We start from the raw sequence: 72,089 nt of genomic DNA on the forward strand, positions 1-72,089 counted from the left end.
TTCTTCAACTGATACTGCCTTTTCTCTTCTCCTTTGTGCTCGTTTTATCTCCGTGATATTTGTGAAAGGGCTGTGGTAGCCAGCGTTAGCTGGTTTGAAGGTTCCTGGGTTTGGGACTTGTATAACTGTACTGCCTCTTCTGCAATACCTTCTCTGCCCTCAAGGTCTTTCCACAGAAACACTAATTTAATCAATTTCTCCCAATTTATGTCTGTTAAGGGAATGGTGGGTCCACCACTTCCCTCAAATATACCGTAATTCCTCAAATAAAAACGCGTTTGACAAAAACGCTTCTTGGTTCAGTGTACTCGTGATACGAAAACCAATGCCACCGGTTCTTGACTTAACCAGTTTTTATTTGATGAATTACAGTACAAAAAAAAAAAAAAGTATTGTCCGTCTCCTTTTTTCATGACGTTGTGTTTTTAAGCAATACCATTGTCAAATGTGTTGAATCAGAAGGGTGTATTTATAAAAGATTACAAAAATATGACAAAAGGTGGTTACATAAAAATACTACAAATGGAAAACGTTACCTCTAGATTTTCATTTTGTGCCAAATTTAATATGTAGCAAAATTAGGTAAAATGGTTCTTATCCTAATAGTACAATCTCAAATCCTCTGTGCGAAGCACGCCAATGTGTTCACAAACACGTCACCAACACCGACACTTTCCACGCACTCTATTGGATGAAGGCAACAAATACGTCATACAGGTGGGACCCCACACGTAGCTGCTTGCTTTATTAGTCGGTAAAATAACCTAGAGAAAGTTACTTATATAATAGTAATGGAAATAGCATGTGAGTGGCAACCATTTTTATTTGCTTTGTTGAAAAGTGTAGCGGTTACATATTTAAAAAAACTGGGTTATCCCTCACCACAGATCGTTTGAAAACACAAAATCTCCCCTCGGCCCACCGTCTATAAGTTTACGAAACTAATTTAAGTTCTAGATATAACGGTTTTAATATTAGAAGCAGATATTGGGTCTAATGTCCATAATTGTTATTTTTTTTAGACTAATTTCATATTATTGTTACAATTTAAAAGCATGAAGTCATAATAACAAATGTCCTGTGTGAAAGCAGGATCTTCTCAGCTGCACTTACTTGTCATATGATCACAACATTTCTCTCTAATGTTATTTAAACATCTTTACACTCGTGCGAGACATTCTTGCTAAATATAATTCATTTCTGTAGAGCTGGACATTTTAAAAAGGTTCAAATGAGCGAGTTCAAGCTTTGAAAATAAAAACCAACCTGTTTGTTCCTCTATATCTTCGTGCTTCAGACTGAATGTTTCTCCAATCTTTATGTCTTCACTCTCCTCTTTAATAAACGCCATCTTTGTTTGTTCCACAGTATCTTCTTCATGATTGAGACTGAATATTTCTACAATCTTCATGTCTTCACTCTCCTCTTTAATAAACGCCATCTGTATAGACGTGTCACATGGATACAAGTTTTTAATTTTGTTTGGACACTTTTTCCTGTTTAAGATGAGAATAATTAACAGGGAATGTATGTGTGTGTGTGATATATATGCAATAAATGTAAACTAACTACAATCAGCTCCCTACGTTGTCAGCACATTGGTAAGTCAACCGTGGCTGTGTTTTCCCAAAAGCATTGTAAGCTTAAATACATCCTAGACCCATTGAAACCAATGGAGTTATGATCAATTTAGGCTTTTGATACTTTTGGGAAATGCAGCCCCAAGTGAGAGCTAATGGACTTAAATACCTGATTAAAATATATTTCCAAGTTGCACAATTGTTTATGATTTATCTGGTATTCAACTGTTTATATATTACCTTTCATGAAACACTTGCAGTTGGTTTGTACACACGTTTGTTTTAGTTGTTCTGGTTAATGATGATAATTAATTTGATTTGTAATGTGCTTTTCTTAAAACCAAAGCGCTACAATAAAACAGAAACACAAAAAGAACAATTCAAATTACAATAAAATATTAACTAGTTATTGCTTTTATACCGTTTTAAGCAGATCATATCATCAGCACGCTGCGATTCATAACAGTGGATCACTTTGAAATTGATTCAGCTGACTCGGAGTTTCAAAATGCCACGTTTCTCCATAAACCACCGTTTTGAACACCATTTTCTAAACGAACTTAGTTGATAGGAACACTTTAAACGATTGAAAGCACCCACCTTTCTTCTTCTTATAGAATTAGCGGCAGTCTAAACGCATCAAACCTCTCTTCACCAGACTCACATTCGCGGGAGCGCATACTCATGACGTCACACCGCCAGACCAAAATAAGAGTCTTTTCCTCGCTAAAATTAGGTAGGATGCGTCCGAAATGTCATGTCCCTCGTCCAAATACCCACACTTCAGAGATCGTGCGCGCGACAGTAAGTCCGCATGACTGTCCTCGAATTGAATAGTTTTTAAAAATGCAAAGTATTGAAATTAAAAAATGAAACCTCTGTAAACACTTGCATTTTTACAACACTAAAACTAAGGTGCTATTTAAAATGGTTTATTGTCTCTTGACCATGGTGAGCATATTTAGAAAGGTTTGCAAACCTGATTTTAGGCAGTTAAGTAACCATACAAGTAAAACTGAGTAAATAAAAACAAATTGAGCAATTTTGTTCAGCGTTCAATGTTTCAGGTGTAGCCTCTGATATGGGTTGTTAGCAACAATTTGTAAATATTCTGACAATAAATGTACAAGACTAAAATAAATGTATTTTATTTTTTGAAATAAGAATGCTGTGTAAAAATTCTAAGTTGCAACAATGTACAGGACAATAAAATAAAATCCTTTTATTTCCACGTCAAAAGATACAAAATGTAAAGAAAATTACTCTCAAATAAATTAAATTAGAAAAAGAAATTCACAGAACTTATTTCATTTTTAACTTACAAATATAAACTGTACAGAAATTAGGCTATTTCATTGGAAAATGACTTAAAATAAAAACCATTTTCCACTGTTTTCTCTTCTTGATAGAGTGGTTAATACATTTATTTGTCAACCATTCTCTAAAGAAGACCAAACAGTCGGTCCGTTCTCTCGCTGCTCTCTTGGGCTCTTCTCTCCTTAGTCTTCGTCTGAAACGTGATGTCTTCTCTGAATACAGTTGCTTGAGTAATCAGTTTATGTAGCATTTAATTTTTATATTTGTTCATTCAATTTCTTGAATGCTCTGCTAAATACACCTATTGTACCTGAAAGTAAAGCACTGTTTGTTTTATTTGTATATTATGTGTAGTTGTAATGTGTATCTTTGTCATTAAAAATAAGAACAAAGATTTTTATCTTTACCCTATTTGGCCTAAATATCTGCCATCCTTTTTTTGTTACCTTAAAAAAGGGAAATTAGTTTGACTGTAATAATTAGACAGCTTGCAAAATAGTAAAACCAACATGACAAAGAACCATGATAAAACCGTGAATCGTGATTTCTAAATAAAGATTGTGATATATTTTTTCCTAAGAACAAATAAGGGCCAAGTTTCAGCATTGGGTTTCCCACTCAGCCCCTCACCAATCCCAGTCCCAAAGCAACTTTACAGAAAATTATGTTTCTACAATATTTAGTAGTAGCTAGTAGCTTGTGCACATTTGACAGGATTTTAGAAAAAATAAAAATAAAAATAATAATAATAATAATACAAGACGTAGTCAGCTAGACCAGTAGTTCCCAAAGTGGGGGTCGCGGAGTGGGGAGCGGGGGGTCGCGAGATGATTTACAGAAACTTTTTTTTTTTTTTTTTTTTTTATGTTAATGCGAGATGGTGAAAAAAAGTCCGAAATACACATTTAGGTCTTTATTCTATTACACTTTGTCTGTTTGCGTTTATAGATTTCGCATAAATTCAACAAAAGTTAGCGTGTAAATCATCCTGCCGATCCGCGATCTCTGTCTGCACGGCTGGAAAGCTCTCTCTTCACTGTACAATGCTGTCAGATCCAAATATGGTCATTTCCTTTTTATCAGCAACAAATCGCCAAAGTAAAAGGGCTGAATGCGCAATCTCATTGGCTGATGATAAATCTTTAAAGCCCGTTTTCTCAAAATGACCTTTCTCTCATACTCCAAGTACGAAATCTCCACTTTAGTAGCACCTATATACACCAAACTGTCCAGTCTTGTACCTAGTTATAATGGAGACATTTACAGAGGGATTTGTAAATATATTATTCCTAGCCTGATTTATATAACATTTTATTACAAAAAACATGGCGAAAATCATTTTTTAAGGCTATTGATAGTATATTCTGATTTACAGGATAACAAAAGTAGATATCCATAAATCCCTCTGTAATTTTCCCCATCTAATATGTGAGCACAATGAAAAAATAATTTTTAATCTGGATTTATCCAGATCACTTTCATAAGTATTTCCCTGAAGGAGACGCTCCCGACCAATATGACTGGACAAGGTCACCATTAATGTAACCACGGCAAATCATCTGGCGTCAGATATGGAAGATGCGCTGATAGAACTTTCAACCGATCGAACCCTGAGGACGGCATTTGACGGCAAGACGCTGGATGAGTTCTGGGTTTCTGTCGCGCTGGAATATCCACAGTTGTCGAAAGCCGCGTTGGATGTCCTCATGCAATTTGGCTCAACGTATTTATGTGAAAAGACAGTCTCCGCGCTGACTTACATTAAGAATAAACACAGGTCACGGCTTAAAGTGGAAGATGATCTGCGGGTGGCAATCTCCAAAGTTAAACCTAGAATGGCCCTGCTTTGCTCCGCTCACAGCGCCCATCCATCAAATTAGGCGTTTTTTTTTTATTATTATTATTCACAATTTAGCACATATTACACAAACAATGCAATCTCACACACACACAAAAACAAACAAACAAAAAAAAAAAACATCAAAAAGAGTACTAAGGCCCATATAGATCGGAACTCTTGCAGTATTGAATGCTGTTTACTTTAATCTTAAAAATGAAATTAAAATTATAAAAATATAAAATTATCTGCTCCACCCATTGACCAAATCTTGGTCCTCATTGGGAAATCCATACATGTATGTAAGGCGTTTTTTCTGAATACAAAGTAAGTTATTGTTGTATGCTTGTTATAGGCAGCTTGTTCCTATTCTGTCTGTAAGCATTTCACAGTTATGGATGTATTTGTTTTTGTCCATAATTTGTTAATAAAATAGCCTGGCTTAAAGATTGTGTTCCTTTTTGTTTTAGCTCTGTCAGTATGTAACCAAATCGCAAATCATCACAAGAAGGAAACAAATTGGGGGGGGGGGTTGCGGGTCGAATTGGGGGGGGGTCGCGGGTCGTCAGCAATCTAATATTGGGGGTCGCGGTCTGAAAAGTTTGGGAACCCCTGAGCTAGACGATGAACTATCAATATTATAAATTAAGTTATTATATGATGCAGTCACACATGTAGCAATAATTGTTAGTTCTGTTTTTTGATTCAGGGTTAGCATCATCTGGGGTCCTCTTAGGGGTCAGCATCATCTCTTCTCAGGTGTTCTGGATCCAGACTGGAGCTTGTGTAAATCCTAGTTACCACGGGATGTAACTCCCGTGGCGAAACATAGAAACAAAATGGAGACATCATTAATATAGCTGCTGATCCAACAAAGTAAAATTAGTTTAACCCAAGCTAATGAATAAAAATGCACCTTTGATCAGATGCAACTACACTCACAATTTAAAAGATACATTTTTCGAATGCTTGGCGAAAGAGATGTGTTTTTAATTGAGATTTAAACAGAGAGAGTGTGTCTGAACCCCAAACATTATCAGGAAGGCTATTCCAGAGTTTGGGAGCCAAATGTGAAAAAGCTCTACCTCCTTTTGTGGACTTTGCTATCCTAGGAACTACCAAAAGTCCAGCGTTTTGTGACCTTAGGGTGCGTGATGGGTTGTAACGTGGTATAAGGCTAGTTAGGTACACAGTGACAGGAGCTAAACCATTTAGGGCCTTATAGGTAAGTAATGATAATTTGTAACTGATACGAAACTTAATAGGTAGCCAGTGCAGAGACTGTAAAATTGGGGTAATATGATCATATTTTCTTGACCTCGTAAGGACTCTTGCTGCTGCATTTTGGACTACCTGTAGCTTGTTTATTGACGAACCAGGACAAACACCTAGAAGTGCATTACAATAGTCCAGTCTAGAGGTCATAAATGCATGAACTAGCTTTTCTGCATCAGAAACAGATAACATGTTTCGTAGCTTGGCAATGTTAACGCCGATAACGGCCTACCACTAATATATATAATTTATTTTTGTATTTTTTTGGCCTGCAGGGGAGCAACCTTCCCCAGCACGCCCATTTTCTCCAAAATTGTCTTAAAACAAGAGATAACAGAAACACTTATTAAAATATTCAGACAGGGGTACAGTTAGATTAACAATAGAAAACATGACAGCAGGACATGCATAAAAAATACTGAAGTGCTCAAGTTTGGTTTAAACGTGACATCTTGCATGACTACACTACAAAAACACAAAGTGACATACTATTGCCTTATACAGGTGCATCTCAGTCTTCTACATGATTGTGTTGTTTTGCACGAATCTTTAATGTGACTCGGGAAGAACGAGTCGTCTCGGAGGATGATTTGTTCAGTCGCGCATGCGCAATATTCTATAGGTTCTGTTCCGCTAGTAGTAATTCACCTGTGTCAGTCAATGCAGTCTGAGCCAGAAAGAGAATTGATTAGTTCATAGTTCAGGTCTATCAGGTTTTTGACTCGTTCCTTAATCAAGTGACAGCACCATACGGTAAAAGAAAGGAGTATTGAGCCGGAAAGAGAATTGATTAGTTCATCTTTCGACAACATTGGCTAGAGTAATTAGTTAATGTACAACCTTCCTTACCAATGGGTGCATAATATTGTAATTATTGGTTATGCTTTAAATTTTGTCCATTTGAAGGCAAAATCACTTTGATAAAGAAGAGAGTTTTTCTTTTTTACAGTGGATTCTAATCTTCAAAAATGACCTTGTTGTATGATTTATGTTTTTTGAGTTCACCCTTCAGATTAGACTATAGAACTGTAGTGTTACTTGTTTTTAATTATGTCGTTATGTCCAAAATGTCAAGTTTGCCTAGGAAAAGCAATTATTATACCAGAAAACTCAAAATTGTATAAAAAATGAACAAACTAGGCTATAAATACTTTGTATTAGTGTTTATTTACTGAAAGACAGAAAAAGACAAATTCATCGATATTTAATTTATAACAGGGTTTTATTTATTTATAAAATAATAACACACCACAGATCCTGAAGAAACGGTAACAAAAACACAGTGGCAGAAATATCAGAACTAGCGTATGTATCTGTCACGTGATTAAGGAACGACTGTGACGATCGTGTTCCAGTAAGACACAGGGAGAGAGATAGATCCAAATGCAGGTATGATTTAATGGGGTAATCCAAAACGTAACCCAAAACAAGCCAAGGTCAAAACCAGAAATCAGTTCAAAACAAACAAAGGAAGGAACAGGAAAGGGAACGGAACGGGAACTCGGAAAACGAGGGGTCTCGGAGGACGAGAAGATAATGAAGAATCTCGGAGGACGAGAAAACTGGAAACATGAAAGGTAAGGACTCCATGCAGAAAACATGAAAAGACTGGTAAATATAGGGAGGCTAATGACAAGTGAAGGCACCTGGTGCAATTAGCAGGAGTGCAATTACTGTAATGAAAGGACAAGACTAGTGGAAATCTAGTGCCTAAGGTGAAGTGCCTAAGGGGAAGTGAGCCCACTAGTGGACACCCAGGGAAACAGAGACAGAGACTGGAGGATCAGGGGGAGGGATGGAGGGCCAGGTCCTAGAGGGAAACAGAAAGAAAGACACAGACAAGAACCCAGGAGGGAGGTGGACTGGCGGGGGATCAGGGGGAGGGACAGAGGGCCAGGTCCATATGTGGAAAACAAAAAGAAAGACACAGACAAGAACCCAGGAGGGAGATGGACCGGCGGGGGATCAGGGGGAGGGACAGAGAGCCAGGTCCATATGTGGAAAACAGACAGAAGAACAAAAACAAAACAACCACAAAAACACAAGTCCAGGAAGGACATAATGTGACGCCCACCAGGGCGGAGCAGAAGACCACCACATCCGTGCGATCAAAACAGATGCCCCCAGGGCGGAGCAGAAGACCACCACATCCGTGCGGTCGAAACAGACGCCCCCCAGGGCGGAGCAGATGACCACCACATCAGTGTGGCCAAAACAGACGTCCTCCAGGGCGGAGCAGAAGACCACCACATCCGTGTGGTCGATTAAACAGGAGGGCAAGTCTGAAACAGAGAACAGGTTACACAAGTTAAGGGTAGCCTCCGTGGCCACAACAGGATCAGTCGGGTGCTCAGAGAGTTCGACTGAGACGTGACAAGACTCTGAGTTCCGCAGAGGCGAGGAGAGACTCTGGTAGATCAGCCGAGCCGAGGAGAGACTCTAGTTGTTCAGCAGAGACGTGGAATAGCTCTGGTAGTTCAGCAGAGACGTGGAGAGGCTCTGGTAGTTCATCAGATAAATGGAGAGGCTCTGGTAGTTCAGCAGAGATGTGGGGAGGCTCTCGTAGTTCCACAGAGAAGTGATGAAACTCTGGTAATCCCATGGTGTTTATACTGGATTCCAGAAGATCAATGCTGACTTGACTCTGCTCATGAAGATTATTGGTGACTTTTTTTGTTCATGAAGATTATTGGTGACTTGCCTTTGTTCATGAAGATCATTGGTGACTTGCACTTGTTTGTGAAGATCACTGGTGACTTGAATTCTCCCATGAAGATCACCAGTGACTTGACTCTCCTTGAAGATCACCAGTGACTTGACTCTGTCCTTGAAGATCACGAGTGACTTGACTCTATCCTAGAAGATCACCGGTGACTTATCTTGACTCAGGAAGGTCAACGGTGACTAGTCCTGACTCTGGAAGGTCGACGGTGACTAGCCCTGACTCTGGAAGGTCGACGGTGACTAACCCTGACTCTGGAAGGCCGACGGTGACTAACCCTGACTCTGGAGGGTCCACGAGCACCTGAGTCAACTCTGGAGGGTCAACCGGAACCTGACTCAACTCTGGAGGGTCAACCAAAACTTGACTCAACTCTGGAAAATCAACGGTCACCTGACTCGACTCTGGAGGGTCAACCGTAACCTGACTCAACTCTGGAGGGTCAACCGAATCCTGACTCCACTCTGGAAAGTCAACGGGCACCTGACTCGACTCTGGAAGGTCAACAGGAACTAGCCCTGAGTCTGGAAGGTCAATGGTGACTAATCCTGACTCTGGATCGGCGGCCATCTTGGGCAGTGGCGATGAGCTGGCGGCCATGTTGTGCTGTGGCGTTGGGCTGGCGGCCATCTTGCGTCGTGATGCTGGGCTGGCGGCCATCTTGTGCTGTGGCACTGGGCTGGCGGCCATCTTGCATTGTGGTGCTAGGTTGGTGACCACCTTGTGCTGTGGCGCTGGGCTGATGGCCATCTTGGGCAGTGGCGCTGGACTGACGACCACCTTGTGCTGTGGCGCTAGGTTTGTGACCACCTTGTACTGTGGCGCTTGACTGACGACCACCGTGTGCTGTGATGCTGGGCTGGCAGACTTCTTGTGCAGTGGCGATGAGCTGGCGGCCATCTTGGGCAGTAGTGCTGAGCTGGTGGCCATGTTGTGCTGTGGCGCTGGGCTGGCGGCCATCTTGCGTAGTGACGCTGGGTTGGTGACCACCTTGTGCTGTGGCGCTGGGCTGACGGCCATCTTGGGCTGTGGCGCTGGACTAACGACCACCTTGTGCTGTGACGATGGGCTGGCAGACTTCTTGTGCAGTGGCGCTGGGCTGGCGGCCATCCCACCTGAAGAGATAGGAGTGGCTGGGACATCCCACGGAAGCCGATGCTGTAAGTAACACACAAACTCCCAGAACCCGTATGTGTCCAGCTGAGCCAGTTCCTTTTGAGGAACCGGGTCATCCAGCCTGCTATTAAAATAGTCCTTTAGGGCGGCATCATTATAATCCATGCCCTCAGCCAGGGTCCAGAACACCTGTGCCATGGCCCCCATATGATTACCCTCCTGGCTGAGGGAGGTTAACTTTAAATATTTAGCCCTCTGCTCCACCATACTGGCTGGGGAGGAGACATGACAAGACATACCGCTGGATCTGTAGAGGTGGAGTCCTTCTGTGACGATCGTGATCCAGTAAGACACAGGAAGAGAGATAGTTCCAAATGCAGGTATGATTTAATGGGGTAATCCAAAACAAACCAAGGTTAAAACCAGAAATCAGTCCAAAACAAACAAACAAAGGAAGGAACAGGAAAGGGAACGTAACGGGAACTCTGAAAACGAGGGGTCTCGGAGGACGAGAAGACTGGAAACATGAAAGGTAAGGACTTACAGACAACATGAAAAGACTGGTAAATATAGGGAGGCTAATGACAATTAAGTGAAGGCACCTGGTGCAATTAGCAGGAGTGCAATTACTGTGATGAAAGGACAAGACTAGTGGAAATCTAGTGCCTACGGTGAAGTGCCTAAGGGGAAGTGAGCCCACTAGTGGACACCCAGGGAAACAGAGACTAGACAGCGTGACAACGACTCGACTTGAAAGACTCATGAGATTAACTAATCAATTCTCTTTCTGGCTCAATACTGCATTGGTTTAGCTTATGGTGCTGTCACGTGATTAAGGAATGACTCGACCTGAAAGACTCATGAGATGAACTAATCAATTCTCTTTCTGGCTCAATACTGCATTGGTTTAGCTTATGGTGCTGTCACGTGATTAAGGAATGACTCGACCCGAAAGACTCATGAGATGAACTAATCAATTCTCTTTCTGGCTCAATACTGCTGTCACGTGATTAAGGAATGACTCAACCCGAAAGACTCATGAGATGAACTAATCAATTCTCTTTCCAGCTCAGACTGCATGGTTCAGCGTGTGGATCTGTCACGTGATTAAGGAATGACTTGAACCCGAAGACTTGTCAGACAAGAGATGAGCTAATCACAGATTGAAGACCCAGGTAAAAAAATTTATTAGCCACGAGGATGCACTGTTTTCTTTCAAATCAAAGCAGAAACAGAAACAACGCATCCTTGTGGCATGGTTGACACAGAAGAACATACGCAGCATAGAATGGTATGGAGAGACACAGAGGATACTGTTGACAAAGGAATTATTGAATAAAGTCATTATTTATGTTTTCATCACTTACAAAAAGTGTTCCCATCAATTAATATCTTGATCCCTATTCCATCTCATCTCCTTCAAGCCATTTCTCCTGCAGTTGTACCTGCACTCACTCACATCATCAACACTTCCCTCCACACTGGTGTTTTTCCCTCATCATTTAGACATGCACGTATAACTCAACTACTTAAGAAACCCAACCTCAACCCATCTCTTTTAGAGAACTACAGACCAGTTTCCCTTCTTCCTTTTATTGCAAAAACACTTGAACGAGCTGTGTTCAAACAAGTCTCTACATTTCTCACACACAACAATCTCCTTGACAGCAACCAATCTGGCTTCAGAAGAGGACATTCTACTGAGACGGCCTTGCTCTCAGTTATTGAAGCTCTAAGACTGGCAAGAGCAGAATCCAAATCTTCAGTACTTATCCTGCTTGATCTATTCACTGCTTTTGAACCCTACTGGCAAATGGCATCTCAGGAACCACACTTCAATGGTTTGAGTCTTACCTATCAGATAGGTCATTCAAAGTATCTTGGAGAGGTGAGGTGTCAAAGTCTCAACATCTAACTACTCTAACGCACATCTGATGGTAGATGGAGTATTCTGACAAAGACTTTTGATACCTTTTATGGACCTTGACAGTATTATTTACTTGGCAGTCTATGGGACAGTCTCAAGCCTCCAGGTTTTCATTTAAAATGTATTAAATTGTGTTCTGAAGATGAACAAAGCTTTTACGGGTTTGGAACAACATGGGGTAAGTGATTACGGATACATTTTAATTTTGGGGTGGAATATCCCTTTAATTCTGTAAAATTGCCTAAAATGCAAGTCAGTCATGTTTTGAAGTCATTCATGAAACTACCACCAGGTGGCAAAATGAGATAGTGTGCAAACTGACTGGAATTATATTTTGTTTTGCAAACGGAGATCAAATAACAAAATTAAACAAAAGTAACTAATAATATAACATTATAACATCCTTAAAAATCATTAGAAAATGTATTTTTTAGAAAGTTAATTTCAAAATGTGAGATGGTAGTTAAGGCTGCAGCCTAACACATTAAAAATAAATAACAATAAAATAATAAAATTTACACAAAGGCTCTTACTGCAAGTTATGGCTACTAAACTGTATAAACATGATATCTAGTTGTGTTTTTTTTGGAAGGCCAAACAAGGCAGTTTTGCTTTCTTAACGAAACAGCGTTACACACCGAGTCCTTGAGTGAGGCTGGAGCCCTAGAGTGAGTGGAGGATTCTACAAAAGAGCCACTGGTGAAACACAGTGCAAAGTTGATGTATTTCCTCAGCGACCAGCACGGATCAGCTCCAGGCATGATGAAGCAGATATCATCCTCTTTTGGAAGGCCAAACAAAGTAGTTTCACTTTCACAGTGAAAGACTAATAATAAAGACTAATAAAGAATATCTCTTTGGATTTAAGACTTTACTCATAGCAACTTTACAGATCTTTATGCACCAAGAGCTTGTAACACTCCAAAGAGAAAGGAAAAATTTAAATCACATCATATTACCCCTTTAAGAGGCTTTCATTTCGATCTACAGGCTTAAAGTTTTTGAATGAAAAATCCTTACCTTGGCCATTGGTCCTCTGTACAAGGCTGCATATTTGTCAAGTCATTAAACATTAAATGTTTTTTTAAATGATAGTATGCTGATTTAGTTACTGCTTTGACATGACTACTGAAACTAAGGTCTGTCTCCAGAATCACACCAAGATTCCTGACTTGATTTTTAGTTGTTTGACCCCTAGAGTCAAGGTATGCATTCACCTTGAACACTTCATCTTTGTTTCCAAATGCAATGATTTCAGTTTTTTCCTTATTTAACTGAAGATAGTTCTGGCACATCCAACTATTAATTTCATCAATGCATTGGCAGAGGGAGTCAATGGGGCTGTAGTCATTTGGAGATTAGGCTACGTAAATCTGGGTATCATCAGCATAGCTGTGGTAGCCAATTTGGTTCTTTCTTATTATTTGACTTAGTGGAAGCATATACAGGCTAAACAAGAGTGGTGCAAGAATTGAGCCTTGTGGGACCCCACATGTCATGGACGTCCACTTAGACTTATGCTCTCCTATACTCACATAACAGCCTCTCCCTTCTAAGTATGATCTGAACCATTTGAGTACCATCCCAGAAAGCCCGACCCAGTTTTCCAGTCTCTCTAGTAGTATGTTATGATCGACAGTGTCAAACGCAACACTGAGATCTAGCATTACCAGCACCGATATTTTGACAGTCACAATTTAAGCGAATATCATTTATTATCTTAATGAGTGCTGTCTCTGTGCTGTGATGCGGTCGGAAACCAGATTGAAAATTGTCCAGGTATCCATTTGAGTTTAAGTATTTGTTCAGCTGATTAAAAACTACCTTTTCTACAATTTTGCCTATAAAATGAAGATTAGATATTGGTCTAAAATTGCTCGAAATTGTGTTATCAAGATTTGTCTTTTTCAGGAGGGGCTTAACAACTGCAGTTTTTACGGAGTTTGGAAATGTCCCAGAAAGAAGTGAGGCATTCACCACTTCTAAGAGATCTGCTTTTAAGCAGTCAAGCACACTTTTGAAAAACGATGTGGGAAGTGTCAAGAAAACAGGTTGACGTTGCCTTATGTTAGTTGCTGCACTATGTCTTCCAGAATTTTGCTATCAATTGTTTCAAAAATAGACATAGTATCATTTTGATATTTTGGCCGAATCTGTCTGACCTCTGCATTACTTGAGGACGTGCTAATCGCCTTCCTGATATTGGTGTTCTTCTCAGAAAAGAAAGAAGCAAACTCATTGCATTTGCTGTCTGAGAGGATTTCACTTGGAATCTGACTTGGGGGGTTTGTCAGTCTCTCAACAGTGGCAAAAAGAGTATGAGTGTTATTTAAGTTACTGTTTATAAGGTTTGAGAAGAAATTCTGTCTAGCTGTGGCTAGTTTCACATTATAAGCATGAATGCTGTCTTTATAGATGCTATAGTGAATTTCAAGTTTCGTCTTCCTCCACATTCGCTCAGCTTCTCTGCATTGTCTTTTCATAGTCTGAACTGCTGTTGATCTTCTCCAAACTGATTTCTGTCTGTTTGTTTTCTTACTGACTATTATTGGAGCAATATCATCAATAACATTCTTAACTTTACTTTTGAGTTGAAGGAATCAAGGAGAATATCAACAGAGTCTGCAGAAATGCTTGGTGTTAAAGATACATGTAACCCCTCTCACCCGGGTCCTCGCACTCGCTCCGAGTGGGGCTCGAACCCCGTTTATGCATCTCCTTCTGACAGAGACAGATCTAGATTCAGTGGTAGCAGAGATCAAAATATCAAAGAAAATACAGAAGTGATCAGATAGTGCTATGTCCTTAGTAACAATGGATGAAATGTTTAGACCCCTACTGATGTTAGATCCAGAGTGTGTCCACCTTTGTGTGTGGGTCCATGCACATGCTGAGTCAAGTCAAGTGTTTAGAACAGTTATCATTTCTTTTGTAGTTTTGTTTTCTGCATTATCTATGTGAATATTAAAATTCCCTGCAATAGCAAAACAGTCAAACTCTGAGGAAATCACTGATAACATTTCTGTGACCTCTTCAACAAAGGCTGGAGAGTGGTAGAGCACTTTCAGCTGTGAGACCCCATAATGGGGGATCTGGTTAACAGGTTAAATGACAGAGCAAAGAAAGCATGTCATGTTTAGTCACTGTACATAGAAATTAACAAAATTTCAGAACCGATGTAATTCTGATGAGTCTATCATTTGAGAGAATCGATTGCATTTTGACCGTGTTGAGTAATATACCCAGGAATTCAAGAGAAGTTGATAGGCCCAGCACTTTTTTCTTTATAGAGTGTAACACCCACATCCTTGAAAACCTGTTTGAGAGTGTCAAGAACCTGCTTTTGGGAAGAAGGAAAATCAATAAGCAAAACAATCATCAAGCATGTGCGAAACTAATGGGATCTTACAGACATTCAGCAGAATCCTTCAGAAAGTCAGTTCAAATATTTTTGAGTACTCTGGCACCTAAAGGTGAATCTAACTCTGAAGTAGAATGTTGAAATCCATTTGATACCGAAAAGCTCCCAATCAGAAGGATGAATTGCAATGATTTTGAAGGCATCAGTGATATGGAAGATGGAGATGGAAGTAGCAGAGTAGCAAGGTTTATGTCCTTACCTTGAATGAAGTTTTGTCTTAATTGGAAGGATACAGTTACTGCAGCAGGTGATACAAACTGCCTACCAAAAGCTTGGGCTGGAACTGTAGTGGATAGGTTGAAAAGCGAAGTTGTAGGTATGGAGTTCATTTCTTGACTTGAAGAGTTAACTGACTGGTAATGAGTTTGCACTCCCGGAGTTGTAGATGGTGCACTTGAGGGGAAGTTGAATCCTGTAACGACGGGAATTTAGTTAAGTTAAACCTGGATCACAAAGGCCATTTTTGATTCGAAGCCCTTAACACTATATGAAAGACTTTTGACTGCCTGTATAAGTTGACGTAATCTAATAATTTAACTGATACCGTCATGTTAAAATTTAAAGCCCAATATAATGTAGTTCACTTTAGTTTTTCATATGATGTTATATGAGAACATGAAATCAGCAGATCTTAAACAGATTCGCAAGCTGTTCGCTTTTTTGCCAGTACGTTTATTATACTTCCAGATAACTGACATAATACATTTTTGTGTTATTCTTTTGTGTTATTTATGTTATATTCTATGAATTACACAATGCTTTTGCATAATGAAAGCATTATTTTACATGAAATATTTTTTTCCTCACACTGATTACCACATTTACACGTTCTTATATTTATTTTTTATATAGTAATGATTACCCAGTAAACAAAGCTAAGGACATTAAAAATACAGATTACAGCTCAAAGTGAAGGAATATCCTTATACAAAGAGAAAGGAAATTATGAAACTTTAATCCTTGATGTTACAATCTGCAAGATAAATTTTATCTAAATGTGAAAATCACCTTTATATTATACAATACAATAATACAAGTTTATTTGTATAATTTAAAAACAACTGGTGTAGACTAAAGTGCTTTATAGGGCTAAAAAATATAGTAAATAAGAGTCATTAGATCTAAGTGGTCTAGTCTGAGAAGGTGGATGCAGTAGTTCAGATAGGTACTGTGGTGCCTGGTTCCACAAAGACTTAAAAATAAATAACAAAACTTTGAAATCAATTCTTGGTCTCTAGCAAGACCAAAGCCCCAGACTGCCCGGTATCATTTGTAAGTATTACATCATTCATGACTCTTAAGAGGGCGGATTCGGTGCTGTGACGGGCTTTAAAACCAGACTAAAATTTATTGTGTATATTGTTATCATTCAAAAAAGGCATAAGTTGGCTCAATTTTTGAGAAGAAAGGTAAATGAGGTGAAAATTACTCAGAAGCATAGGATTAGAATTTGTTTTTTTATTTAGATGAGGCTGGACAGAGGTATGTTGAAGGCTGTCAGGTACGGTCCCAGTAGAAAGACATTTGTTGATGACAGACAACAAATCAGGGCCAATAGCTTGAAATACTTGCTGAAGAGATTATGCTTTAACTTGCTTTTTTGCGATTGTGTATACATTTGCTTAACAGAAATGATGTACACCTTTACTTGGGATAATTATAACTGTTGCAGATATACAAATGGGGTTTCATTGGGAATCAGAGATCAGAAGAAAAAAAAAATAAAAAAAATAATGAAATCTGTGTACTGAATTTCACTTTAAGTATACCGTATTTTCCGCACTATAAGGCGGACTTAAAAGCCTTTAATTTTCTCAAAAAACAACAGTGCGCCTTATATATGGATCAAGGCTTTCTGTCAAAATGTTGACATTCCCTTTAGCACACTCCATCAAACCTAGTCAAACGTTTGACTACAGTATCTTCTATTCTATGCGCCTTATGAAAACGGTGCGCACTATTTATGAAAACAGTTCTAAAATAGGCCATTCATTGAAGGTGCGCCTTATAGTGCGTAAAATACGGGAATTGGCATCTTAATGTGGCTCTAGATGATTTCCCCCGATTTACCTGAGCTCATGACTCAGTTTGACTTTGTGCTTTACGTTTATAATGTAAATTGATGAACGAACGTGCAATGTCTTCAAAAGAGCCAGCAAAGCTTCCAAGAGCTCCTCCAATAACGGGAACATATTTACTCCAGTCACGAGCTCGTCTTGATCTATACGGTACTTTTGCTTCAAAATCTTGTAGAACTTTAGCAACTTCTGATTGAAGTTTTTCACTAAATTCACACTCTGCTTGTTCCCTTGTTTCATGTTGAATTTTCTCTTGGAGTTTGTGTTTTTCTTTCTCATGTTTTTCTTCAAGATATTTTATGATGTTCTGTTGCTGTTCTTCTAAAGCTTTTTCTTTTATTTTATTTTCTTGCTCAAATAGTGTCTGCTGTTCTTCCAGTTTTCTCTTCAGCTCTTCTTGTAGACCCTCATCAGTTTCTTTCTTGATTTCTTCTTCTTTCTTTTTAAACTCCTCTTCATTTTTTCTTAGTTCAATCTGCATTTCTTGCCTTTCTCTCTCATTTTCTTTCTTGATTTGCTCTATTTCTTCTTCATATGTGGCTCTCAGCTCTTCTTCTTTTCTCTTGATCTCTTCTTCTTTTTCTTTCAGTATTCTCTCTTGTTCATCTCTAATATTCTTCTCCACCTGCTGAAACATCTCATTGGTGTAGAAGCTCCTTCCATTGACTGCCATCATACAGTCAATCTTATCCAGCAGCTCAGAAACCTGCATCTCTGTATTATTTGTGTTATTGAACACATGATATCTCTTTCCACATTGCTGGACAAGGTTCTTTAAGCTACCATCATCGTCAATAAATTCTTCAACTCTTGTTCCTCTGAGATCATCTCCTCTGGTGAAAAGCACCATGGTGTACATTCTGGATTTATAACCAAACATCTCCTGGACCATCTTTACTGCATCCTTCTCCTCTTTGGTGAATCGTCCCAATGGAATCACCAGCAGAAACACATGTGGACCAGGAGCTGCCATTGAGACGCACTTTACAATCTCCCTCCCGGTCTCAGCATTATCAACCACAGTATCAAACAGGCCTGGAGTGTCAATCACCGTTATCTGTCTTTTGTTGAACTCAGTGGTTTCTTTCTGGCACTCTCTGGTCACTGACCGTGAAGCTAACTTTGACGTAAAAGCCTCCCTTCTCAGTATGGTGTTTCCTGTCGCACTTTTCCCAACACCCGTTTTTCCCAGCAGCACAATCCTCAGATCACCATCATCATCAGCTTGTGTTACACCTGCTAACAGCAAGATATTGACAGTTAAAATTCTTTAAAATAATTGTACTCTAAATCAAACACCTCATCTGATATTAAAGAAATGCTGTTCCTCAATGGAGACAATGAGCAATGAGTCTCATATTTGACTTTAAGTAGTTATGAGAAGAGAAAGCAGAAGTTTCAGTGTCATGTAATGCTAATATTCCACCTTCTGATTATTGAAGGCATTGAAATTATTGATTAAATTGTAATAATGTCAAACATAAACACACTTATGAGCTCAAACCTGCTGCTGATTGAGTTTTCATCACAGATCTTTTCAGTTCTTCTATTTCAGCAGTGTATTTGCTTCTTTCCAATTCAACTTGAGCCTGAAGGCACATGAAGGTTGTGTAGCAACTTCCATTGTTCATTTTTACCATTGTCTCCACCTCCTGCAACATAGCTGGAACTTGTGAGTTGTTCTCCAAAACAAAATATCGACCTTGACATGTCTTATTAGACATATTAGCAATGGAAGTATGTAACATATTTGGTTTGTTATTCATTTTTTTCTCTTGGTTTATGAGAACCATGAGGTGATTGTTGATTCTTGAGCTGAAAATCCTCTGGATCTTGTCCATTTCTGCTTTGTCTTCATTAGAAAGTGGAGCATTAGGAATAACGAGGAGGAAAACATGTACTCCAGGATCACAGAGAGACACACAGCGGAGAGTCTGACACATCACTTCCTCTTCTGAGAGCTGAGTTTTGAACAGACCTGGAAGCGCCACCAGACTGATCAAGCGTCCATGAAGCTCTACGTCTCTCCTCACACATTCTTTATTTCTCTTTCTCTGGTAGAGGTGGAGCAGTTTCTTTTTCCCTCTTATAATCTTGGATATGTATTTCTTCAGTGTTTCATCACTTCCACACAACACCAAGTTCAGCTTCTGTTTCCTGTTGACATCTGTGCTTCCTTATAGAACAAAAAAAGAAAATATATATCTTTATATGAAAAAATATATATTTATGCTTTTAAATTACAGTTTCTCAGTCACCTAAATATTGCAGGACAAGGTATCAAATTGATTTTGAGAAACTTGGCACTTACCAAAGCTGACAATATAAATGTAACCCTCAAGCATCATTTATATAACAGCCCTTAATCCGTGCTTCTTGGACAAAATTGACAATAAAGGTCTCAGGTGTGGTCTCAAATGTCTATTTTTGTAATAAAAATTATATTGCCATCTATAAAATATATAAATTTGCGCAAATATTATTATTATAATTATTATTGTCTTTTTATTTATTTACATCTGAAAGTACTGTATCTTTATGTAAAATATGCTTATTTTTATTTATTTATTTTTTTACTTAAAATGGTATAAAATATAAAATCAATAGCCACTAGTTGGCAGCAGTTTTCAATGGCTTTTTTGTGGTGGGTGTGTGTGTATGAGAGAGAGCGAGAGAGTGAGTGTGATTGTTTGACACTGCGAATTTTTGTATAGGCTCAAACCTTAAATTTCTGTGTAGTTTGATCTGCATTGCATTGGATTTATTGAGTTTTATTGGACATATAATAAAAAAATGCTATGAATTTTGGTATTTCCCATTCATTTCCTATGGGTGCCCATTTTTGGGCATGAAGGTCAAATTCAACTTAGTCCTCTTATTTTGTGTGTGTTCAGGTGGCAAACATAAGAAATGTAGCTAAATCCACTCAAACTGTTTTTAAAAAACAAAACAAAATGATTTTGCCCAAAATTGGCCTGAAGGATGATTGAGGCTAAACTAAAAGGTTGAAGGACAAAATATTTTCTATTAAGAAGACCATCTAATGTAGATTATGTTGCACGGAGCGTACACCAACTACAGACAGGAAGGGATTTGTTGAATAATTTTTTTTTTTTTTTTTCGTGCACAAAAAGTACTCTCATTGCTTTATAACGTTATGGTTGAATCATTGATGGCAGATGGACTATTCTGACGATGCTTTTCTGGACCTTGACACTTAGTTATTTGGCAGTCTATGGGACAGTCTCAAGCCTCCCGGTTTTCATCCAAAATATCTTAAATTGTGTTCCGAAGATGAACACAGCTTTTAAAGGTTTGGAATGATATGGGGGTAAGTGAATACTGACAATTTTTCATTTTTGGGTGGAGTAACCCTTTAATATAATAAAGAAATGTATCCTTCCCAAGTTAAATCTACGTGCTGTATCTGCCACCGATCTTCAGTAACCTATAGTGTCAGATCAAGGTTAAAGTACTAGTGGCCTCACCATCATCCTCTCCATCAGAATCTTCCTCTTCATTTTCGACTTTGACTGAACTTCCAGATCTGACCTTGTTTTCATCCAATGAGGCTCCTTCTTTTTCCATATGCACTTGACGTACAAGAAAGCTTTTCTTCAGTATATTTTCTAACCTTTGGAATATCTCAGAGTGCCATTCGGGTTTTCCTCCTAGCTGAACATGTCCTCCTCCGCACTCTACAGCTAACTGATGAATGAATTCATTCACTTTCACAGGTGCACCCCTAACACCACACGTCTCTTCATCAGTCGTTATCATTAGGGTTCGTTTAATTGCTTCTTCGCTGAATTCTTTCAGCACTTGTTTCACTCTTCTCATGTCCTCCTCAGTGAAATCTTTATCCTGCAGTATTATTATAAACGCATGTGGTCCTGGATCAGACAGATGCACACACTCCTTCACTGTCTGTGTGATCTGATGATTTGAGATGTATGTCTGGAGCAGCTGAGGACTGTTGATGACCATCATATATCTGTCCTTCAGTCTTCCTCCGACTCTCTCTACAACATCTGGAGGAGCTTTACCGTCAAATGCTTCTCGTTCTAATATGACGTTTCCCACGCGACTGTTTTCTGACACACTCTTTCCCAGAAGAACAATACTCTGAACACTGACTGGAAAAGAAAAACATAGTATTGCATCATAACTGGAGAATTTTTAAACAAAATCACGTATAATATTTTCATTATGATTGCGTTTCTTGGGTCTGCAAATTTGTGTTATTTCTACTAAGCTCTTTCTTCATGTTACCTTCACATTGACAACATTAAGCAGATTATTTTTCAGCCCATGCTTGCTTACTTTTTTTCCCAGTGGTGTAATGATGACTTAATAAACAAGCATACTGTAATTTTACCAGGGCCTCACCTATACATGAGTATTTGTACAGTAAAAAGTCTTTAAAACGATAAAATGTGTATGTCTTAATGTAAGGAGGTCAATAAGAATAACTGACAACTATTACACATACTCTGTATGTGGATATAATTGGATATATTACACATGAAATTACATTACCATCTAGCTCTAAACTGCACATTTAAGATATCAGAAAAATTAACATTAACATAAGTTAATCTCTTCCTCAAAACAGTATGATTTTTGTATGACAATGTTTTTTTTACATCAAAGAACTGACCAGGTTTTCTGGATGATCCTCTCCAGTTCTCCATCTTCACACAATCGTGCCTTAGCAGTTCTTCAGACAGGGAGAAAAGGTGTTGCAGCTTTCTTTTTTATATAAAAGGTTGCGTTCTCATTACAGTAAAAACTAAAAGTCGTTGCGCTTGGTGTGTGGTGCACAATGTAGACAGCCTATCATAACATAGAACACACCCACACAAACAACAAAGGACGTTAATACCCCCATTGAGCAAATGTTAAGTGCACCTGTAACCAGGAAATATGAATAAAATACGTTTTTATCAGGTCAAGAAGCTGACGCACTGGCTGAATGTGTTGTGATCTGACTGATGAGATCGCTACTGAGTGAGCCATGCCTCTAGGTGGAAGGTTTGTGAAAGGGGAGTTGTCAAAGTTCAGTTATCTACACTGATAATCAGCGTCTCTGCATATGCAGAAGCACAACACTGTGTCAGAAGCAGACGTGCTCAGCCCTTGGCATATATCACAACTACTCAGTGTTTTCAATCACATAACGCTTCTTTTATGTTTCAGACATTTAAATACTACCGCTGTCAAGATGTTAACGCTGGTGATCAGTTCTTTCAGTTTAATGTGCCACCCCACTCACAACGGCTGCTTCTGCATTTATTTAGATGCATCTTTATGTCCACATCAAACAGGAGATGTTTCAGACGCGCTCTCCAACTTCACTTCAGCGCTAGCATGAGTCAAACGAGCACGCAACTGGTACATCACATTCGGCAGAGGCAGCCGAAATAATCGAATAACCCAGATTCTGTTATGTCTGTTAAATCAAAGAACAAAAGAAAAAAAAGAGGAAATTAATAACTGTTATAGCTTTATGGATTTATCTATATTTAATTTAGAAGTTAGTGTTAACTTTATTCAATTTCTGTATATTTCCTACTTGCTGAAGGGCACAGGAAGCTACATATGACATTTATTATATGCTTTATGTGTGAAGTTTACTCGGCTCTCATTTATACTGTAATGTTAAATGGCTATAGATAGTTTAAACAACAACAACAACAACATAAACATTACTGCGCATGCGCATATTTTGTGTCCGTAATTTAACTTGTATCTGATAATATAAAATATGTTTGCTGCGTAAATAAGACTTACTAATAATGCAAATTCATTCTCTGCCAGAGGAGGTGCTTTAAAGCAGGAGAAACTGAGGTTTCCCCAGTAATGGCTGTACAGAAAGAGGTGCTGAGTTCACAAACGCTGCTTTATCAGGCATATAACATGCAAGATTAAATTAAAATAACAGAGAAAATTTAAGACTAATTAAAGATAGTCTTCCTTCAGAAATACAGTGAAATTAAAACACCCGCGCCTCGTGATTTTTAAACGTGCAGAACGAGCTCATGTTTATTCAACGAAGCCTTTTGGAAAATTGGATGGTTTTGATATTGTGAGTGCCACAAAGAAAATGTAATACACAACCACCTGCACCAAACCAGGCGCATGTGGCCAGATGAAACGGTCTATAGTCAATGGTTAAATATTAGGGGTGGGTAAAAAACTATTTCAGAGATATTAGTTGTATTACCAGTGATAATGTACTTCAAAAAAAGAGGCCATTAAACACCTCTGTGTGTATGTTCAATGCTCTGTGTGTGTGCACTTTGGATGGGTTAAATGCAGAGCACGAATTCTGAGTATGGGTCACCATACTTGGCTGAATGTCACGACACTTTAATGCATAATCAGCCAAAGGATACATATTTATGTGGGGGTTGCATTTTTTCAAATATGCCACACCACTTTTGCCGCATAAATTGCAGATTTCAGCAAGCAAAATATGCGGGGCTAGCATGATTTCATAATCCCTGTATTGTTGAAAAAAAGTCACATATATCTTAGCAGAAATTTGAAAAATGTTGCGTCTACTTCACACAGGTAAATCCCCATCATAACGAACCTTATTAAGTTATTAATTATGCGACTTGAACATCATCTGCAAACCCCGCGGTGAAACCTGGGTGAAACCATGATGAAGCACGCAAATCATTCTCATTTACCAACAAAAATAAGTGCAAAAGACAGCGCAAAGTGGTTTCCCGGTGTGTTACATTACATTGGGGGCAAATTATTTTGCACTCCATGCAACTGCGTGTTGGACCACAGACGGAAGTCGACGCTGCCATCCCCAAAAACATTTGATGATGGTTAAAGCAGCAGCGGAAGCAGGCAGGAAGAAGCAGCTCACCTATACCGAGACGTCAACTTCCAAAACAGTTGCTAGGGCTCAAAGAATGCTTGCGTATCACAGGAAGTAATAAGAAATGACTCTTTACATTAAGGTAGTAGCCTAGTGAGAAAAGGGTGTTGGAGGAGATCACCTTTTTTCTCTTTTTCATCAAACCGCAGTTTTTGCAAGTTCCCGCAATTTAAATCGAATAATCCAAAAATATTCCATCGCATTTTTCAAGAAAACGTGCGACAAAATCAAGGATTTTTGCCATATGATGTTTTTTTTTTTTTCTGGAGGGACTGATTAATGTCTCAACAGAGATATGCAGCTCAGAAAAGAAAGTATACACATACGTTTTAGGATTATAGTTTTGTTTAGGACACCTTAGGAATGAAAAGCTGTTGTCTCACACCCAGGTACGACCTCTCAAGAATGTCTGTTCCTTATCACTTATTTTAAAAAACAAAAGGCATCCATTTTCAAAAAAAGCATCAGTACGTCATCCTCCCGAGATACAATCTTAAGTTATTTACCAGTATGTAGGCACTGAAAAGGTTTCAAAAGGCTTTCTTTTTTCCATTTTTATATGACTCAAATGCCGCAATTATTGCCACTCCAGTTTCATGCAGTCCTTTATATTTGGTTGACTATCAGTAACTGAGGGGCTCAAGCCCTCAGTTCAAGCTCTTAATGGAAGGTATTGATGTTTTTGAAGTCTGTTAGGAGCTAATAAATAGTGACACTGCGGGGGTGAACAACTTCTGTTCTGGAGAGCAACATTCATATCAGGGAATCAGTTTTGGTATAACACTATTTGTTGTGTTTGTGTTCTTCAGATGAAGTCTTAGTATTGAAACGCACAAATAAGACTTCAATAAACTCTGCTCATTTTTCTCCTCTTTAGTGGCTTTTCTCAATCATCTTTGTTGATAGGAGACTGTTAACCCTCTGGTGTCGTTCGGTCATTGTAGACTGGGAAAAAAATAAGGTTTAAAAGGGTAAAAAAAAAAAAAAATAGCTTCTTCAATGGAACAAAACTCACTGACTTTTATGGCAGTCACTATATGACCACAAAAAGAAAGGAAGATATTGTGACCTTTAATCTAAAAAACTAAATGGTCATAAAAAAAAAAGTCATATTTGTTCTGCCATTGGAAATGAATGGGAAATATGCAACATTTTCTAAATCTGCAACTTAAGTTTAAAAACAACTAGAGAAATTTTAATCCTTTACTATAGAATGAAAAAAAAAAAAAAAATTAGGTGTCCAGTCACTTTTGACTGTGAACAATAAAAGTCCGACTCCCAATTGAGCAATACCAGAGAGTTGATATGATTTTGGACCAGAGTTGCTGTTAACAAGTTTTTGGTTATTAGTCAACTCTGCTGACTAGTTGTTCTGTTACAAAACAAAACTGATATTTACTGTCAGGATGGATCTGAATTATCTGGCATGGAGCCATGATCTAACAGCAACTCTCCTCAAAGGACGACATTTCCCATCATCACTCTCAGTATCTGATCATGCACACCTGGACTTTATCACTCATTATAAACACTTTAGCTTGGTCTCATTTAGAAGGCTGCAAACGTCATCGGGGAAGTCTAATTTAAGAAAAGTAACCATTAAATTGCAAAGTAATATATATTATAATATATATTGAGAAGAGATGATGCTGACCCTCAGAGGACCTCAGATGATGCTAACCCTGAATCAACAAACAGAACTAACAATTATTGCTAAATGTGTGATTGAATCATATAATAACTTAATTAATAATATTGATAGTTCATCGTCTAGCTGACTACGTCTTGTATTATTATTATTTTTATTTTTTCTAAAATCCTGTCAAATGTGCACAAACTACTAGCTACTACTAAATATTGTAGAAACATAATTTTCTGTAAAGTTGCTTTGTAACGATTTGTTTTGTAAAAAGCGCTATACAAATAAACTTGAATTGAATTGAATATATATATATATAAAATGTCAGTGACTGGTATCATCAATGCCCAGCCTTTGGATTGACCTGTTGTTTACCCGTTTCCTTCATGTGGTTTGAGCACTCATGTTATCAAATTGTTTCTTGTCTTCATCACAACCTGACACCATTCACCATTATCATCTGTCGTTTCGCTGCATTGCATCAGAACTGTTGTTATTGACCTTATCTGCCAGCAAACCTGAATTCAAGTTCATCTACTGTCCCGGGCGTGCTCCAACATGACGCAAAGCCACCGTCAAATAGAAACTTGTTGTGTAACCCCTATGCATTCTTCAATGTATGGACAGATTCAACTTGTGATACTTCATCACGTTACCCATAAAGCAGTATGTAGAGAGATCTTCAGGTGACAGGCCTTTTTAACTAACGTATGACACTCTTAAAAATGATGAATCAAAACACAAAATACATTATTTTTACTTGGTATTTATAATTATTTAGAATGACTCATCAGCAGACCCAAACTGAACCGTCAAATAGGGACCTGGGTTCTCATTTATCAAACTTTCCGAAGATTTCATACTAAAAGTGTACGTAGCCACAAAAGCTACATTTTGCAAACCCACGAAAGTTTTCCGACTTATAAAACCATTTGTACACCAGAACCTGAGCAAAAATCCCTTTATAAATCTCGGTCAGGGGAAGATGCGTGTAAGTGCATCTCCACCTCCTTCCTCCCCAATAACCACATATGGAGCTTACAATGCCTTTATTATGCATAACCTCATGTGCATATCATATCCCTGCACGTGACACCATGTTTAACACGAGACCTTAAAGAAATATGAGATGGGGAATATAATGCCATTTGTGCCACACACAATTTTTATTGCTTAGAACGATCCAGTATCCTTATGTTTTATAATAGATATATGAAAATATCCTTGAAAACAAGGTGGTTTAAAGTTGTTCTCCGATATATTTTAGAATTGAGTTGATCTAATTATTTACACTTGCCAGATAGTATTTCAGTTGTTTTAAACAATTCAAATCAAATTAAATGTTTGTAGTTTTGCTGATGAACATTGTAACAACATTCATTGTATAGGAAGACGGCAGGGTCGGCTTTGACTACTGGCTGTTTTATTTATTATTCAAAAGCAAAAAGTGTGCAAACATGCACAAAAACAGACAAAAATCTACATAGAATCACTCCCACACAATCTCAGCAAGGTCCAGGAGTGTAGCATCCAGCAGTCCTTCTCTCTCTCCCTTGCACCAATTTCTCCTGGTATTTTACACTCTCTCCACGCCAATTACTGAAACAAGAGACAGGTGTTCATTATTTCCGCTTAACCCACTCACTCACCGAGCGCGTCTCCTGATGCTCTTCCCCGCTGCAGGGTTCGCTAAACCACGCCCCCCTTTGCCACAAACATCTTTTAGCTATTTTTAGTAGTGATGTCCGATTCACGAACGAATCATTCAATTTAACCGGTGCTTCTTAGTGAACCGGTTGAACCAGTTCACCAAATTGAACTGAATCGTTTGAAATGGTTCGCGTCTCCAATACGCATTAATCCACAAATTACTTAAACAAGCCTGGTCACAAGATCATTGACTACTCTCTCTCTCTCAGTTGGCACATTTGTTTTAAGGACATTGGACAGAATGTGGAATAGTATTTTTTTTGTCAGTAAAAATAAAAATAAAGGAATTAGGGGTTTTAATCTGATTAATCTGAAAAAATATTATAAACCAACTAATCGATTATTAAAATAATAGTTAGTTGCAGCCCCAGTCTTAGTGTAATGGCTGATCTTGCGTTATTGGAAGGCTTGCCAAACAATGTGCTGCACAGGGAGTACGTTTTCAAAGATTGTGCTGACCTGAAGCACGGAGTGGCTTCTAATAAGGGTTAGGGTTTAAATCACGTGAGTTTTAAAAGGAAGTGTTGTCACCATATATGGTTCATTTGATAAATATGGATTTTCTTGTACTAAGTTTCATTTGTAAGAATTTCGTTCATTCATTAATCTATTTCGGAATGAAAGGCAATGCAGCTTGTTTTTATTTATTTATTTATTTTTGTTTAAAATAAAAAATCTGAAATTGCTGTATTTTGTTTTCCAAATGTATTGTTGTCATCAAATAATAGTATTAGAAAAATTGGACGAAAAAAGTCAGTGTACAAATCCGGGTATCTTCCATCCATTCCAAATCCGTTTTCAATTAAAAAAAATAAAAGGAAAAAATTTAATCGTTTTTTTAATTTATCATTTTATTAACTTTGTTTAATATTTACTTAAAGATATATTTTAATATTCTGCCAGACACATAATCTACTCTAAATAATGGATTTTAGTATAAAAATTGAATATCACATTTAGATTTTTTAACTAAGCTGTGACCCGGAAGTTCACGCACTGGGACGAATGGAAACAGAAGAGTGCGGATGCTGAATACAGTCGCGAAACTTCCTTCAAGCAAGCCATGGATACATAGACGCTTTTCAAGGGTCCTAAGAGGGTAACTTTAAAGGACGAAGACTTGACAACTGATAAGATTGGCTGTATATTTCAGGTAATAATTTAGAATTTCTTTTTTTTTTTTTTACTTTTTTTTAAATAAAATGTATCACCTATATATATATCATATGCCATTGCAGTGATGGGCAACCTCGCCTTATCCAGGCCAATGTCCTGCAAAGTTCAGCTGCATCCCTAATCAAGCACACCTTAGCCAGTTAATCTCTGTCTTAATGATTACTGGAATGCTACTGGCAGGCGAGTTTTATCACGATTGGGTTTAAACTGCAGGACAGTGAGCCTGCAGGGCCGAATTTGCCCATCTTAACTATATAATCTTATAGACAACTATCAATTTTAATTTAAGGTGTGTAGTTCCAGTGTTTACATCACAGATGATAGCAACATCGCTATCTTTGCTGGAGAGAGTGGATTTTTTTAGTAGTGTCGATCTTGTTGCAAGAGGACACTACGAAGTTCGTGGAGATTCTGCTGAGGTGTAATCAGCGGACTCAAGTGTTCGATCCATTGCTGGATTTTGAGCTGCGTTTCCACCGTAGGAACTTTACCCAGGAACTAGGGATTTTGAGCTGGTACTCGGTGTGTTTCCACTGGAGGAACCAGGACTAAAAGTTCCGGGTAAAAAAATCCCCCTCAGAAAGTCCCTGCTGGTGAGGTAGTACTTTATCAAAGTTCCGGAACTTTCGGGGGCGGGACTTGGGCACTAAACATGCTGATTGGTTGAGTTCACGCAGCATTGGTTGAATTCAACCACCATTTATTCGGATCAACATTTTCAAAATATTACTTTTAAAATTACATTTCATGACACAATAAAAGTATTTCAGGCGAGAATGTAGTTGTCTAAAACTCAAATCTGTGGTTTATTTATAAAGACAGCGCCTATTTACAAATGTGTTTCGCCGATCTCGGAGACAGTGAGCTCCACGAGACAGTGATCATCTATCCGCCGAGAAGCAGACTCACCTTGGATAGACCTTCTGAAGTGTGCCACTGGCTCTGATGTCTCTTTAGTGGTTAAACATAAAATATAATTTGTTTTGGGTAAATCTAACAGGTTATCTTTGGTCTGTATTAAATTTATCTATATTTTAAAATTAAAATAAAAAAGGCAAATTGATATAATATTTTGTTTCATTGTAATGGTTGTATATATATACACATATACCTAAACTAAGTACATTTCTGCAGCTCTTATTATGTTTAAATGAAAATTAAAGGAGGCAGTGGTATTTGATAACCCATTTCGTTTTATAGCAAATATACAGAGAGGAAAATTGCAGTAGCCACAGTCAGCAGACTGCAGTTATCAAGTACGCTGCTGTTTGCAGATTTACCGGATTTGCGTCGTCGCGGACATCACATTCCCAAGTCGGATGAGCAAAGTCTGAACTACCGAGGATGCACATCCAAAATCAGTGTACTTTGTATTGAGAAATGCGTGCAGACCTACGTCACCAGACTATTTGCCTAATCTTCCCGGTACTTTACACCACAGTGGAAACGAAGAAAGCAACAGGTCTGGGGGGGGAAAAGTTCCTAGGAAAAAAGTAACTGGTACAAATGTTACGGGTAATTTCGGTTTAAACGCAGCATATGTTTACTGTGTTAAGCTAACTGAGACTTGTCTTAGCGTTTGTATATCATTGCTCTTTTTATGTTTTTGATTGCTTCCATTGTCCTCATTTGTAAGTCGCTTTGGATAAAAGCTTCTGCTAAATGACTAAATGTAAAGCCCCTTCCACACTGCATTTCTGGAAAATACAAGGGTAATATGTCCTGGAAATTGTTCCCGTGTCGCTTGATTTGGTGAGACGAAAGTCTACAAACTGGAGAAAGCCCCTTGAACCATGCCATAGATTGGCTATTGTTCTGTGGTGGTATGCTACCCCTGGTGAGTACTGCACAACCAGTTGTCTTTTTGGTGTGGGGCTGTCGACTGTTAGTACGCTGGTTCACGAAGTGACTGCGATATTGAAGAGAAAGCTTTTCAAACGTTTCATCTCCTTGCCTAGAGGAGAAGCTCTTCAAAACACTATAAATGGATTCGCTGAACATTGATATCCATTATGTGCCGGTGCAATAGATGGTAGCCACAATCCTATTATCTTACTACAATCGTAAGGGATGGCATTCAATTGTACTTCAAGCTGTTTTGACCACATGTTCTGGTAAGAAAGTAGTCACTAAGCTTTTGTGATATTTACAAAGTTTCTGTTTTCACATCTACAGATATTAACTCCACATGTCTCCCTAACTAACTTCACAGATGTGTATGTAGACTGGCTCATGTGTTGTCCAACTCTCCCATTTTCCAAATGGCAGAAAACCTGTTTAATCATGAGGTAAGCACTATTTGATTCACTGTTATTGTTTGGCTATTTTTATACTTATCAAGATACAAGTGTATGCAATGACATTGCATGTTCACAATAAGATTTTATTTTTAAACAGAACTCCATGATTGTGAAGGAAGTCGAGGTTCCTGTCAATTCAATTGGTGATGCTGCATACCCCCTCAAGAACTGGCTTATAAAGGGTTTTATAATCCACCGTGCTCTGACCCCTCAACAACGGCTGTACAACTACCGACTGAGCTCAGCACGAATGGTTGTCGAGAACTTACTGAATCGCAACGATGTCAACAGCGCTCTGATATCTGATGTTGTGCTGCTTGGTGTGTTCTGCACAATATTTGTGAAGATGCACAAAGAAATGTTTCTGCCTGACTGGAACATCACAGATGTTTTTTTTGCAAAAGCGAATGTAAGATGTTTTCCAGGGAGTGGGAGGGCGTAATGCTCAAGTAATTCAGGAAGCTATTCCTTTGTTCACGCTATGCACATCCATTTGTACCAAATGCTGTCAAATTCCACATGAAAAACAAATTAAACATGTTAATGACTCAATAAAAAAATTATTTATTTTGGAAAGACTATAAAGTCTGTTGTGCCTGTTTACATTGCTGAAATACACAATATGAGAAATTGACAATGTAAAAAATTAAGGAAAAGTGTAGTTGAAGTACAAAAAGTAGTTAATGCACATAAGAAAGACACGAAAAATTTGTTTACAAAAAACAGAGCAATTAGAAAAAAGTTTTACACAACATAAACAAGCCTAAACACCATATAAAGTGTCGAATCTGTTAGTAAATAATCTATACAAGCAAGCAATAGTGTCAGTATATAGTGAAGCCCAAATATGAATACTTCCTAATTTGTATGATATAAATGTAGTTTTTATATAAATGATACAACTCCAGTTCTATAAATTCTTCAGTGATTGCTGTACAATAACAATCAACTCTTTTAACACAACAACCCTACTGAAGCTGTGATGATGACATCGGGTGGAACAAGCTGTTTTCTGTGTTGTCAACGATGCGTTGTTAAAATTGACAAGCGGGCACATAAAAAGGTGCGGGTGCAATGGAACTAAAATTGCTCACATCCTTTACATACACATTTAAGCTCATGATCTGATTGCTTTGTCTTCACAGTAAGTACAGTGATTAAGTGCTTTAATCAGTCTTGATGACTGCAGTGTGGCACAGAACCAAGTCAATCAAGAACCTGATGAAGATTCACTCAGTCTCCTGGGCCCGTATTCATAAAGATTCTAAGAATCCTCTCAGAAAACTCTTAATTTAGCTTAAAAAGTTTTACGTAGGAGTCTTAGCTTAAGAGCGATTCGGGACCGATTTGAGAGCAACTCTGAGTAAGGAAAAGACAAAAACTTTCATCTTAGTGAGGAGGCGGGGTTGACCCTGTTGCTATGTATGACACAATCTTTTGAAGACTGTGATTGGTTGGTTGTACAAGAAGGAAAAAAAGAGTGATTTTAATTCTCACTTTGAATTTACATGCATAATTTTACCTATTTGACCATTCTCTCTCTCACACACAAACATTATTTGTGTGTATATAAATCCTTTTTTTATTTACCATGCTTGTAATTTCCTATTAGGTATTTGACTGGCTTAGAATGATAAAAATTGTTCCAGTCTTTCCAATTACAGTGATTGCTGTCCTATTTAAGTGGCAGTTTGAATGTTGGTTTTAATCTATCAAACATGGAATCAAATCCAAGAAGGGGGAGAAAGCCAAACTGGACAGAGGAACAGTGTTTACTGTTAGCCCAGTTAGTGGATGAACACAGGGCCATTCTTAAAGGAAAATTCGGGCCGGGTGTCAAAGCAAGGGACAAGAAGCAGACATGGGAGCGTATAGCACAAACTATTAACAGTTCATTGCCCCTGCTTGTGCGCACCTATAAGCCTGCTATATTCATAAATGCAGTTTTTTGAGCCTGCAAGGTGGGAATGTCCAGTGGAAACAAAATGAACTGTGACATAATAAGATGATCTGAAAGTGCAGTAATTGTTTGTGTGTTCACTCTGCTTACAGAAGCTTGTGACAGACCCAAATCATCACTTTTGCATTGTTGCATTTTCCCATTTGCCAAATATCGTAATCTAGTGATTACTTTAATTTCCGGCGCTACGGCATTTCTGCGCTGTGTCGGAGATGTTAGCACGTCTCTAATAAGATCAGTCACAAACATGATCCCTGCACGATCTAATCTATAGCATCTTATTAACTCACTGTCATCCATTGTATGCAACACATTTCTTCTGCCTCTTCGTCTTTCTGCCATTTTCTCCTCTGCTAAAGAAACTCTTAAGCCTCTTAAAAGTCCTCATCCGTGCTCCTAACAAGTTTGACCTTAAGACCTTTTTAAGGGTTAAGATGCTTTCTGAATTACTTTTTTCTTTACTACGATGTTTTCTTTAATTTTAAGAGTAAACGCCCACATTTCTAAGAATTTTCTTAGAATTTTGTCACTAGGAGCTACTTTTTGCATTAAGATTCTTTATGAATACGGGCCCTGATCTTCACTTCTGGGTTTACTACAGTCGTTACTAAATATTATAGGTAATTGTTTTCAAAGCTTTTAACTTTACTAAAATCATATAAGACTAATATAATGAAACATGTACTTTTGATTATTTCTTATGTATGTACTTCTAGAGTTAGATATTCTAGATATAACGAACATGTGCAAAAGTGTTGTTTGAGTGCCTCATTACTTTTTACATTTCAACTTGATATGGCTTAACAATATTTATTGAAAACTGAATATATATATATTTTTTTTTTGGGGGGGGGGGGTATAATCTCTTGTAAAAGTTAGCACAAGAAGGGCAAAATCATGGCGTTTCAGAGGAGGGTTTGTCCACAAGCCCCACACAACTGAAGTGATACCACTGGACTGGCCAGTTCTCGTTGTCACAAACCATTTCTCCCTCCTCTGGTCCGGCACAGAGACACCACACTTCCTTTGTTCTCTTGGTTGCTTTTTTGGCAGGCTTCTTTCTCTGCCTCTTCTCACCTATTTGTTGTGGCTGTGGCTACTGTAGTTCCCGTAGCACACTGTGACCAGATGATGGTTGAGAGGTAGGTGGGATAGTGAAATATTACACAGCAAGTTCAAGGGAGAGCCATCTTCACAAAGAAGTCCTGTGTCTTTTGTAGTCGTGCATTCCAAAAAGCACTATCTGGAGCTATGCACAGAATCACAGTATCCTTCAAGGTCCACACTACAAAGTGGCAGTAGGAGCTCTCTGTCACAAACAGTTGGGTCTGGACTTGTGTGTAATACTGGTGATTCTTTTTAAGATGCACCTGACCATCGAATACATGTAAGAAATTGCGATCATCTGATGAACAAGCTTGAAGGATTGTGCAGTCCTTGTACTTTGGTGGGCATTTCACCTCAACGTAGCCTTTACCACAACAGGTTTAGGTTATAATGGCGTCTGGCGAGGCTGCTACCGTGGGAAAGGCCGGGTTGACAAAAAAAACACAAGTTTGCACTTGTCAATCGTTGTGCTGATGTGCTGTTTGGGCAGTGAATGCCCAAGTTGGGTAACCTACCCTCTTTACGATGGAGAGCTCTGTTCCATAGACGCTATGCATCGAGGAGGCCGTGACTCTCCCTGCCCGTGCACCAAACCAAAGAGATGACATGTGCTGTCCCCCTGTCTGTCTCTCCATCTGCACTGCACTCCTATTAAGGCCAGTTCCATTAACCTGAGTCTGTAGGCTCCGAATGGGCAGAACAGGATCTCTAGCCAGCTCACAGTAGTCAGGGAGCACACTCAAAATGGCAGATCCTGTGCCTGTCATGCTGATTTGCCGGTAGAATATTGCCAGCTTTTCTGGTGTTGGTGGTGTTGTTTTGGCCATACGTGTTCTCTGTGCTGGACTATTGTTGGTCTCACCGTCAATTTGTCTGTCCAGAGATCTTGCGTGTGGCTGCTGCAGATATAAAACTGATCTGGTGACCAACCTCTGGTTGCACCTTGCTGATGCTGCTTGGGATCTTCCAGTACGCCTCTGACCATGGCCTTCTCCTTTTAGCCGGACACAGGCATTGACCACGAAAGTGCAGGGCTCCAGTGTGGGTGCACGCCAGTCATCAAGACAGGTGCAGTGGGCTGAACAGACTTGCCCTGATAATGTTAAGATCACCCATGGAGTAAGAGGAGGCTCACTGAGTCACCGTGAATGCAGTACCTGTTAAATAAATAAAGGTAAATAAATTAGGGAAACAGTGAAAGGTATTTAAGACAAAAAGTGCCCACTTTTTTCTGAATTACAGTCTACACTTTAGATTAGATCTGTCTGCAGCCTCATCTGAATCTCATACACCTTGCATTTACACTGTTAATGGCTTTAATCTAACCAGGATATTTACTTCTTACAATCACACATTTAACTACCCTAACCAACCCAGAACTGGTTTGTCCACTTTGCAGCCCCCAACACGCAACACAAAAACCTGGTACAGTAAGTGTGTCATTTGGCTAAAATAAAATTACAACTATCTTCTATTCGTAGATCTGTCTAAAATAATAAATGCACAAAAATTAAAGAGCTCTGAAATGTTTAGTCGCGCCTCTGTGAAGTTCTGAAGGCGTTGCCCCTGGTAACTGATAGCGTCTCCTACCATCATGTCCGACCGGCTCAGACCCCGCCCAAATCAACCCAAATCAGCACGTGACTCCTCCCTCTCAATATAGTGTATGTAAGTTCAGTGCAGTTTATCAGCAACGAGTGGATGAAAACATCCAACGTAAATAGCATGCCGCAGAGCCCGCTGAAAATTCTGTCATCAACATATTAAATTAAATTTAATTAATGCATTTAGCAGACGCTTTTATCCAAAGCGACTAACAGTGCATTCAGGCTATCAGTTTTTACCCATCATGTGTTCCCGGGGAATCAAACCCCCAACCTTGCGCTTGATAGCGCTGTGCACAAGTGTATGAACATACGTTATTTTGGTGGGTTTCCAGTCAGTATCGAGTTGACTCCTGAGGTAAACCAAAATGTACTCCGTCTTGTTAATTTGCGATCTGGTGAAACTTCTTTTCCTGAGGAGAAGAAAACATAATTTTTCGAGAAGAGCAACAGATTCAAGGCATGCCTTGTTAACTCAAAGACGCCACCTAACACTAAGGTTTAAGACAACATACGTTCAGGTATTAACAAAATAACTTTTGATGATGAGCTTCCAGTTCATGTAAGAAAAACATTTACCAATCTAGTTACCATTGTTTCTTATAAAAATTGGGAAAACAAATTTTACTTTTTTCTAATAACATACAGTAAACCAAAAATTATTCAGACACCAGATATAATTTTTGATAATTATTTATTAGTGGGTGCAGGACACTATAGTTCATTTATGTGAGTATAGCTAAATAAAGTAAACTGTGACATCATACCCAAGACTTCTTCATACAGTGGACTACCAGTAAAACTGATAAAAAAAAAAAAAAAATGGGGCCAAAAATTATTCAGACACTTTGACCTGACCATGTTTTGCTTTAGTATTTTTATTTAATTGCTAATGTGATTGCTTGGTAATTGGTCACCAAAGTATTGATTGTTGTATAAATATTGTAATACTGCAGTTGTCAGATTTTTTTGGTTGATTGTAATCCACTACATACCTTTATATCAAAGTAGAAACATTATCAAGATGAATTTGTTCTGACAGTTCTTGTCATATTTTATTACCAATTTTTAAATTATAGCAAATAAACTTTGATAAAGAAATGTTAAAGGTTTCTAAATATTTGTTTATATCAATAAATATAATAATTTTTATAATTAATAATTTTTTGTTTTATTGTACACATAATTATTACATATTTATTTATTACACAATATGACACATTTTAGTTTATAGTATTTTTATTTTTTCTTCAGTTTGGCACTAGAGCCATCAGTTTCTATTTTGTCTCAGAAAGCTGTCCGGATAGGGTGGCCATTTCCACAACACCAAAAAGGAGGACACTTTGCGGCATTTAATAAGACAAGAATAATGGCATAGGACTCTGTAATCTGTAATCACATTTACAATGTACTCATAATACAATTTTGTCCATTATATCGATGGTTTCATGATACAGTGATTCTGAAAAAGCCTACTCTGTTCATTGGCGGACAATTTGATGTGGACCTGTGTGTAACGGAAGAGGCAAATAAAGTGTTTGCTCACAGTATTTGTATTTATTCAAGACATTGTGATGTCTGTTTCAAAAAAGTGCACAGTGCCTGGAAACAAAATTTCTGGACTTCTGAAAATAATGGAACTATATAAATAATTAATGGACTGCTAAAAAAATAATAATACACATTTCTGTTCTTAACAAAGAAGTTCACTCTCTGCAGCAGCTCAGGCGACAACAGCACCTCTAGGTTCATCATTTCCATCAAGGCAAGCCCCCATTGCCCCTGGGCTTGTTCATCTTCCGGGGTACACATAAAAACATAGCAAAAATAGTGTTTTCAGCCTTCAATTGATATTTCATATAGCCAATTCATAAAATCATAATGCTGCATTAGAGATCAATTTGGCTTAACCGCTTCCTACAGGAAATGAGTGTAGCCTATATATATTTGCTTCATTAAATAAAATACACCATACTCACCAAATAGTTGATTGTCTATCTGCAATACTTCTGCCCTTTCCTGGCTGCATCCAAGAGTTTTTTGTTTCTAATGAACTTCTTGTACACATCTGTGCAGGGAAAGGTGAAACTGACACGAACTTGGAGCACAGCCTTGACGCTGTCCACATCCAGACGATTCCTCTCGTTTCTCCATGCAGATGTCATCATTGAAAAGACTGGTTCTGTTTGTGCATTGCTGCATAGGATGGAGAAAAATAGGCACTGATCTTCCTGAGATTCACAAGTGGTACATCTGCTTTGGAAAACAGTTTCAGATATCGCTTCTCACTGTGGCATCCTTTCATTTCCAGAGAGGTGAAGGAAGCTTTCACCTTGGCATATTCCTCATACAGTCCATCCATATCAATGTCTTTCTGATTGCAGGCCTGTACAGCATCACTGTATTCTTCATATGACGCAGTTGGGAGGTCAAGCTTTGCCACTTTGCTATGAAAGCTGTTCTCAGAGAAGTCATATCTTTCACTTTTGTATTTCGTGGCTCTTTCATAGAAACCAAGAAAATCCTCCACACATTTATTTGCCAGGTAAGGGAGTAGCTGCTTGAGTTTGCTGTACACAGTAAAGCCAAAGAACCTGTCCCCCATACTTCTGTTTCTGTTCAGTCATTACCCTTAAACACACGTTATGGTGGACGATTTGGCCTCAAGTGCTTCAGTGGTGTCTAAGAACACTCTAAGAATGTGACTGAGGAAAAGAAAATATGTCTCAGACACTTTAATGCTTTCCTCTACAAAACATTTCCACAAAAACTGGGAGCACTGCTCCTCACCTTCACTCTGAAAGTAGCTGGTCAGGGGCTTTCAATACTTCAGTATTCTGTCAATAGATGGAAGCAGGGACTAACACCTTGTGACGACATGCCGTGACCGGTTGCATTCTTCCACTTCCACAAACTCACAGAATTCCTTTAACTGTGCTGTTCTGCTTGCTGACATGCTGAAATGGCTGTAAACCTTGAGCACAGCAATTTCAACATCAAAATCCAGGCTTTCTGCTGCGTATCTTGTTGCATTGTGTAGGATATGGGCTAAACAGTTTGCAGGTAGCACGTCCTTCTGACCGTACCTTTGTTTGATACATCCGTTGCCACTGAAAAAGACAGATTGTTTAATTTGATGTATTCTGAATGTATATGAACAGAGTAGGGCGCTAGGACATTCTCACACAAAGCCTTAGCTTTTGTTTTCCCACATAGCTTTAGATGAGTCTCTAATGCTGTGTTCACACCAAACGCGAATAGAGCGTCTGGCGCAAATGATTTCAATGTTAAGCCAATGCAAAGGCGCGTTTATGCACGTCTGGAAGTTTCGTGGCACGAATGAGGCGTTTAGCGTGGCGCAGAAGATGCGAATTTGCCTCATTCGCGCGTCTATTTCGCTTTTTCTGCTAATGCTAATGCTGCTTTTTGTGCATTTATGCATTTGACGTGAATTCGCGTCTGCCGCCTGTTGAAAATGTTTAATTTTGGCATAAATTTACGCCGCTTAAACCAATCAGGAGCCTGCTTGCTGCTGTGGTGGCAGGCCCGTCTGTAGTTCATAATGGAGGAACGACTGATATTATCGGTGAGCAGTCATCCAGAAATCTATGACACAAGTTCCTATTTCTATAGACAGGAATAAAAAGGACCTCGCTTGGAAGAGTGTCAGTGAGGAGATTGGGCAACCTGGTAAGTTGTAAATACACATTTCACTTTTGAGTCACAAGTTTATCGACCCGCGGCCTTTCCGCCGTTTTTTACAACTATTTACTTTTCGCTAACAAGGTAATCTGTTTATTCAGAGGATGTGTGCAGAAAAAAATGGAAAAGCCTCAGGGACACCTACCTGAAGGAGAAGAGGAAGGAGATGGAGAAGAGGAGTGGGTCAGCAGCAGGATCAGTGAAGAAGTGGAAGTACTTACAGGTCCTGGGATTACTCGAGCGCTTCGTAACCCCACCGGAGACCACCTGTAACATGTGTGTGGGGGGGGGGGGATGGGGGGGTTGGGGGGTCGAGACCCAGGTCACAGAGTACAACCACCCCAGGGACCAGGGAGAGGGAGAGCCGGAGGCAGGGGATACAGAAACAGGTGAGTGAGTCCTGTCATTGTTTACAGATGAAGAGTATAATGTAATATTTCTTTATATATATAATGTAAGATCCCCTGGTGCTTCGCCTGTCTGCTTCACCCCCTTCTGCTGCACCCACAGCTGTGTGAAGGCAATACTACAAACAATATCTGAACGTTACGTGCAGAAAACAGCAGTACAGTATCCACTCATAGCTTTAACATTCACATAGTCACATAGTAAAAAAATGTGTGAATTAGTCCCTTCACTAATAATCATTGTATTTGTATATGCAGACTCAATTTTATTGCAATGGGTGCCACCAAACATCTGCACACATACTTTTTAACTACTGTTCGTTAACATGTTTATCTTCCTGATGTTTATATGTCTGAAGTATAACTTTAATGATGTAAAATATGTTAAAGCAAGTTCAAAACAATTTCACACTTGTATTTAAGCACTGGCTATGTGTATGTCACTCACACAGGCAAATGTATTATTCCCCCAATATCTAGACAATTTTGTTATTTCAATTATCATCTTTCTGTCTTCTCATTGCACTGTGTGTTGTATTTTTGATTTCACAGGCCAACAGAGGAGGAGAGGCACCCGGTGGTCCCGTGATGGTCCGTCGGAGGTGGAGCAGATGCCGCTCGAACTCCTGAGGCGTCCTCCAGCCCCACCACCACCACCAACACCATCAACATCATCACCACCACCACCATCATCACCACCACCATCATCACCACCACCACCACCACAACCACCATAGTCTTCTGATGAGCACGTCCTCCTCAGCCTTCTGCCTTTTCTGCAGAGCATGCCGCCTCAAATAAAAGAAACTATCAAGTTTAAAATGTATAAATTAGCAATGGAAAACAGCACCGTTGTGCTAGATTTGGAACAGTCGGACCCCCACAGCCACCAGTAGGCTTTAAAAAAAAAGAGGCAGCAGGCTCTGCAGGAAACACAGAATGCCCTCCTTCCTCTTCTCCTGCATTTTGTTCCCTGAGGCTCTTTCACGTTACAAGTGAGGTCGTTTTTTTTTCTGTCTCTATATGTAAAAAGTTACATGGTTGTACATGTTTGTATTTTTTTACATTAATATCCAGATTATTTAGTTTGGCCTGAATAAATTATTTCTAAATATGATTAAATGCCTGATGTGGATCTAATGCACAACAAATCAAGTGTTTTATCGCATTTAAACTTGATTTCAATATATGACACATTCATTTTGTATTGAATGCTATTTATTCCATATCTAAATCTTGTAAGGATAACCAATATACTTTAGTGTGTCTGGACAGTGTTGTGTGAGGAAAACAAAGAAATCACAGGAAGGGTCCATTAATTTTGGAGGCTAGCTCCATTTATCATCATAACAAAAATAAATGACTTAATTTTTCAGTAATAACCTGAACAAAGAAATGGCACAGACCTATACAATTATTATACATCAAATGAGGAATGATCTTGTTCAGCTATGTTAACTATGAATGTTTTTATCATTTTACCTTATATACTAACGTGGAAAACCTACCATTTGAAAACGTTAATGACTCAGGGTCTAAATTTGTATGTATATATACATATTACTAATGGATGTAAAGCTCATTTAAGGTAGTCATGCTCTTCATAGGTTATATGAGCTGTTGTGGGGGAAGTCTTCAGCTGAGTAGGACTTCAAACACTACTCTGTCGGCTGCCATGCTATTGCTCCCTCCGCCGAGAAGTGTGCCATGAAGACATCCCTCACCCGGACTGCCTCTCTGGAGAAGTTGCTGCAATCCGACCCAGACCTGGCAGCGGCTCCTCTCCAGCTTGCCCCATGCCCCTTACAGCAGGTGTCTCATCTCCGAACACCTCATGAAGTTGTGGAGAACACATGTTGCCTTAACACAGTTCTCAGCAACTTCAGGGTGGACCTCGATGAGCCACCGGTACATCCACCACTGTGAGGAGAGGATGCCAAAGGCGTTCTCCACCACCAGTCGGGCTCTGGAGAGACGGTAATTGAAGACACGCCTCTCCGGAGGAAGGGTGCGTCCAGGGAAAGGCCGCATGAGGTTCTTCCACAGCGGGTATGCCTCATCAGTCACGAAGACATGGTAGACGCGCGAATGCACTCAAAATGTTCAGGCGGCAAACTAGACGCGGTAGAAGTGTATTTGACGCTCTATTCGCGTTTGGTGTGAACACAGCATAAAGATCTCTCTCTCAACTTTGACTCCACAGTCTACACTCCTGTATGACTGGTGATGCTTGACTGCATGATAGACTTTACAAAGCTCTGCAGCCGAGATTTTGTCCTCCTGAGGTGATGTTGCTTCTCTAAATAATGACCTCAGGGAAGACGTGCCCTTAACGTGATGATATGACGTAGCCAGCACGTGGAGGCTTGTTGACGTTTTAACCAATGATATATCAGTTATTTATCTGATACCTCTTTCAGCCAGTTTGATCAGAGATCTTGCGGCATTAGATGCTATGCTGCTGCATCCTAATAAAGATTCTAGAGCGTTTTTTTTTAAGCTGACTCTGCGCAACTCCAAAAAGCAGGACAAATGAGTGTCCGGCTTGAGGACACCGGACAGGGGGCTTAAAATCCTATATCTAGATTTCACATTTATAAATCTATGATGACCCTTTTTTATCTGAATTTTATTGAATCAGTCTTGACATTTTCCCTTGTAACTTGGTTTGGTAATTTGTCTTTAAAGAACAAAACTTATTTGAACAAAACTTATGATAAAATTTTTAGGTGGGCAAGTAAGTAAAAATAAATAAACTGACAAAGAATCGCCTGCGATTTTAAAATTGATTTTGTGTAGATTGTCAGTGAATTACGGCTCTGTGTAGTAAATGCCAACCAGTGTTGCCAAGTCTGTGGTTGTTTTTCATGTTCGCGGGTTGAAGCGACCCCAATATCAATAACGTGATATTTAGCCCCTAACGTGAATATTACTAAGGGAACCCTGCCAAAAACATGTATTTTTATCGCCCGGAACTAGTTTTGAGAAGCATTTGGGCAGGTTTTGTTTTGAGAACCTGGCTATCCTTTACTGAGGAGATGCGCATGAAAATCGCATAAAAATTTTTGAACAGCCCTTGTGAAAACGCACCATTTTTGTGTGTCTCTTTAAATTCATAAGACCTGTTTTCAGAAGAGGGTGGAGCTTAAAGAGCTCATGCGCCATCAAAACAGGACAATATTAAGCAATCTGATTTCACTGTTTAGTAAATACATGATTATGAATTACACAGACGGAAAGCATGGTGCAAGTCACATTGCTTTCATGCACAATTTTTAACTAACGTTACCACATTCCTGTTTATGATCATTCTGGTACCATGTGAAAATATTAGCAGTGAAAACAGGCAGAGACAGTGGCTTTAGCAACATAGGGCCCCGATAACACAGAACGCATTTTTTAGGGTCAGACAACAGGCTCTAGATATAGACAGAATTATAAGCTTCAATATTAGTGACCACAACACTACATTCTTCTTAGTAGGCCTGTCACGATAACAAATTTTGCTGGACGATAAATTGTCCAAGAAATTATCGCGATAAACGATAATTTCTAAGGGTGTACTCACACTAGGCATGGTTGCCATGAACCGGACCAGATTACGATTGTCCCCCCCCCCCCACTCCCCCTCTGGCGTGCACTCACATATAGGGTTTCAGCATTCGTGCCGGAGCACGCTTACGTCATTATGGTGCTCGTATGAGGATGTTTGCAAGGTACCAGCTGAAGTGCAGCAAGGACTTTGCAGTTTTTAGTTTTTATGCGTTTTGCACCTCTGCCTTAGACCAAAGCGACCCTTTCCCTGCCATGTTGGTTTTGGAGCGTCGCAAAACCGTGACGCAACGCATCCTTTTCCGTGTTCCAGCACGGTTAGCGCTCACACTGCATGCGAACCGCGCCCGAGTCCAACTGAACCGTGCCCTGGCCCACCTCTTCCAAGCAGGCCAGCGCCGGCTAATCGAGCCGCGCCCGGGCACGATTCGGAGCACTCACACTAGTCAAACGAACCGCGCTTTGGTGGTCAAACGCATTAGGGCACGGTTCAAACTGGCTAGTGTGAGTACACCCTGATATAATGATGATGGCATAATAACGCAGGTACACCTTTTCAAAGATTAATAAACTTTTATATTATTTTATGGCAGATTCAGAGTAAAAAATACCAAGATGTTGACTTTGTGTGGCTTAAAACAAAAAAAAAATTGTATGTTAAATTATGTTAATATGCCAGTTAGGGATGCTCATATTGACCATTTAACCGTTCGGCAAAAGTAAAAATTTTGACAGATGAAGTTCACATATCGCGTCTTTTGGGCACTCAAGTTTATTATTTCAAATGTGGTATGCGCGGTCATTTTTTCCAGGCCCATCCGCACCACATCTAGTTAAAAACATCTCAGCTTTTCAGAATGACGCAAGCGCACCAGGTCATGTGACAAGAACCAACTCAATCAGCTTCCTTCGGGGTGAAATTACCCCAAAAAATGGGGCACCTCTGGAGCACAACTGCCTGAGCGCTTTGCAAAGGAGAAATTCAAAATGGCATACATGTCTGTTTCAATGTACTTATTTTGATAGCATGTCTTGTTACCACAGTAACAGAGCCGGACAGTAACGGAGTACAGTACAATTTTTAGGGATCTATACTTTACTTGAGTATAATTTTTGGGGAGTACACATGACTTCACGCAAGTACATTTGAGAAGCAAATATTGTACTCTTTACTCCGTTAAATTTTTATCCATAACCGTAAGTACCCGTTACTTCAGCCCCATCCACACGGAGACGGAGCTTACCCCAATACGATCTTTTTTTCCCTCGTCTCAAGAAATATCCACATCCATATGAAACCACAAAACGATGTAGTATACATGCCAGACCAGCATGTGGCGCTGTAATTCTGCCACAGAAATACACTTAAAATGGAGAAGACCTGGACTGTGCTCACTTTGTGCGTGGTATACAAATGATCATGGAACAATACATTTATTAATCTGTTAATGTTAGTTAATAAAAAGACAATCGTTCAGTGTTTGTTCATGTTTTTGTTGATGTCATGTGACGAGGTGTCTGACTAGGGGTGAGACGTGGGCTGATGACGTCATCATTTCAGAAAATGTACAGATTTGCCGAAAAATGAAAATGAAAACGGCAGATCCATGTCGACGAAACGAATATCCGATAAAAAATTTGAGAGACAGAAAAAAAGGAAAAAAGAAAAATCTCGGAAACCCTCTCAAAAGTGATTGGATTTTGCAGGCACCACTGATTGGGACAGCCTATCAGCAATCACCTTCAGCTTTCTGCCAAAGACTTCATGACATTTGATTGATTTGAAGTACAGTACACACACACACAGAGTTGTTACACATAGATTGAGTGTGAGAATGGTATTGTGGTAAATGGTATTCAGCTGAAAGTATGTTCTCCTGCTAATTTTATTTTTCCTTCTTTGTACGCTGACCTAAACAGAGATGATTAGCTGATTTTCTTTAATCAACATTATTTTCTCTTCTATGAAGTGTGTATAACAGAGGTGTGTCAGAACATTGCTATATTGCCTTCTTTACTGGTTTAGGTTTATTGGTTTGATTGATGAAAAAACAGAGAAACTCACATGTACACACAATTGTTAGCTGAATTTTCTTTTCTGATATTACACATTAATGTAAGCTGAGCATTTGTTTTATGTTCTTGAGTATGCGGTGTGTTTAACAACAAAACATCCATTAAAACCCTAGCAGAGGTTTGTCAGAGCGTTACCATTGTGCTATTGCCTTGTGGGCAAGTGAGAAATGAGTGAGTGAGTGAAGTGACATTCAGCCAAGTATGGTGACCCATACTCAGAATTTGTGCTCTGCATTTAACCCATCCGAAATGCACACACACAGAGCAGTGAACACACACACAATGTGAGCAGCCATTTATGCTGCGGCGCCCGGGGAGCAGTTGGGGGTTCGATGCCTTGCTCAAGGGCACCTAAGTCGTGGTATTGAAGGTGGAGAGAGAACTGTTCATGCACTTCCCCCACCCACAATTCCGTCCGGCCCGAGACTAGAACACACAACCCTTCGATTGGGAGTCCAACTCTCTAACCATTAGGCCACGACTTCCAAATGTTAAAGTAACATGGTAAAAAGATGAATATGACTTGATTTTACTTTCGATTCCTTTTACAGTCTCCAAGGTATTAACATTAACATTTGTCATAACATATGTCTGTACATAAATGTAAGCACTGTGGCAGTAGTAATGCAATATTTAGAAAATGTACTCTTGATACTCAAGTACTTATAAAAACAAGTACTTCATTACTTTTACTTAAGTGGACATCTGACTGTAGTACTTTTACTTGTACTTAAATAAAATTTAGCAAGGGGTATATGTACTTTTACTCAAGTAATGAAGCTGTGTACTCTGTCCGCCTCTGCACAGTATCCAGAAGATGTTCATTTGGGGTAGTTAACATTGCTCTTAAAATATAGTTTGCTTGTTAGCTGTGGTTTAGTAATCATCTATTATTTTATACCAGGGATGTCTAATTCAGTTCCTGGTGGGCCACAACACTGCAGAGTTTAGCTTCAATTGTAATTGAGCACACCTCAGTCAAGTTCTTCAATACTTAGGTGGGTTTGCAGCAGGTTAGAGCTGATCTATGCAGGACTGTGATCCTCAAGGAGCTGAAACCATTGGTTTCTCTCAATTTGGCCATTATTGATTTCTCTTCTATTGTTGCTTTTAAGTGGGTGTTAACTTGTATTTATCTCTTTTCACCCAAAATCTGAAAGAAGAGAGTGAAGAACAGATGAAATACAAGATAAAAATCCTTTAAAGGAACATTAATTCATAACTGGACAAAAATTGTATAGTTGCTTACATATTGCAAATACTTTTAAATGAGAAAGAGCTCAAAATACTGGAACTATATGTCATTTCACCTGCCAACAATGTGAAAAGAGTTTTGATCAACAAGGAAAACTACAAGTCCACATGAGAATTCACACCGGAGAGAAGCCTTACACCAGCAAACTGTGTGGAAACCGTTTCCCTAATAATGGAAACCTTAAAAGCCACATGATGGTTCACACTGGTGAGAAACCTTTTACCTTCCCTCAATATGGAAAGAGATATTCAAATAAAAACAATCTTAATGACCACATATATTAATGTAAATGTAAAGCATTTAAATAATGTGGTTAAATGTGATTTTGTTTCTTAAATACACAGCTTTCATGCATTACTAACATTTTACCCGAAGATAGAGCAGAATAACTTTTGAAGTTTAATCATTTTCAAAAGAAGTGAATGTCTCAAGATAACAGGAATAGATTGTGAAATCAATCAATCATCAGCATTTATTGAGAAAATTAAGAAAGAACAAACATCAATTTTATCATACATTGAATAGTTGGCTATTGCTACAAACATACCCGTGCTACTTATGGCTGGTTTTGATAGATTTGTTTTCTAATGTAAAATGATTATTATTTTAGCGTGTAGACAAAACTTTTATTTTGGAGTGTCTTTATGACGTCATAAGGCTGCCTCGCGCTCCAGCGTCTGTGACTCGGCTGATAAAAGGTGAGTGCTTTAATCTTTTCAAAGCGTTTAAATCAGTCAAACCTATTTGGAGAATTCTACGTGGAACTGTACTTATCCTTACCTTAGTGACGTGGTTATTTTATGTGAGTGAAACGCATTTTGCTCAATGTATTTGAATCGGTTTATCTTCTCACGAGTTCAGTCTCTTCAGAAAGTAGTGATAGAGAGCCGTTCGAAACGGCCAACTGAATCAATTTCATCGTAAAATGATTCATTGATTCGAATCCACTTGCTGACACACTCAAAAACAAACACAAACGTGTTATCAATCAGTAAATGAATTTTATTTGTGTGTTTTTTTTTTATAAAGGACATTTTAAGGACACTTATTTATTTTAGTCTTTTTTTGTCCTTAATTGAGCTACTGAACTTTTATTTCTGTTAATTATTCTCTTAAACAGGAAAGAAAGTGTCTAAACAGAGACAACTCTTGGATTGATCCAAAGATGGCGTTTATTAAAGAGGAGAGTAAAGACATGAAGATTGAAGAAACATTCAGAGTCGAACATCAAGAAACTGAGGAACAAACAGGTTGGTTTATTAAAATATACAGATCTACAGATATGGGTTTTTTTTAAAGAATATCATGTTAGTAATTAATGTAATTTGTGTAACATTAAACCACCAAAAAATATTATATTCTGTTATGCAACTGTATCAAAAAATAAATAAAATACAATTTTATATATAAGTCATAAAATGTGTATAATCAACAACTTTAGTATTTTTATTTTCTCAAAAGCGCTCACTGTTCTAGAACATGATTGTTTCCAGGTAGAAGAAAACTTACAGTAGTTACTGCTGCACGCTGCCTAGATTTGTTCTCGATTTAAAGAGCTTTAGAGAACAGATAACATCACCATTGAGTTTATAATAACAGAGTGGGGATCTTATTCACTGCAGGTTCCTTCAAGATTTTTCTGTGGGGTTTTATAATAAGGGTTTTCAACTTAAAAAAAAAAAAAAAAAAAAAAAAAACTAGTTAAGCTTAACTTTACTTTTTGTTGTACGAAGTAAAAATTTGAGAGAATTGTTTTTTGTTTAAGTTCTATTTTACAAAAACAAACCTGTTCAACATGAAATTAATCCTCTGGAGTCGATTAACGCGTATACACGTTCTGAGTCATTTTCTCCCGATAACCCCGAAAAGAACTTAATTTTCACTTTCAGTTTTAATCGTACAGATAGGAGCAATACATCAATTGAATCTGTAAATGGTCTGCTTTTTTGTATACAGCCATAATAACAACAGAACTTTGTGCATTTATAAAATAAAGATAACAAACAAGGTGTGCTGTCTGCAGCCTTTGTCTGGGCTGATCTTCATTTAGACACGCGTCATTAAAATGAATCGATTCCAGAGGGTTAAAGAGGCAAACAGACACAGGAATTGCTTGTAATACCAAGTTTTAGACAATGTTCAAATAAGTACAAGCTAGAAAAATAATAAATAAAGATATTTTTTTTGTTAGTTTGTTTTTACAGTGAAGCCAAGTTCAAAAGAGATGAGTTTTCAGGTGTCGCTTAAAAATTGTCAGGGATTCAGCATTCCAGATAGGGGTGGGAAGATCATTCCACCAGCCAGGAATGGTGAATGAGAATGTTCTGGAAAATGATTTTGAGCCTCTCTGTGATGGTACCATGAGGTGCGCTCACTAGCTGATCTCAGATTTCTGGAGGGGATATAGATTCGTAATAGTGAGTGGAAGTAGGCGGGTGCTGAAAATGTGGCTGTTGTATATGCGAGCATCAATGTCTTGAACTTGATGCAAGCCGCAACTTTTAGCCAGTGCAAGGAGATAAAGAGAGGTGTAATAAGGGCTCTTTTGGATTTGTTGAAGACTAGTCGTGCCACTGCATTTTGAATCATTTGTAGAGGTTTGAATGCATTGTGAAGAGCGTTGCGATAATCCAGTTTAACAATGACAAGGGCCTGGACAAGAAGTTGTGCAGCATGCTCCATTAGAAAGTGCTGTATCTTTCTGATGCAGTGCAATGCAAACCTGCAAGATTGAGCAGTCTTTGCAATGTGGTCTTTGAAGGTCAGCTGATCATCAAAGGTTACACCAAGATTTCTGACCAAAGTTGATGGGGAAATTGTGAAAGTGAAATTCAGCCAAGTATGGTGACCTATACTCAGAATTTGTGCTCTGCATTTAACCCATCTGAAGTGCACACACACAGAGCAGTGAACACACACACACACACTGTGAACACACACCCAGAGCAGTGGGCAGCCATTTATGCTGCGGCGCCCAGGGAGCAGTTGGGGGTTCAATGCCTTGCTCAAGGGCACTTAAGTCATGGTATTGAAGGTGGAGAGAGAACTTTACATGCACTCCCCCCAACCACAGTTCCTGCCGGCCCGGGACTCGAACTCACAACCTTTCGATTGGGAGTCCGACTCTCTAACCATTAGGCCACGACTTCCCAAATTGTAGAAGAGCCTAGCTGAATGGAAAAATAATACAAACCTCAATGCAAACCTGCAAGATTGAGCAGTCTTTGCATCTGGCCTTTGAAGGTCAGCTGATTATCAAAGGTTACACCAAGATTTCTAACCAAAGTTGATGGGGAAATTGTAGAAGCTGAATGGAAAAATCAAACTGTAGACTTGGAGTCGCAGGGAAGACAAGAAGCTCAGTCTTTGCCAGGTTGAGCTGTAGGTGATCTATTCTTTCATCCATGCAGAGATGTCTGCCAGGCAGTCCAAGATCCGTGCAGCTACTGTTAGATTATCTGGTTGAAATGTAAGAGAGCTGTGTGTCATCAGCATTGCAATGGTAGGAGAATCCATGTGGCTGTATGATGAGACCCAGTAATGTTGTGTATACGGAGAAGAGGTAGGGTCCAAGAACTGATCCCTGAGGAACCCCATTGAAAAGTTCATGTGCTTTGGATACCTCCCTTCCCCAAGCCACCCTGAAAGACCTATCAGTAAGATATCAATCAAACCAGCAATGTGGAATCCCTGTGATGCCCAGTGATGAGAGGGCAGACAGAATGATCGTATGATTGACCATATCAAAAGCAGCAGATAGATGCAGCAGAATAAGAACTGATGATTTGAGAGGAGAAGTTTTGATATTTCTGCCTCAGTGAGGGGACAGAAGGAGAAGATGGGAGGTTTAGCAGTGGGTGTGGTTGGTTTAAAGTCCTGTGTGTGTGTGGCTGAGAACTGACTACCTATCATTCTGGTTTTGTCTGTGAAGAATGTGGCGAAATCATCGGGGGGACAGAGGAGAGAATCGAATGTTTTGAAGAGATTATGTGTGTCTGGAGTACTGTTTATCTTGTGCAAGTATTACGATTTTGCAGTATGGACTTCAACAGAGAAAGATGAAAGCGGAGGAGGTTACATCCTCAGGTATGACAGATCTTTTGATCTGCACTATTTTATCTCTGCTGCCCTGAGTTTGGTCTGGTGCTCACAAAGAACATCGAATAACCAGGATTTAGAAGTGGCAGCCTGGAGGAAAGAGGACAAGTATTGTCTAGACAAGAGGTTAAAGTAGAGAATAAAGTGTCAGTTGCTGCATTCACATCCAGAGATTCGAAATTGGTAGGTGAGGAAAGAGAGGAGTACTACGGAGGAAAGATGGGAGGGGGAAAGAGAGCAAAGGTTTAATCTAAATGTAACTGGTATGGGGCTGGGGGCACAAAGGTAGCTGAATGTAGTTTAAATGTAATGCAGAAATGGTGAGAGATATGTAGATACCATTGCGTGTGTAAATTAAGTTAATTTGGTTGCCTGATTTGTGTGTGCTTGTAGTGGTAAGTAATTAGAGAGCAAATGAAGCATTCGCCCATTGCTTTGTTTTGCCCACTGATTAACTTTTGTAGCTTGAATAAACATTTATCTATATTCAATTTATAGATTATACAAAGTATTCTTTATGTGAAGATTGTTTACTATATTTAAAAGCCTAATAAAGAAAAAAAATCATGGCTTTCAATGATGCTTTAATGCTGAATGGCTATAATTAATGGTTACATTTGAGGGGAAAATGTGTTTAATAAAGACACCAATAAGTGTATTTGTATCAACAACACTGGCCTTCATTAGTAATTGGCTACTTGGTAAAAAGATGCCATTAAACCATATATTTTAAATACACAATCTTTATTTTTGCATTAGTTTGAGATTTTAATGTGAAATTATAACAATATAAGTATATTACAAAAATGTGTGATTACTGTAAATGTGCAATTCATTTTTGTAATCAGTTGATTATTATACATTTTTATAATTTACAACACTTCTGTCAATTGGATGTCTGTTGCTTTGTGCCATTAAACTTGTTTTTGTCTCTTCTCATCTCAGACCTGATGGTGCTGAAAGAGGAGAGTCAAGAACTGAATGAAACCGAAGAGAAACGGCATGATTTCAAACCTGGAGAAAAATCGATTGGTTGCTCACAGAATGAAAATAATTCAACACCAAAAAAAGCTAAAAAAACAAAAACTGCAAACCATAATTCCCAGATGAGAATTCACACTGGAGAGAAACCTTTCACCTGCAAACAGTGTGGAGAGATTTTCAGTCAAAAAGAAAGCCGTAAAGTCCACATGAAAATTCACATTGAAAAGAAACGGTTCATATGCTGTCAGTGTGGAAAGAGTTTTACACGGGAATGTCACCTTAACACCCACATAAGAAATCATACTGGAGAAAGACCATTCACCTGCAAACTGTGTGGGAGCAGTTTCACACAAAATGGACATCTCAAGACTCACATGACAGTACACACTGGAGAGAGACCACACATATGTATTCAGTGTGGAAAGTATTTTACACAGAAAAAAAACCTTAAGGTGCACATGAGAATTCACACTGGAGAGAAGCCTTACACCTGCAAACTGTGTGGGATGAGTTTCATACGAGTTGGAGTTCTTAAGAATCACATGAGAGTTCATACTGGAGTGAAACCTTACACCTGCAAACAGTGTGGAAAGAGTTTCACTCGTCAAGAAAACATTAAATATCACATGAGAGTTCACACTGGAGAGAGACCGTTCATATGTGTTCAGTGTGGAAAGAGTTTGAAATATAAAGAGAGTCTTAAGTATCACATGAGAATTCACACAAGAGAGAACGGTTTTAAATGTCATCAGTGCGAAAGGAGCTTCACAGACACAAATCACCTTCAGGATCATGTTAAAATTCACATCGGAGAAAAGCCTTTCATGTGCCATCTCTGTGGAAAGAGTTACTCAAGAGAAGATAACCTTAAGGTTCACTTGAGAGTTCACACAGGAGAGAAACCTTTCACCTGCCCTCAGTGTGGAAAGTGTTTCACAGCAAAAAGGAATCTAAAGATGCATGAGAATTTACACAGGAGAGAGATACATACACATTTCTATTCTAAGCAAACGGAAACATAATTTGCAAAATCATTCTACATTTACATTTATTCATTTAGCTGTCACTTTTATCCAAAGCGACTTAAAATTGCTATATATGTCAGAGGTCGCACGCCTCTGGAGCAACTAGGGGTTAAGTGTTGCTCAGGGACACATTGGTGTCTTACAGTTGAACCCGCGTCTCTCACACCAAAGGCATGTGTCTTATCCACTAAACCAACACCACCCGGTTCTCGTAAGAAATTGCAGTTTTCCTTAGAGTGACGAGGTTTTTAAATAAAAAGGAGCTGATTTTTTGGATTACCCCATTCTCATTTCCTTAGGAAGGAACAGGAACGGTATTACATTAAAAATAATATCCCAATTTTGAAACTTACACCTCTTTGTCTTTGTATGAAATCTGAACTCAATTTTAAGGGTATTGTTTCTAGATTTCTTGAACACTTTAAGAGTTCCTCCTATCCAACATTTGAAGACATCCTGGGAGAAAGACCTCAGTATAGACATTTCAAAAGACACTTAGACCGAGGCCCTTCAAGGAATTATGTTGTGTTCCATCAGCTCTAGCTTTCAGCTCAATAGTGTCCAAACACCAATGGTGCGAGGACACTCTTGGAATTGCTTTCTTCATCGTCGTCTCGTTTAAAGGGAATCACATTTTTTGAGAGGCTAAACATGCTCCAAAACTTTGCACACTGGTGAACTGGTGGAATTTTACATCTGTTATGTTTCAGAATTGAGTCAGGTAAAATGGCTCGATAGCACCAGCTATAAAATTTAAACAAAGCGCCCCCCAGGAACGCTTTACATACCTTTACATACGAAGTTGAAAACACAACAGGAAGCCATTTTGAATTTACTCAGATTTTTGTTAAGTTTTGTCCATTATCAGCCTTCATACTTCAACAATCTCCTCCTACAGCTTTAATTGGATAATCTTCACATTTAGTGAGTGTAATCATAAGTCCTTTGAGATGTTAAATTACAAAGATCTTGAGTTTTTGTCAAGGGACGTGTCTCGCAATGTCTCGCAATGTCCAATCTGCCCCAAACTTAACACTTTTTTTTATAAGAGTTTTGTTCTGAACACATGTCCATGCCCATATTCCTATATAGTCATAGCACCGTCTACTGGTAACAAAAAGTGTCATGTTTAACACTGTTATGCAATTGTAAATAGGCTAGCAACATGCTAGAATCATGTAAAAAAATAGCTAAAAACACTTAGCTAATTTGCTAAAGCATGCTTTTTGTTGCTCAGGCAACTCAGGCATGCAATTTCCAATCTGCCCCAAACTTCACATGTTTGGCCTGAACACTTCTACATGCTCATATTTGGCTATAGTCATAGCACCACCTACTGGCAACAGGAAGTGACACATTTAACGCTGAGATGCACAGTGATATATGCCATAATGTGCCAAACATGCTAGAAACATTCAAGCAACACTTACTGAGTGCTAATGCTATTCATGCCATGAAGCAGGAAGTTGTTGTAACTCAGCCGTACAATATCTAATGTGGTCCAAATTTCACACGTTTGATAAGATTCCTGGCCTGAACACAGCTAAAGACCAATATTCAGTTATAATCATAACACCACCTGCTGACAACACAAAATGTTTTGTTTTACATTAACTTTAAACATGCAGTGTCCTATTTGCCGCAAAGCTGCTTGTGTTTAGTAAGAGTCCTGGCCTGAAAACATCTACAAGCCAATATTCAGGAATAATTTATAGCACCAAGGAAATAACGTGTTGGGTGCAAGGGCCCTTTCTATATTGCATGCAGCTTTAATTCATTATAAACTTGTGCATAAATTGCAATATTCTCATACCAGTTTACATTCATTTTATTTTCATTCTATAGCAGGGGAAATATGTTGAAATTTACTTCACTTCAGAACATTCATTCACGGATTTGCACAGCGTCTTCAGATAGAGACGAAACTTGCTAGAGAAAAGTGTGAAGTGTGACAATATAGCTCTGTAAATTAATACAATTTAAATAGGGGGGTGTGAGGCCTGGAATCGGGTACTGTTTATGTAGCCTGTTGTAGTTATTTTGTCTGGTATTCTGGTCTGTGTGTGTGCTCAGATCTCCTATTACACCTTTAAGGTCAGGAATTGGATACTTGTCAAATGAAAAGTTTGATTCCACCTATCGATTCCCTCACCTGTAAAGCCCTCTGCATCGCAGGTGATCCCACACACCCGTCACACAGCTTCTTCAGTCTGCTGCCATCAGGGAGGGGACTGCGGAGTCTCCAGGTCAGGAACAGACTAAAGGACGGTTTCATTCATCAGGCTGTCAGGAAGCTAAACCCCCTCCCGACCTGTATGCACCAAGGGTCTGAGAGTAATGCAATTTCAATTCTCTCTGTGTATGTTCTGTACATGTCGAAGAATTGGCAATAAAGCAGACTCAACTTCACTTGATTTCTATGCGTACTGGTATTTTATTCCAAGCAACAGAGCTAGTATGTAACAGATTTTTTCCCCTTATTTCACTTTTAAAAGAAAACACCAATATATTTCATTATTCTACTATGTTCTTTCCTCGAATTAGATGATACTTCCTTCTCCCATCTCAGTGCATGTACTCAATCGCTCTAGTGCACGGCACCACTATGCTAGCATTTAGCCTAACACCATTCATTTCTTAGGATCCAAAGAAGGATGAATTAGGTCACCAAACTCTTCCATGTTTTCCCTATTTATAGATGGTTACATGAATAGTTACACGAGTAAATGTGGTGAAACAAAATGTGGAGATTTTTCTAATCGGATAAAATTTTTTAACTATGCTGAAGTCGAAGTGCTGCAAAGTACTATTCTGTCATTCATTACAGTAATATCACTCCTGAAAACTCCCCCTCTCTAACTCTAACTTTCAGGACTGATGATTTTACCACATTCATTTATACTGCAAAATCTTTTAACAAAATTTAAAATGAATATAAAAGAAGTCAACACTGAAATAAATTGAATAGGCCATATAACATGCAAGCTTTGACAAATTTGATAACTTTTAGTGTGTATCGGTTATATATTCAAATTAAAATTATGTTTGTTAATCAATTTCCAGTAACAGAAATATGCTTATTAGATAACATACATTTACACTTAGCAGACACTTTTATCCAAAGTGACTTACAAATGAGGAAAATAGAAGCATCAACACCACACTGACCTGGGTCGCCAGTAGCAAATAATGGACAAACTAAGTAATTGCGCCATTCAGAAGCAAAAAAAAAAAAAAAAATCATAGCAGCATACAATATATCCGGAGGTGAATGTAGCAAAAATATCAAATATGCCTAGTGGAACAAAAAAAGAATAGAGCAAGCTAGTGTTAGAAGCTAGTTGTGAGTGCATTTATTGCATTAAATATATATTTTGTTTTTTGTGGTGTCTGAATTAGATTGTAGAAATTGTATTTATTTATTTGCAGTTTAACAGGTTAAAAATATGTAATGGCACAATAAAGCGATGTTCACTAGCAGAATGCAAATTTATATTATAATCATATAAAGATATATTTGTATATTTTTAAATAAGTTAAACACCTAGGTTAACTCGTGACATGGGATTTTTTTTAATGCAACTTAAAGAAAATCACTCGTCACAAATTGTGACTACTTTTGTTACTTTTGGTGCTTTGTCAAATTTCTCTCCAAAACACAACCCAAATATTTTTCTTCTCGTTAAGGTGTAATAATTACACTAAGTCTACACTAAGCCTAAGTCTGCGGTTGTTTTTCATGTCCGCGGTTTGAAGCAACCCCAATACCAAAAACGTGATATTAAGCCCCTAAAATGCGAATTTTACCAGGGCAACCCTTCAAAAAAAATTATATTTTAACTCTGGGAAGCAATTTTTATCAGGGAACCTCTTGGAAACGCGATTTTAAGAAGCAACTAGGCAGAATTTGATGTGAAAACATGGCAACCCTGATCTGAACGCACGTGCTGAAGATATACTTCTAATCACAGGAGCATCTTTACTGATGAGATGCGCATGAAAATCGCATTCGATTTTTTGCACAGCCCTAAATTTGAGTATGTCAAATTTAAGCTAAAATAACAAAAAATGCCCCAGAGTTTAAGGTGCTAGGCGTATATGACATCCTTCCTTCAGATGAATCCAATCAGAGTTATATTCAAAAAAAATTACTTTGATCTTCCAAGCAGTTTAATGAAATCTTCATGGCATGTATTTTGACCTTTGGCCAAGGGAATAAAATAAATATAAAATTTAAGATATACTGATTTTAACGTTTTGCTGGACCAATAGTTGGTAAAGTGTAAGCTATGAATTTCAGGTCTTGAAATTAACTTTTTTTTATATTATTACTTGCTATAAACTTCAAGAAGTTAAGAGTATCAACAGTAATTAAGGAGCATCCACTGAATACTACAGAGGATCATAACACGTCACTTTGTAATTATAAGGTTCTGTATGCATTCTTAGCAGTATTGAGATTTTTGAGTATTGAACATAAAAGTTGTTGCATTCCATATAGCAAAAATTATATTAGGGAACAAGTTTCTTTAAAGCATGAAAATGACAGGATCCCTAAATGTGCAATATCAAAATCCTCTTAAAATTTGTAAATGGGGATTTCTGGAATGGGTCAAATGCAGATAAAACCTAATTCTAATAAAACACTTTTCGCTTGGAATAAGGTTCTATCTGGCAAAAAAATGAATTGAAGCAACAATTTTAAGGATACACAAACGGTTAACTTATTTGATTTAAAACATGAAATTAGTGTTCTACAATATTTTGACATGCATGAGAAAGTTAAATTTGATGGTTTTTGTTACATTTGTTAAATTTTAAATTAATAAATTTATCTTGTTCATAAAAAGCATAAAAGACAGTGCAAAATATTTTGTTAAATGCAAATTTTAAATTTAGGCAGGAATATGGTGGGTAAGATTACACTTTATTTTGATAATACACATTAGGCATTCTACTAAGTAACTAAATCTCATTATTTGCAACTACATATCTACTAACTGTCAGAGTAGACGGTTAGGTTAGGCTTAGGGTTAGTTGAATAAGTGGACAAAGAAAGTGTTTGTATTTAGTTTCACCCCGTTTTGTTGTTCCTTTGTTTTCAAAACACAAAAAATATATAATGCCCCAGTTGGAGGAGGAGGACGAATGAGCCCAGCTGCCAGAGAATCAGAAATGCATTTCTCTATGATCTCCTTTTCAGGAACCGAAAGGGAGTATAACCTGCCCTTAGACATAGACATACCTGGAACTAGATCTATAGCACAGTCATAGGGACGGTCTGGAGGGAGAGAAGCAGCCCTGGACTTACTAAACACATCCTTCAGGTGCAGGTACGTGCAGGCACATTAGATGTTAGACAGTTTCGCCACCTCATCCTGCAACAGAGAACAAGACACAGAGGGACAAGCAGACATAAGACAAGACCCATACATGACTCGCTCCAAGCAAACATGGAAGTGAGTCACAGAAGGCAGAGACTGTCCGTTGAACGCCTTAACAGAAATCCTACGATCAAGCAGGGTTATAGAAATTTGAAAAAAAAGTTTTTTTTTTCCGGCTCCTTGGTCCAATAATGCCTTGCTTTCGTGGTTTCTGGTTGTCCATTTCAGTCTTACCAGGGGGAGAGTATTAGACTAGGCATTAAGTGAGACTCCACCTGACAACAGCCTCAGATCTGTTGTCGGGCTTCCCCTTTTACAGGATATACGGCTAGGAAGTATCCTGCACCTCCACAGTATATACATAGCCCTCTTCCTCTCTCATCCCAGGAAACCCAAGCTCTCCCCACCTGCATAGGTTTGACCTCTGGCGGATTACTGATCGCACCCCAGGAGTCCATGGGAGAGTATTCAGAAAACTCAAGGACTACGCTGATCGTCCTGTTGAAGGCGTGAGTCCAAATGACGTGCTAGATCAATCAGTCCATCCAAACCCTGAGGTAACTCCAGAGAAAATATCTCCTTTGGATGTGACCAGCCAACCAATGAATGAACATGTCCCACTGCATCTCCACTTAAACTCCACTGCTAGAGTTTGAAATCAATGGAATAGCAGGAGATGGTCCGCTCGCCTAGTTGGAGATCTGCTAACCACTGCTTGATCGAAAACCCTCCTCATCTCCTGTTTGAGGGTTTGGAACGAGGAACATCAGGGATGTCGATTCTCCCACACCGCCATCCCCCATATCATTGCCCTACCAGTCAGCAGTGTCAGCACCAAGGCCACCCTGGATTCCTCAGTGGCAAATGTGGTTTTGGGCATTTGGTAAGAAAGGCTATGAAGAGATTAACATCTCCACCATACATGGGTAGCCTGGGCTCACGCTGGTGAGCGTTGGCCACTGGCGTTGGAGGAACGAGCGGTCTTAAAAGCTGTAAGTGGGTAGTGAGCACCTGCCCTACAAGTGCTTGCATGACATGCCCGATCTCCAGGAGCTGGCTCCTCTTGTTGATCCAAGTGAGAGTTGTTTGAGGTGAAAAACCCATGTAGTCCTGAAGCCTTCGCTGAATCCATTGTGGTCAGATCCTTCGGTCACAAATCACTAGACAGGATTCAAGAGCGGATGCTTAAACAGTTTATTGAAGCAATGCCAAACACAAAAGGAAAACATAAGCAACAGCAGAGCTCGCAGAGGGCTCATAGTCTCCGTAGCACAGGGACATAATGGGCAGCCACATGGAAGAACCCCCGAGGAGATAATGGTGGGTAATCGATGAACCAGACACTGGAGGAACAGACCACCAGGAGCAAGAGGACAAATGCAAAGGATCTGACAACACAAGATGGTGTAATACACAATGATATAGGGTGGCAAAGGAGCCACAGCTGGAACTGATAGCTCATCATGTTAATCAGCCACACCCACTCACCACACCATAGAAAACAGAGCACAGATGAGATAGTGATCCTATGAACTGTGACAGACAAATACAAGACAATACCCATTTATGTACATTACCATCTGATGAACTACTTAAGATTTTATGGTTGAATTTACAGCTCTTCTAATCATTCACACGTAGCTTTCTCTGCCACTTTCATCGCAATGTGTGTTATCAGCAAAACCTGATATCATGTAAGACTCTTTGAGCTGGCTTGGGCAGAGTGTCCTTGACCTGCTGAGATATCTGAGAGAGAACAGGAGACAACTTTCGACAATATTTTAGTATGTCATCTTCACACAAGGCTGTAGAGATTAGTGGTTGTGTTTCTGGTCCTACTCCATGGGAAGTTGGCCTGTCAAACAGAATCTCAAGTTAGACTTTGTTATTTTCCTCATTCTCATGTATATTAACACAAATGTGGAGTGCTTTTACCCAAGACAGTCCTGTCTGCGCACACTTCATTAATTTGTTCTTTAATGTCCCACCTGAGTGATAGCTTCATTTGCAAAAGGTTTGCTATTGTCAGTCGAACATTATATTATCAGTTCGCTGATTTGGAAGAGGGTGTGCCACTTCATTGCCCTCTGTCCACTTTGCTTGTGGCACAGATCATACATGATTGACAATACCTGTCTGCAAAGTATGTGAATCCCTTTGTGAACCAATATTAATTTAGCAAATCAAACATTCCCCCTTTTCTCATGAGATCTAGGCCATGTACAAGTTTGGCATAGTGTTGGGAAAAAGTGTTTTGGCAGACATGGTCTGACTTCAGTACTTGACCAAAGATAGTTTTTCATTTTGCACTTGGCCTTCACCCATTGTTTCTTCTCCTCTGCTGTGGCAAACGCTTGCATAGCTGTAAGAGAATTGAACGGGAGTGTGAATAAGTCATTGTTAACTGTTACACTGTTCGCTGTGTCCTTCGCTGTGGTATCAACTTACTTGACCTAAAAACACAAAATCATCACTTTAGGAATGTGCAACACAATTTGCAGATAGCAACTGACTTTGGTAGCAAAATTGCTTCCAACAGTGCTGCTATTTTGTCATGGTTTAGAACAGGCTTACCATCAGACTTTATAAATTTCCTGTTTCCACAATGCCCCAAAATCACCCCAAAAAGAGTAACAATAATTTGTAAACTGTTAACAGAGTGAAGTGAAGTGAAGTGAAGTGACATTCAGCCAAGTATGGTGACCCATACTCAGAATTTGTGCTCTGCATTTAACCCATCCGAAATGCACACACACAGAGCAGTGAACACACACACACACTGTGAGCACACACCCGGAGCAGTGGGCAGCCATTTATGCTGCGGCGCCCGGGGAGCAGTTGGGGGTTCGATGCCTTGCTCAAGGGCACCTAAGTCGTGGTATTGAAGGTGGAGAGAGAGCTGTACATGCACTATCCCCACCCACAATTCCGTCCGGCCCGAGACTAGAACTCACAACCCTTCGATTGGGAGTCCAACCCTCTAACCATTAGGCCACGACTTCCCCTTAAACGGTTTGCCATTCAACAATCTTGCAAGCCTCCATCAATTTTTGGGTCTCTAGATGCTGAACCATCAACAAACAGAATTAAGTCAGCATTTTCTAAGGGGGTTTCTTTGAAATCTGGTCTCGGTGTACAGACCTGTTCAAATGTGGCAACACAATCATGTTCTTCCCCATTCTGCTTTGTTTTTTACGATGAAGCCAAGTAGTTTCAAAAGAGATGAGTTTTCAGCTGTTGCTTGAAAATTGTCAGGGATTCAGCATTCCAGATAGGGGTGGGTAGATCATTCCACCAGCCAGGACTGGTGAATGAGAATGTTCTGGAAAATGATTTTGAGCCTCTCTGTGATGGTACCATGAGGTGCGCTCACTAGCGGATCTCAGATTTCTGGAGGGGATGTAGACTCGTAATAGTGAGTGGAAGTAGGTGGGTGCTGAGCCTGTGGCTGTTCTATATGCAAGCAGCAATGTCTTGTACTAGATGTGAGCTGCAACCGGTAGCCAGTACAAGGAGATAAAAGAGAGTATGTAATATGGGCTCTTTTGTGTTTGTCAGACTGCGTTGGTTAAGTTTATGGGGCTGTCACGTGATGAACTAATGACTCAAACCCAAAGTCTTGTCAGATAAGAGGTGAGGTGAGGTTAGCATAGACTAAAGAACCAGGTAAACAATTCATTTATATTTTTTATCTTTTATCTTTATTTCAGCATTATAGTTTTGTCTTGTTTTTAGTGTGATCAATGTTTGGGTAAGTAGTAGATTTGTTAGGGAAGAAACAAGTAACATTTTAATTACATTTTGTTAAAATGAACGAATTTACATGAAAAAAGTTTAGTTCATTTTGCTGAACGAGCCAAGATCTGAGTTGGTAAAATTATCCAAATTTCCCATCACTACATTGTTGGTGCCGCGCATTCGCACTGTGCTCAAAATCAGGCAAAACCATTATTAAATGGGTTAAAGACTCACAAATGTAAAAGGAAAACTTGTTGTAAGTTGTCGAGGAACGAGAAATGCAAGCATGAGATTCGAACTTCAAAGAAGACTTTACTGAGAACAAAGGTGTTGAGCAACAAATAAGACAAGATAATGGATGTGTTCAACTTGAAGCACGGCTACAGACGGCAATCAATGAGAGTAGCCGTCTGCAGTCGGGGGATGGAGCTCAAAACAGACAAGCCGACACCTTCTGGGGTGTATTCCAGAAAGCAGGTTATGTGAAATACCTGGGTATGTTTAAGAGTAAGCGGATAACCTCAACTTTCGGTTCCAAAAACAGAGGTAACTTTCAGGGTATGTTAGTAGTCATAGCAACTCACTCTCTGAATTTAACCTGCTCCGGAGATTAATTTATGTTCACATTCTGTTTCCCACCTTAAGCTGGTGCTCCAGCAATTCAGTGTCAAGTCTGGCCTTTTTTAAGTTAAGCCTTTTCTCCTCCATTTGAAGCTGTATAAGGTCCATCTCCATGTCAATTTTTCTGATTTGCTTTTGAAGGTGGACCTTATACAGCTCTTTTGCAGGCAACTAGAAAGACAGAATAATTAAACATGATTGATAAAGTCTGTAATACAAACAAAGACCAACTATTTAAATGAGGAAGGAGAACTACAGAACATTTCTTACACTGCTAAGATTCTGTGTGGAGGTAGATGGACCCTCATCTGTATTAAAATCTCCTGCCATATTCTGTAAAATAACAATTACAATTTATTTATTCTCTTATGTAAAAAGGGGGAATGCATTCTTTGCATCATAACTCTATGGGCCTCCCCACATTTTCTGTTTCTGTCACAGCAGAAGTGGTCTCTTCATCGTCATCCTACAGTGAAAATAAGGAAGGATGCTGGGTCTAGCAAACAGAAACCTAAAGACAATAATCACTTTCAACTTTGTACAACAGTGTAGTGTTGTAAGAGGATCCAATAATAGAATGTGGCCAATACAGTAAGATAAGCATGCATATTCAATACTCAATGTATATTCTTAAACAAATACAACTAACATAGAAGGACATTAGGAACATCGAAGAGTACTGGTAATAAGATTACAATATAAAGCATATGCGGTCAAAGCACAAGTGAATCATTGACTGTAAAATACATTAAAATGCCTTTTTAAAATGGTGACGTGTTGATGGTTTTCTTTATTAAACACTGACAAAAACAGTGAAAACATCAATCAGGGTTTCCGCGGGGTTGTAAAAGGTAGTAAATTAAATTATGCCAAATTAAGGCCAGTAAAAAGTAGTAAAAGGTAGTAAACGTCATCTGACGAGGTAGTAAATTTTCGAAGACCCATCTAACTGGGTCTATATCATGGGTGTCCAAACCGCGGCTCGCAGTCCAGTTTTTATTGGCCTCCAGCCAGGGTCCGAAATTAACAAGTGCCACATACGGTTAGATTTTCCGTATGGCGACAGTGAAGCGCCAGTTTCGGCATCTGGTCTATTTTTTGCGCGAGCGATCCGCGAGTGCAGTCGATCAGGCTGACGTGCAACAGGCTTTTATGCAACTACGAATTTATTGGTCTTATGAATCTACGAATCAGGCGATCGCGGAGTGATATAAACCCAACACATGACCAAACATCAGCGAAGCACTGTTTAATTGGCTATATCCAGAGGCAGCTAAAAAAAAGAAAATCACGTAAAAAATGGAGCGCAAAGGAGGAGCAGAGAGGGAAAGGAGAAAAGCCCTGGCCACAGACGCAGCAAGTTGCTGCAAAATCCCAGCCATTTTCGCCATTAAGGGAGCAGGTCAGTCAGAATTACATTTATATTTACTATGGTTCACTGAAAAACCGAACTGTTCAGTTAAGCACACACGGTTCAACACGCGCTGGGACCGCTGTTCAACTCAAATCTGACAAAGCATCTGTAATATGGTCTAAATAAATAACACGTAAAACAAACAGGGTTCAGATAATATATGTTTCTGTTGATGCATCCGCATTCTGGATTCCCAGACATTACAACAACAGCGATGAAAAAACCTCTACAAATCATTCACTCTTGTTCAATACTTATACTAACACTGTATCAGTTCATTCTCTTGTGACTCTCAAGTGACAGTCTTTATATTAATCGAACAGCAACAACAAAGAAATCACTCACTGCTCTTGATTAAAAAGCTTCTTTTTTACTTAAATAAAGAATAATCTTTAATTTATAGTCCAAAATGCAATGCTGTTTTACATTTGATTACTTCAATTTCTGTACATAAAAACTAACACAAGACCTACCTAAAAAAATCCTGAAATTCAGTCTATTTTATTTGTATCTTTATTATATTTATTTGTGGTGTTGCTTGTATTTAGAATATTCTTAATAATATGATAATATATATTTTTTGAAAGTATAGTTTTTCCATAAACATAGCATATACAACTATATCGAAACCGTGACTCTAAAACCGTGAAACAAACCGAACTGTGAAAAAGTTGAACTCTCCCACCCTTATATTTAAATAATCATTTGGCAGACGGAAGCTTTCATTCAAAGCGACTTACAATAGATAAAATCAATTTAAAATAAATGTATATTCAAATATATATAACGATAGATGTTTTAAAAGAGCATCTTAATGACTAGCACACTGTTTTACATATGAAGTGCAACAATCCTAAATGAAGCAGCCCCTCCTAACTTCACTTACTTGAGCATCTGCAGGACTGTTAGGAGAGGTGGGGGTGTAGCTGCTCTATTTAAAGATGTCTATCAATGCAAGCAAGTGTCATTTGGTCAGTACTTGTCTTCCGAATATCTAGGGATTGTGCTGAAAGGTGCCCCACACATTCTGTTTATTATTATTTACAGGCCTCCAAACTACTCTCCAGCCTTTGTTGAAGAGGTCACAGAAATGTTATCAATAATTTCCTCAGAGTTTGACTGTTTTGCAATAGCAGGGGATTTTAATATTCACATAGATAATGCAGAAAACAAAACTACAAAAGAAATTATAACGGTTCTAAACACTTTTGACCTGATTCAGCATGTGCATGGACCCACACACAAAGGTGGACACACTCTGGATCTAATCATCAGTAGGGGTCTAAACATTTTATCCATTGTTATTAAGGACATAGCACTATCTGATCACTTCTGTATTTTCTTTGATATATTGATCTTTGCTACAACTGAATCTAGATCAATCTCTGTCAGAAGGAGATGCATAAACGAGAACACAAGTGTACTATTTATGGAGGCTATATCTTTAACACCAAGAATTTCTGCAGACTCTGTTGATACTCTCCTTGATTCCTTCAACTCAAAAGTTAAGAATGTTATTGATGATATTGCTCCAATAATAGTCAGTAAGAAAACAAACAGACAGAAATCAGTTTGGAGAAGATCAACAGCAGTTCAGACTATGAAAAGACAATGCAGAAAAGCAGAGCGGATGTGGAGGAAGACGAAACTTGAAATTCACTATAGCATCTATAAAGACATCCTTCATGCTTTTAATGTGAAACTAGCCACAGCTAGACAGAATTTCCTCTCAAACCTTATAAACAGTAACTTAAATAACACTCGTACTCTTTTTGCCACTGTTGAGAGACTGACAAACCCCCCAAGTCAGATTCCAAGTGAAATGCTCTCAGACAGCAAATGCAATGAGTTAGCGTCTTTCTTTTCTGAGAAGATCATCAATATCAGGAAGGCGATTAGCACATCCTCAAGTAATGCAGAGGTCAGACAGATTCGGCCAAAATATCAAAAAGATACTATGTCTATTTTTGAAACGATTGATAGCAAAATTCTGGAAGACATAGTGCAGCAACTAAAATCGTCAACCTTTCTATCTTGACACACTTCCCACATCTTTTTTCAAAAGTGTGCTTGACTGCTTAAAAGCAGATCTCTTAGAAGTGGTGAATGCCTCACTTCTTTCTGGGACATTTCCAAACTCCGTAAAAACTGCAGTTGTTAAGCCTCTCCCGAAAAAGACCAATCTTGATAACACAATTTTGAGCAATTTTAGACCAATATCTAATCTGCCTTTATCCATCTAGTCCGCCTTTAGTTACTATGCCGCCCGCAGTTGGAATCAGCTTCCAGAAGAGATCAGATGTGCTAAAACACTAGTCACATTTAAATTTAGACTCAAAACTCATCTGTTTAGCTGTGCATTTATTGACTGAGCACTGCAATGTCCGAACAGATTGCACTATATTTTCACCGTTTCATTTTTATTTATTTATTTTTTTTTTTTTACATTTTCTGTTTTTAAATGTTTTAATCATTTTAAAAGTTTTTAAAATTGCTTGTTTTATTTTTGTTATTTTTTCTTCATGATTATTTTACTTTCTTTTATGTAAAGCACTTTGAATTACCATTGTTTACAAAATGTGCTATATAAATAAACTTGCCTTGCCTTGCCTTAATGAGGTTTTGTGTTTATAAAATATCTATTGTATATATGTAAAGAGTCATTAAAATCATATTGTAACTTTAAATAGAAACAAAACATTCAACACGCATTAAGTTGTATGTATTTATTGATTTAGATGTACCACCCAAACATTTGCTGTGGCCTCCTCTGGCCACATCTATTGAAATTTTCTGGGGGCACCACATACCACATACCAGACTGTCACGTATGGGACAAATCAGTTAGGCCCAATATGCAGGACGTCCCGGCTAACACAGGACAGTTGGCAACTCTAGGCGAGAAAGCATCTGCAAACAGCAGCAAGTTTGATTGGAGTGACGCAAGCCTCTGAATGTGTGTGCGGAATTGTAGATAATTTAGATACTCATTTAGACTTCTTCCAAATTCATTAACATAACAACAAGGTCAAGAAAAAAGTAATGTGTGTATGCACGTGTTGTGCTTTATGCAGAGATATTTCAACACAATAAATGCGGCCATTTCTTTTAAAGGTGGATGCCTGCTGTTTGGGAACGCAGTCATATAAGACAATAATTATACAAAAAATACTTTGACAACTGTCTTTGCTCAGGCATTTCAGAATGACCAAAACAACATCTAGATGCTGTGAACGAGATTGGTCTGTTGGTTAGTCAAATTATCCCGTCTCGTAGCGCAAAGTCAAATGACTTTTTAAATGTGCATGGTGGAATTTAATCGATAAATGTGTTTCCAACATAGTTTATGCACATTTTTTTTTCTCGGATAAAAAGTTTATCCTACTCGGTTGTTTTGTTTTTGGAATTTATGTGCATTTTGGCATTTCCATCCAGCTTTTTTTTTTATGCGATTATCAAAAATGTGCATTAAAATAAGTGGATGGAAACATAGCCATTGACTTGCTCGTTGACCCATGGGCAGGCCCGTCGCGACAAAGCAGGCAAACCAAGCAATTACTTGGGGCCCCGAGCTGGCCTGGGGCCCCAAGACAACGACTGGTTAAAAATAAAATGCAACGACACTGTGTGAGCGCCCCTTTGATCGTCAATGCAGTAACGTGTAATGACGTTTTAAATATGTCTATAAAGTCTATTTAAATATGAATCCTGCATGTTCTGCGTGTCTTTGTTAATGGAGTAGAAGCGCATCTTCCTTTATTAACACACACTGAAGCGCACGTGATGCTCGCGGTAATTTCAGCGTCTGCTGTCTCAGTAAATAAGACGAGAACACATGAACAAGATCTCCAGAACTGCTCTGACAGTCACTTCATGAGCATTTGACCATTTGATATGAGTAAAACTAGTGTCACATCACATACACAGAACTGTAAAGGTACGTAAACCCATTAAAGTATTTGCCAGAGATGTATTGTTCAGCAGAATGTACATAGCCTACTACTACTAAAAAAATCTAACTTTTTTTTTTTTTAAGGTTTAATCACACAAAATTTCTGACATGTTTTATTTTTAATAGTAAATCCCCATTGTTTACCAAAAAGCTAAGTTTGCTTAATTTTCTATAATTAAAATACAAATTAAATTAATGTTTTGTGTTTAATGTTTAATGTGCATCTCAGAAAATGCTTTATTTAAAACCCCAACTGAATGGCACTTAAATGCACTTAATTCTGTCAACTTTATTGTCATTGTTCACAGTACAAGTACAGACAGAGAAACAATGGATAATAATTAAATGTTTATTTTTGATGTATGCATTGCATTCTATGCATTTAAAAAGAAACAAAATAAAAAATTTCTAAAAAAGGAAACTTAGTTGTTCATTTAAAGAGACCCAGGAGTCTTATTTTCTCTTGCATAATTAAAATTAATAAGCAAAAACACACTTTTGGTAGAATACTCGATTACTAAAAAATTTGATAGCTACAGCCCTAGATGAACGTGGCATAGCAAATAGCATGCTATACTATTCCACCGTGATAATCTATTTACTATGATAATCTGATTAATATGGAAATGTTAACATATCTTTAATTTTTTGGTAAACTTTATAATAAGTAAAAATACTGTTTGCTAACAGTTAAATGACAAAGATTAATTAACTATCAATTTACCATCAATTAATGATTGTTATTACAAAGTGTCTACCATCTAACTTAACAACTATGGTTTTGGGAAACGTACCCCTGAGCTGTTAATAGTGACCTCTGACAATATGCTAACAGTGAAATGGTAAAACGTACTTCACAGGTAATTTCAGATTTCTTTTTCAATTATTTTCCCAGCTACACCATCAACATCCATTTTATGTTGCATCGTGTCCTTTACTACAGCCATACCTGACAGAATCTCTAAGCATGTAATAATTAACTTGCATTATGGAAAAACACAGTTCACACTAAGGCATTGTAAATGTTATCTTAAGTGTGTAAATCACTTTCCCGGAATCAAGTGCATTATTGCAGGTGAAAAGTTGTAAAAAAAAAAAAAAAAAAGCTAATAATTATAATTAATTCTTTATTAGCATTGAATTTAATGTGACAAGTTTTGCAGTTGAAAACATTGAAAAAAACATTTGGTGAGTTGTACACGCATAGCCGGAGGCCTGTTTTGGAAAGGAAGTTAATTTTGTTAACCCTGAAATGTGGGAAACTTTTCCATTTCCAAATGGAGTTTTGTCAAACCTGAGAAAGCAGGGAGAGTCAAGCCCGTTTCTAAAAGAAAGGTAACATACTCAGTTACTTATATAACCTCGGTTCTACCAGAAAGACTCGGGAGATAGAAGGATGTACGAAGCATACATTTATTGACAGCTCAGCGAGCACAATTATAAATTTCTTTGGCGGAAGGTCCCATCCATGGTTCGTAATCCGAGGGTAGCGAATCTGCATTTCCTGCCTGAAGACGAAGGGAGGGGCGCAGCAGACCCCCCTGGAAGGTAAGGACAGGACCATCCTGGTGGTGGTGGGGAGGGTGGAGGTTGTTGTCGCGTCGGCATCTGCGAACTCAAACGTGTAAGTACGATCTTTTATACAGGAGTATAAAGACGTGATTGGATAATGATGAAGGTAATTAGTGACGAAGTGATTGAGTCTTCCTGGCAGAACTTAGGCTAAAGCTTCCATTTCACTGAGACAAGGGAGCAAGTACTGTATCTCATTTAAAACGCTATGGAAAAATCCTTTTTTCTCCTGAACTGAAATCTTTTTTCAATCACGCAGTAAAACTGCATGGACATTGGTTCGTGCAGTGCATTAAAGAAATTAACCAATGGGCAGGCTGCAGTGCTGCACAAGCCTATGGCGACAAAGCCTACCAGAGCCCACCAGAATGGGCGGAACCATCTGGCTATATAAGAGGGCATTTTCCACAGGATTCTTAGTTTACTTCAACTGAAGAGACAACTTTTGTTGAGTTGTGCAGACACATAGCATGGCAGGTTACATTAGTAACCAAGTTACATTAGTAACCAAGTTACTATTCCCTGTCGATATTTCACTTGTACTGCATCTTGCTTAAAGATTCTATGGGAACACAGAACAATCACACCATTCTATGGTAGAGGAACGGCTGCATAGTATAACCTCAATAAGCAAGAATGCCCATAGAGAAGTAAAAAAAACACTGTGGCGGGTGTGTAGGAAGGTCTTTAGTCCTGATATTGCCATCTAACTAAATTGGAGAGAAGACTGGCATCAAGTCACAACCAGTGCATGAAGTTCTACTCTGAAAGTTTTACTGGGTTACCAGTAATATTCACATTAAGGGAGCCTTAATGTTCCTTTTTCAGTTTATATACTGTTGTGCTTAAAAGCTTGCTTGAACTGCACTTTCACTGGTCACCAGGACGTAAAAACTACATGTATAGAAACAGCAGTAAAATATGATAAAAATCAATGAAAGATTTTGATGACTTTGCCCCAAAATAAGGTTTAAAACCCCCTTTTTCCCCACAGGTTATACTTTTACTAAGCATGCGCAAGGGTTCCTCAACTGTGGCCATGGCTATATAAATATATATATATATATATATATATATATATATATATATATATATATATATTTACATTTACATTTACATTTATTAATTTAGCAGACGCTTTTATCCAAAGCAACTTACAAATAAGGACATTGGAAGCAATCAAAAACAACAAAAAGATCAATGATATATAAGTGTCACGCTGTCTAGTCTCTGTTTCTCTGGGTGTCCACTAGTGGGCTCACTTCCCCTTAGGCACTTCACCGTAGGCACTAGAATTCCTCTAGTCTTGTCCTGTCATCACAGTAATTGCACTCCTGTTAATTGCACCAGGAGTGCAGTCACTTTATTGTCGTTAGTCTTATCCGAATTTAATTGGAGAAAATAATTTGTCATCCAGTCTTTTACATTTTTAACACACTCTGTTAGCTTAGATAATTGGGAAGTTTCATCTGGTCTCGTTGAGATATATAGCTGAGTATCATCAGCATAACAGTGGAAGCTAATTCCATATTTTCTAATAATATTACCAAGGGGCAACATGTATATTGAAAATAGAAGGGGACCTAGGACGGATCCTTGTGGCACTCCATATTTTACTAATGATAAATGAGATGACTCCCCATTTAAGTAAACAAAATGGTAGCGATCGGACAGGTAGGATCTAAACCATCTTAGAGCCTGCCCTTGAATACCTGTATAGTTTTGTAATCGATCTATGAGTATGTCATGATCTATGGTGTCGAACGCAGCACTAACATCAAGTAAGACTAGAAATGAGATGCAGCCTTGGTCTGACGCAAGGAGCAGGTCATTTGTAATTTTAACAAGTGCAGTTTCTGTGCTATGGTGGGGCCTAAAACCTGACTGAAATTCTTCATACAGATCATTTTTATGTAGGAAGGTGCTCAATTGAGCAGACACAACTTTTTCTAAAATTTTAGACATAAATGGAAGATTTGAAATAGGCCTATAATTTGCCAGTACACTAGGATCTAGTTTTGGTTTCTTAATAAGAGGCTTGATAACCGCCAGCTTGAATGGTTTTGGAACGTGTCCTAAAGATAACGACGAGTTTATGATATTGGCTACAGGTAACAGCTCTTTCAGTAATTTAGTGGGTACAGGATCTAATAAACATGTTGTTGGTTTAGATACAGTGATAAGTTTATTAAGCTCTTCCTGTCCTATGGTTGTAGAGCACTGCAGTTTATCTTTGGGTGCGATGGATGAAACTGAAGTGTTAGATGTTGTAGAATCTACATTCGCTATTGTATTTCTAATGTTATCTATTTTATCAGTGAAGAAATTCATAAAGTCATTACTATTTAACGTTGGTGGAATATTTGAATCAGGTGGCGTCTGGTAATTTGTTAACTTAGCCACTGTGCTAAATAAAAACCTTGGATTGTTTTGGATATTTTCAATGAGTTTGTGTATATGCTCTGCCCTAGCAGTTTTTAGAGCCTGTCTATAGCTGGACATACTGTTTTTCCATGCAATCCTAAAAACTTCTAAGTTAGTTTTTCTCCATTTGCGTTCAAGACTACGAGTTACTTTCTTGAGAGAGTGAGTATTACTGTTATACCATGGTACAGTACGTTTTTCTCTAACTTTTTTCAATT

General features: G+C 38.6%; 3 protein-coding genes across 8 annotated transcripts in view; 1 reads left to right on the plus strand and 2 right to left on the minus strand.

Moving 5' to 3' along the window:
- LOC113066055 (gastrula zinc finger protein XlCGF57.1-like) overlaps nt 1–2,299 on the minus strand; it is a 12,426-nt gene extending 10,127 nt beyond the window's left edge. Inside the window, exons 1-3 of one of the 4 annotated variants that reach the window (XM_026237665.1) lie at nt 2,181–2,288; nt 1,821–1,928; nt 1,267–1,441 (exon numbers count right to left, since the gene is read on the minus strand). In XM_026237665.1, the coding sequence (XP_026093450.1) occupies nt 1,267–1,441 (175 nt within the window). In that variant the 5' untranslated portion in view covers nt 1,821–1,928; nt 2,181–2,288. Of the gene's footprint in view, nt 1–1,266; nt 1,442–1,820; nt 1,929–2,001; nt 2,158–2,180 lie in introns of those variants that run through there. The other 3 variants (XM_026237657.1, XM_026237673.1, XM_026237680.1) reach the window with 3 other exon arrangements.
- A 14,007-nt stretch (nt 2,300–16,306) lies between these two features.
- On the minus strand, nt 16,307–22,097 carry LOC113065907 (GTPase IMAP family member 8-like). Of its 2 annotated transcripts, none has more exons than XM_026237454.1 (4): nt 21,934–22,097; nt 20,762–21,409; nt 18,778–19,449; nt 16,307–18,509 (listed from the first exon to the last, which is right to left on the minus strand). In XM_026237454.1, the coding sequence occupies exons 1-4, from the start codon at nt 21,965–21,967 to the stop codon at nt 17,272–17,274; spliced, it is 2,592 nt and encodes an 863-aa protein (XP_026093239.1). In that variant the 5' UTR covers nt 21,968–22,097; the 3' UTR covers nt 16,307–17,271. The 2 variants fall into 2 exon arrangements, with proteins under 2 accessions (XP_026093239.1, XP_026093237.1); XM_026237452.1 differs by having other exon boundaries at nt 16,307–18,512.
- Nucleotides 22,098–47,312: 25,215 nt separating this feature from the next.
- LOC113066643 (gastrula zinc finger protein XlCGF8.2DB-like) lies at nt 47,313–55,175 on the plus strand. 2 transcript variants are annotated; one of them, XM_026238582.1, is made up of 3 exons: nt 47,313–47,357; nt 47,780–47,909; nt 51,703–55,175. In XM_026238582.1, the coding sequence occupies exons 2-3, from the start codon at nt 47,825–47,827 to the stop codon at nt 52,761–52,763; spliced, it is 1,146 nt and encodes a 381-aa protein (XP_026094367.1). In that variant the 5' UTR covers nt 47,313–47,357; nt 47,780–47,824; the 3' UTR covers nt 52,764–55,175. The 2 variants fall into 2 exon arrangements, with proteins under 2 accessions (XP_026094367.1, XP_026094375.1); XM_026238590.1 differs by lacking the exon at nt 47,313–47,357 and adding an exon at nt 47,389–47,461.
- Nucleotides 55,176–72,089: the final 16,914 nt, after the last annotated feature.

The sequence above is a fragment of the Carassius auratus genome, chromosome 4, assembly GCF_003368295.1.
Source record: "Carassius auratus strain Wakin chromosome 4, ASM336829v1, whole genome shotgun sequence".
In the NCBI taxonomy this organism is placed as follows: domain Eukaryota; kingdom Metazoa; phylum Chordata; class Actinopteri; order Cypriniformes; family Cyprinidae; genus Carassius; species Carassius auratus.

Coding starts and splice junctions, on each gene's coding strand:
- LOC113065907 (XM_026237452.1), bottom strand. CDS start 21,967: ATGGAGAACTGGAGAGGATCATCCAGAAAACCTG. Junction 19,450..20,761: donor TTCTGATGGAGAGGATGATG/GTGAGGCCACTA, acceptor TTGTTCTATAAG/GAAGCACAGATGTCAACAGG. Junction 18,513..18,777: donor GAAAACTCAATCAGCAGCAG/GTTTGAGCTCAT, acceptor TCTTGCTGTTAG/CAGGTGTAACACAAGCTGAT.
- LOC113066643 (XM_026238582.1), top strand. CDS start 47,825: ATGGCGTTTATTAAAGAGGAGAGTAAAGACATGAAGATTGAAGAAACA. Junction 47,910..51,702: donor AGAAACTGAGGAACAAACAG/GTTGGTTTATTA, acceptor TTCTCATCTCAG/ACCTGATGGTGCTGAAAGAG.